The following is a 71593-nucleotide window of genomic DNA, read 5'->3' as shown; positions in this document are numbered from 1 at the left end:
GATTTATATAGCACCAACATATTCTGCGGTGCTGTACAATGAGTAAACAGGTAAACGTCGCAACTATTAGAATGTGGCGCATGCTGACCTGATATCCATTGGCTCCTGCAGGATCCACGCCCTAATCATTTTATGTCTTTGAGAATTCATATGATAGCCGTCGGATAACGGTTATCGCGGAGCCGCCGGATGGCGGGTTATTGTGGAGCAGTTGGATCACGGGTTATCACGGAGCCGCCGGATGACGGGTTATCGCGGAGCCGTCGGATAACGGGTTATCGCGGAGCCGTCGGATAACGGGTTATCGCGGAGCCGTCTGATAACGGGTTATCGCGGAGCCGTCGGATAACGGGTTATCGCAGAGCCACCGGATGACGGTTTTCGCGGAGCCGGCGGATAACGGGTTATCGCGGAGCCGGCGGATAACGGGTTATCGCGGAGCCACCGGATGACGGTTATCGCGGAGCCGGCGGATAACGGGTTATCGCGGAGCCACCGGATGAGGGGTTATCTCAGAGCCGTCGGATAACGGTTATCGCGGAGCCGTCGGATAACGGGTTATCGTGGAGCCACCGGATAACGGTTATCGCGGAGCCGTCGGATAACGGGTTATCGTGGAGCCGTCTGATAACGGTTATCGCGGAGCCATCTGATAACGGGTTATCGCGGAGCCGTCGGATAACGGTTATCTCAGAGCCATCGGATAATGGTTATCGTGGAGCCGTCGGATAACGGTTATCGCGGAGCTGCCGGATGATGGGTTATCGTGGAGCCGTCCCAGGATGGTCTCGTTAAACGCCCGTAGATACTGTCAGAGAGAGAGTGTGCGGCGGCGCCGGCAGGAGGAATAGGCTGCCGGGGACACTGTAACGCCAGCCACAACTTGTCTTTAAACTTTCATTTCATACACAAAGTGCTGTTATGTTAAGAGGCGTTCACCAGCGGCGGCCTCCAATAAAGTGCGGAAGACCCGACGCGTTTTATACGCGATTTATGTTTTAAGTGGCAGATAATCGATTTACCCCGAGAGCGATGTTAGCGGATCCCCAAATACCCCATCCCCTTCCTACAGGCAGAGGCCGGTGGGCTGCAGGGAACAAACTTTTATTTTTACCGGCAAATACATTATCTGGCAGAGGGACCGACTGACTTAACGGCCGAGGGATATCTGCCGGCGCTTTATAAATAAATGTAACATCACGCACCCCGAGAGAGATAAGATTTACGTCTTTACAGCAGGGACGTCGGCAGACTAGACGGGCCGGACGGGTCTGATCTGCCGACAGGTTCTGTTTCTAAGTTTGGGGTTTTCTTAGAAAAGTCTGCGACCAAACGCAGAATAACAGCCGCCCTGCCAAGGAACATAAAATGATGTAAGGGTTGTGGCAGCTGAGCTCACAATCACATCCAACGTTAACATGTCTCTGGATGGCAGAACATCTGGCGGCTGCTGCAGGAAATATCGGTCCCCGTCCCGCTCATTCATGGCGGGAGTAAAAGACGAGGCAAAAAAACGCACAACGGGAGCACTGAGGGCCGAAGAGGTCAATGAGCGAAACGACCATCGCCGACAGACGGCCGTTCGAGAAAACCCCAGCTAGGGGCGGCCTATGGGTCCCGGGTCCCCGGCTGGCCAATTCAATCAGCGAGGCGCTTAGCAATATCCGCTGCTTCTCTTCTAGCAGCCCACGGCCACTTAGGAATCGCTTGTGTGCCAGACGTCGGCCCGGCAGTCCCTACGCGAGCAGAAATGTCGGGATAATATACGACCCTGACCGTCGCGCTGAGTTGTGGCCGCCGTGGCTGATGTGCCGGTGAACGTTTTGTTTCTGCGTTAATGATTCTCGGACTCGGAGGTTCGCGGGGAGAGACGGCTGCTGACAGCGCTGCGTGCGACGCGAACGCTCCACGTTCCTCACAAACTGTTATAAAAATATTGAATTCATCCTTTTAAGAAGTCTTTTAATTTGTGAATAAATAAATGACGCGACATCTTAGAGCCTCTCGTAGCGCCGGGTAATAAAACGATCACTGCATAGAAATATCCAGGGATTATCAAGCGTTTGTACCGAGAGGCAGCCGCTCCTCCACCCCCTCGCTGTCCTCCGATTATATATTTTAAGTGTAAGACATTAGAACACCCAGAAGACCCATCCGGCCCCCGTCTAGTCGCCCGTTTCTCCTGCTGTAAAGACTCGAACCTTAATCAGTCGTTGGTCTCGTCTTAGATTCAGGAGCCGTATGTCTATCCCATGCATGTTTAATCCCCTCACTGTATTACCCTCTACCACTTCTGCTGGGAGGCGGTTCCACTTATCCACCACCCCCTCAGTGAAACTCCCTTCCGTCCCATCTCAGCCTCTGACCCTCTAGTGTTAGATTCTGGTGTCTTGTAACATTTCTTCTCCATTGAAATATCGCTCCCTCCCGTACCCTCCGTTCTCGGGTCATCATGTTGTCTTTACCCCTGGGAGGCAGATCTCTGAGACCCACCTGAAACTCTCATTTAGTCGTCATTTATCAATAATTAAGACAGCGGAGTCCAAGGAAAACAAACGCTCGTCATCTGGAGACTGAATTTGTGTTTCTGTACGAAGACTCCGCCGAAGCCAATGGCGTTTTAATCCCCTGATGACGGGAAGGAATGATCGGCTCGGGGGTTTTGGCTCTTGGGGTCTCTTTGCTGAGACGGGATGTTAGCGCCGGGTTTCCCTGGGGAAAGATTTAACATCGCGATCGAGTAAAATAATAAACCCAATTTCACTGTTTCTGTCCCATTTCTCTGCTTTGTTTATTTTTAACGATCAAGTCTGAGAAACGTTTTCCGGACGCTGTCTGATTATTTCGTTCTCATACAGTGAGGTCCGTGGCTACCAATCCATCCCAGCACGGACCATCAGTATGGCCGCCAGTTACCGAGTCACCTGTTCTCAAGCAGCAATACCCGGAAGGATTCAACCGTTTGCATACTGAGTGCATCATTCATGTAAGGGCTAAAGACTTGTGTACCGTGTGGATGGTTTATGAATCCTGTGCGCAAGATCTCTCCATACAGTACAAACCGTTTATACGGGACCCAGGGTCGGCCATAAGTGAACACCTCGTCTGGAGGGCGCCCCCTGCTGCTGGCACTTGCTTCCCAATACAGAAGACATCTGCGGAGCCCCCACCAGCTTAAAGCCTGGCTGTGTCGCCTCTACCCTGCGGCCGGCCGCGCGGAGACCTCAGTACCATGAAATGTTTATCTCACGTGGAGAGACATGTGAAGAAAGTTTTACATTACAGAGAGGGTGGTAGATAAGGGGGACAGCGTCCCGACAGAGGTGGTAGAGGGTAATACAGTGAGGGTATTAAACATGCATGGGATAGACATACGGCTCGTGAATCTAAGACGAGACCAGCGACTGATTAAGGTTTGAGTCGTTACAGCAGGAGAAGTAGTTTCTGTGAAACGCGTCTGGAAATCACACTCGCGTATGTTGTAGAGATGAACATTTCCACCTCCTGACTACAGGAGCCCGGCGCGGACCGGAGGGGCCACTTCAAAGCCATTTTAGGAAGTTTGTAAAACGTTCCGTCAAAGAAACGGCGAATCCTGAAAGCACTCGGATATTAAGTTGCGTTTGGAAGGAACGTTCGAGCCGCCGTTAGCAAACACGACATTCCTGGGATCCATATTTATATAAGAAATACTTTTCCTCTTTTGCCCGAGATGAGAGGACACAGAGTCCTTCAAAACACGAGCATTCCTCGGCCCAAACATCATAATATTATTCTATACTTCTGAAAAACTCGCTGTGGGAAGAGTTCTTCTATCTGCAGGATCTCGCGGGGGATTCTTTCATTTAATGGAGTTTTTCCCCCCTTATTGGCTGCAGATCACAGCCGTTTAACCCTTAAGCTGCCGGCCATGCGCTCTCCGCAGTGTGACGGCGCTCAAAGCCACGCGTGCTCAATGGCTTTATTTACTTTTTCTATTTTCGTTACTTATTTTAGTCGACGGCTGACCGGGGATTAACTTTTTCCAGCCCCATATTTCCCGTTTGCAATGAAACGACCCGCGCTTAGCTTTTAAATGTAAAAAAATGAAAATAAAGAAATCCAGCGCAAACATTAAAAAAAGAAGTGCGGCCGGCGGCCAGCGCTCTTTACTTTGTGGATTTTCGTGTTTCAGCCTTAAAAGTCGATTATATTATGCGTTTCCTTATATTCCTTCCCCTCGATGTACGGCGGTGGTTTTAATGTGCGTTTTATTACATATAAAATGGCCTTATTCTTACAGACAAAACACCCCCACGTACCTTAAGATAAGGGGGTTAGAACAAAAATGTAAAAATAATTAAAAATAAATGATATATACAGTATATATATATAAATATATAGATAGATAAATATGATATATTCAGTATATACAGATATAGATAAATATGATATATACAGTATATGTAGATAAATATAATATATACCGTATTATAGATATAGATAGATAAATATGATATATACCGTATATATATAGATATAGATAAATATAATATATACCGTATTATAGATATAGATAGATAAATATAATATATACCGTATTATAGATATAGATAGATAAATATGATATATACAGTATTTTAGATAGATAAATATGATATATACAGTATTATAGATATAGATATATAAATGGAATATATACAGTATATATATAAATATATAGATAGATAAATTATATATTCTATATATATATATATATATAGATAAATATGATATATACAGTATATGTAGATATAGATAAATATGATATATACCGTATTATAGATATAGATAGATAAATATAATATATACCGTATTATAGATATAGATAGATAAATATGATATATATATATACCGTATTATAGATATAGATAGATAAATATAATATATACTGTATTATAGATATATATATATAAATATGATATACACAGTATATATATATAGATAAATATGATATATATAGTATATATATAGATATAGATAATTACAGCATGTAGCTATAGATAAATATATATTCAGTATATGTAGATATATATAGATAAATATGATGTATATACAGTATATGTAGATATAGATAAATATCAAATATACAGTATATATATATATATAAATATATAGATATGATATATACAGTATATGTAGATAGATAAATATGATATATACAGTATATATATATATATATAGATAGATAAGATATATGCAGTATATGTCGATATAGATAAATATGATATATTCAGTATATATAGATATAGATAAATATGATATATGCAGTATATGTAGATATAGATAAATATGATATATTCAGTATATATAGATATGGATAAATATGTATATACAGTATATGTAGATATAGATAAATGATATATACAGTATATATGTAGATATAGATAAATATGATGCATATACAGTATATATGTAGATATAGATAAATATGATGCATATACAGTATATATGTAGATATAGATAAATATGATGCATATACAGTATATAGATAAATATGATGCATATACAGTATATAGATAAATATGATATAAATGTGAATCCTTTTAATGAAGAAAGGAGCTGATGATGAAAAGGAGAAACAGATTCCTTGAGTTAACGTTTGGTTATAATTGTAACGGTTGTGAAAATGTAATCGTGAAAGGCATTGTGATCTCGCTACATAATAACTGGGAGGATTCAGATGTTTGTGAGCGGCTGATATTTCTCACCATCCATTGTGACCAATATGCAGATATTAGCGTTGTGTTTATAGCGTATTGTTGTATTTCAGGGCTCGTGGCTTCTTGCTTTAGATTTAATCGCTATATAAAACTGCTCTAAGGGTCAAGGAATTTAAGTTTAGAAGATCTTCATAAAAGCTTTTTCTCCTTCCGTATCAATTACTGTTACGGTCTTTGTTAAAAATCTTATATCCTCCATTGTAACAGCGCTACGGAATCTGCTGGTGTTATAGAAATGTCTCCTCCTTTAAAATGATTATAACTGAGCGGGACGCGATCCTGCGAGCGAAATGAATGACCGTCTAGTAATTAGCAGCCGGCATTTCCGTGACCCTGATCTGTTCCCGAGTTCCTTTCAGTCATTTTGATATTTTGTGTTCGATAAATATTAAAAACCTTTGTACCCCAGTAACGGCTCTGATTGTTCTGGAATAACATTGTTTAGAGAGAGGCCCCAGCGGTAACGTGAGACTTTCTACCAATTCTTCTATATCTTTCCACGTTATCTGAAACGCGATTCGCTTTCCTGGAAAGAACCCTGCGAATGCCTGGCTTTATATATTTTTATACATTTCATGTAACAATGGTCCAAAATTGGAGGCTGGTGACAGAATGAAATATTGGGACAACTTTATAATAAATATTCTAGGAATACGGGACCCCTCGTTTCCTGGGATTCTTTGCAGGGCATTTGGGTAACAATGGACACCTTTTTGCCAAAATGTCCAAAAAAAATGGAGTGGATATTGTAGAATTTATTTAAAGAAAGAAGCAGGTTCCCACGTTGGGGTAAATGAGGAGGACTTGGCGTTTGAAGGGGGTCGGAGGAGCGCTAGGGGTGATCGTTATAAATACACAGGTCAGAGACCACCTGCTAAGACCTCCCACCTCCCTAACCTATGCACAACAGAGCCCCGCCCCTGGTCATGCCTCTAACCACACCCCCTAAAACATGGGCGCCCCCCCCTCTATCCATGTGAATGTCGGGGGGGTGACCCCATTGGGTTTGCTTTCTGAACTCTCAATACATTTTCAAAATCGTGTAATTTTATGAAAAAATACCAAAATGAAAAAACTTTTTTTTACCCCAATTTAGACGTTTGATAAAGTCTTCCTCTGTAGAGAAATGATGATAATATTGCCACTCTAACAACACTTTGGTTTCCTATTTCCTAAACCAGATGTTCTGTCATTAAACCCTCATTTCATGCATGTGTTGGTTAAAAGACCTCTTACTAAGTGCGCAGGGATGAAGTGCCTATATATATATATATATTTATATATATATATGTACAGTATATATGTATATGTACGGTATATATGTACAGTGGTTTCAGGGAGGGCGTCGTGTGACATGCGCGGGTGGCGTCTCTGTGCCGTGTGCGCTCGGTGCTTCTGCCCTTGGTCTGATCGGGAAATGTATAAATTGATTTTCTGTCTGCGTTTTGGGTCAGCGCTGCGAATCAGACAATTTGCCTGGAGCCACCATCGCGATGGATCTTAAGTGGATCAAGCGATGGCTGTCACTTCAATGTCCCGGATCACAATAAAATCTTTCCAACACGAGCAGGGGCTGCGTAAGCATTAATAACGAATCACCACTATCTACCACGACTTGGGGAAAACCTCCACTTTATTCCAAAACGGGCAAAATGCTTCAGCGGCTGCGGAGTTCGGTTCGTATGATCGCAGCCGGCGCGGGGCATGAGCTTAGCAGACTACGAAGTAAAACACGGCAGGCACTGGGTTGCGCTCCTTGGTTTTCCCCACCCCCGAGGATCCCAGCCCGGCCCCTGCTGTAAATCGTCTCCGCCTAAAATCGTGTAGCTTCAGCTTACCAAAGAGAGAGAGTATTTATTTGAAAGGGTTAAATAGGTGCCCCTTAAGTAAGTAATTGCCCCCCCCTTGCTTACTGCCACCGAGTCTAAGGAACTCTATTTGAGTTTGTCCCGAATTCTCTCCCTGCGGGTCGGGCCGCTCCGGGTTCTCTGTATTCGTTCTAATTCACTCGTCTCCCTAATCCCGGAATATTGATAAATATTAAGGTTTATTCGCGATAGACATGGGGATTATCAGCGGGCTCCGAGTCCTTTTTCCCCAGGCCGGCCCTTGGCGTAGTGTCCGTGCTCGTTAGTGCGGCTCTGACAGCCGCTCATTATAACGTAATGTCATTAGGAGACGCCTGCAGCCCGTCCAGAAGCCGCGCGGCCGGCCACGTTGACGTCAGGAGACCCCAGGCTGTCTCTGGTGCGAGGGCCGCGGGGTTCTCTATGGAGAGCCATGTGAGGAGCGCCGGAGAGGGTCCCGCAGAACGGGTAGTGACCACTCTCAAAACACTAGTATTCCGATGACCCGAGCGCTCCATCCGGTGAAAAAGCCTTCAGTCAGCATTTACCGGGAACGGGCCGCTTATTCCAAAAGCAAATCCCTTTCCTTCAATAAAGTCGGTCCGGAGAGAGAAATCCACGGCTTTATCCGCAACGGAGATGATTTCTGACGGCTCGGCGGAGTCTGATGTTTTTTAATCTTTTTTTATTAATTAATTAATTTTTTATTAATTCATTTATTTTGAAAGCCAACGAGATGAGTGACAGTCGGAGACGTTTTGTGTTAATTTACGACATCGAAGTCATTTTATCTTCTGCGGGTCAAAAATCTCATCCTTTATCTTATCGAGAGCAAAATGAGCAAAAAAAGGAGATAATAACACAATAATTATTAACACCTTCATATCAGGATCGTCACAGTCTTGGATTTGAATGACTTTATCTAAATATTAATTGAGGACGGTCGTTCTGTATCTGCGGACTATGGACGTTTCGGGGTGCAGAGGTGCAGACGTCATTTAGGGGGCATTAAGACATGGAAGGTCTGGCGGCCCCCGTCGGTCACACTTTGTCACACAAGATACAATCTGTACGGATCAGAGCCCGATGACGCACAAACTGGATGAATAATTAGGACGAAGCTGGAAGGAAAATTCAATTGAACGGATATTCTGTGTCTTCGGGGGAATCGCAAACAGACCCCATTAGTGCGATGCAGACCGCCAGACGGACGAGGCGCACAACGGCCAATTTATTTGCGCATGTTGTGTTCAGATGTATGCTGAAGAATTATACAAAGCCATTAATAAAGCTTTAATTCATGCAAAGAACGGCCCCGGTTACACTGCGGGATCCGAAGAACCGGCCCTGGCTGCTTGGTTCAAACTCACGGCAAACGCATCGGACCCCACAACCCCTTCGAGACACCCCAACACCCGACGTGAGGATCGGGCGCCAGAACACAACATGGCCGCCGGATCCTCACATATACCGGCGGGTCCAAAACAGCGAACAATGCGAACGGAGCCGGCCTCACATTCCACGCAACTCACTGGCGCTGAATGGAATACGTTTTCCTGGGTTTTCTTACAATAAATGTGATTAAAAATGTATAAAACATTACAATTTCCAGGCCCGGTGTTACCCCAGAGGGAGATTCTGAAGATATGGAATGTTACTGAGATAAATGTCCTGTGGTAATTACACTGAGGGTCCGCGTCGCGACAGGACCCCAAAGAACCAAATGACAGCGCTGCGAAACTCTGCCTCTCAGGAGCAGCACTGATAGGGTTAATGAGACGCCGCCTCGGAAAGCCGTGTAATTATTTTTTTATTACAATCAATTAAAGGCGGTGAGTGACAGCGGTGACAAATTGTGAGAGCAGCCGTTACCAGCGAATGCGCCGCCGTCCTCATTAGCGCGGCCGCTGTCTGTGAAGGAGTGTAAAATTATCTCTCCCGCTCTGCAGACACGCAGCGCGCGCCTCGTTTGGGGGAATACACGGATATAATCACATTTTTGGTTCTAATTTAAACTCGTCCGCTGGCGGTTACCCTGCTGAAAAAACTTTTTACCAGTCAATGATATCTCCCAGCATGCACCTGGCTCTCTCCTGATTGGCTGCCCACGTACAATGGTTCATATGCTGCGCAGGATGTGTATATACTGTATATATATATATACACTGTATGTATAAATATACATTAAACCTGCAGAACCATCCAAGGCCGAGTAACGTCGCGTTTGTTTTTTGTCCCCTGCAGATGAAATTTGATTTCAGGTGAGAGGCCGCAGAATTTGCCCCGGACCGCGGAGTCCGCACACAGCGAGGAATAATGGGGGCTCTGTGCTCGGCATTTGGGGCACACAGCGGAACGGGGTCTTCAAAGTGTTTCCGTGCCGGACGTGCTCGTCGGGCGACATGCTTGACATCTTGGTATTTTGGGGGTCTCTGGGTCACCCCCGGGCATTCAGTTTAATGCCTCGTCGCAGTAAATGCGCGGCCGGTGACTCCGTTCCCACGTCTCCGATGGTAAAAACAGCTCTGGCTTTCCAGATAAAATGAATCATCTGGTTGTGGAAGCTTTTCGAGAGACGTCCGACTCGTCCCACACTCTTCCCGTTCCCCTCGTATGACCCAGAGGTGATATTCCCTCCGCGCGTCTCCAAACCCAGCGGCCACAACGGGGAAATCACTAGAAATCCGGCTTTCCGGAAAGCGAAGCGGCCGCTCCGGCTACGAGGCTTGTGGCGGAACACAAAAGACGATGAAATAGCCGCTGTTTAAAGTTACATTTGTGTCATTTTTCCTTAGCGTTTCCTGGGATTGGTTTAACCCTTTCCATACACTTTGTTTTCAGATTCCACACTTGTTTTTCAGAATTTGGGCCCCAAGCTGTTTTCTTGCAGTCTCTTCCTTTGTGCGTCTCTGTTTTTGGGGGTCCGCGCGATGGCTTCCCGGCTGTTTTCTTGCAGTCTCTTCTCTGCGCGTCTCTGTTTTTGGGGGTCCGCGCGATGGCTTCCCGGCTGTTTTTTCTTGCAGTCTCTTCCTTTGTGCGTCTCTGTTTTTGGGGGTCCGCGCGATGGCTTCCCTGCTGTTTTTTCTTGCAGTCTCTTCCTTTGCGCGTCTCTGTTTTTGGGGGTCCGTGCGATGGCTTCCCGGCTGTTTTCTTGCAGTCTTTTCTCTGCGCGTCTCTGTTTTTGGGGGTCCGCGCGATGGCTTCCCGGCTGTTTTCTTGCAGTCTCTTCCTTTGCGTGTCTGTTTTTGGGGGCCCGCGCGATGGCTTCCCGGGTGTTTTCTTGCAGTTTCTTCCTTTGCTCGTCTCTGTTTTTGGGGGTCCGCGTGATGGCTTCCCGGGTGTTTTCTTGCAGTCTCTTCTCTGCGCGTCTCTGTTTTTGGGGGTCCGCGCGATGGCTTCCCAGGTGTTTTCTTGCAGTCTCTGCCTTTGCGTGTCTCTGTTTTTGGGGGTCCGCGCGATGGCTTTCTTGTCACGTTAATAGTATGTGGGAAGCCACGTTTATGGCGTTTCCGTGGCTTCTCTCCAGAGCCTCGTGTTCAATAAAAGGCGCGCTTCTGCTTTTCAGGGGGAAACGGCCCTCGCGCTGATTTATAACGGAGCCGCCGTGCCAAACAGAGCAAAAGATTAGCTGGAAGCCGGATCGCGGTGATTACTTTTCCCACCATCAAGCTGTGTTGTGTTTGGCATCTCGGGGCCCTGGACGGATCTGCGTCTCTTTATTCTGCGCTGACACGCCGTTCAACACTAACAGAGCGAGTGCCAATGCGATCGCATTTCTCATGCAAGCAAAAATGCAACCAAAGCAGGATTTCATTCTCAGGTTCCTCCGGGTTTCAGTAACTGCAGAAGGGCTGACGCGGAACGCATGGGGCGTCTGCCAGCTCACCTTAGGGGCCCCACAGCAGCTGGCCCCGGCCCCCTCAACAGCCGCACTGCATCCCTCTGCACTAGCACGCTCAGCCCATCCCCCGTCCATATCAGCGCAGACCGCTCTTTGCACGGAATTAGTTGGCGCAGGCGCTTCTCGAGCTGCTAGCGTTTGAAGAAGCGGACAGAGCACAGGGTCAGATTGTAAGCTCCTGAGACCAGGCCTGCCCTCACCCTCTGCACCGGTTTGTCATCACGCGCCGTTTACAGATTAACCACTAATACCTCGCAGCAGAGTAACCAGTACCCACAAATACCCCCGGCGACTGCCCGACATTTACTGCTTTGAGTGCTTTTTACTTGTATTTTCGGAGGGGGGGGTTATTCACTGGGGATAATTGTGGGGATTTTGATTTTCATTTTGATTTTGAAAGCTGGCGATCTTGGGTTATAAAGAAACGGGGGCAGTTAACGAGAAACGGGAGCAGTTAACGAGAAACGGGGCAGTTAACGAGAAACGGGGGCAGTTAACGAGAAACGGGAGCAGTTAACGAGAAACGGGGGCAGTTAACGAGAAACGGGAGCAGTTAACGAGAAACGGGGCAGTTAACGAGAAACGGGGGCAGTTAACGAGAAACGGGAGCAGTTAACGAGAAACGGGGGAAGTTAACGAGAAACAGGAGCAGTTAACGAGAAACGGGGCAGTTAACGAGAAACGGGAGCAGTTAACGAGAAACGGGGCAGTTAACGAGAAACGGGGCAGTTAACGAGAAACGGGGGCAGTTAACGAGAAACGGGAGCAGTTAACGAGAGTATATTAGAGGAAGAAAATGCGTGAATTTGGCTCTTTCGGCTCGTTCTGATTTCCTGCGTCTCGGAATCTCAGGCAGACGGAGCGGCCGGCCGCTCTGGGACTCATTAAACTTTCTGCTGTTTTTATAGGAAGCCGACACCGGCAGAAAAGTCAATATTTTTTTTCCACTTAAACCAAATCTTTAGCTACAGAATTGCACATGCGCAACCGGAATAACCCATCGACCGAGAGCCGCCGGCGCCAATACCGCTCGCAATTCACAATCTGCCTGCTGGGTTCCGATGAGCTCCGGCCCTCGCTGGACGGCGCCAAGAACAGTGCTTATATAAAAGAAAGGGTTGGAGGAATGGGCGATAGAAAGATGATGGACAAGGCGTTGATTCTCGGGCTGATTGGACATTGGGCCGGTACGCCGACGAGTCGAGCCTGGAGGAGAAGAGTCCTGGAAGACTTTTTGGATTCTGGTTGGGCGCTTGTGAACCTCACGGCCACGAGGGGGGTTGATTATTATTATTTATATAGCACCATCACATGCCATAGCGCTGTACAAGGGGTTGATGGGATTTTGCGGACTGAGCTCGCTGATCCGCCATGACAGCAGCTGCATCTGTTGGCTCGGGATTAAGAGAGAAATGAAAGGCTCATCTGCCGTACCGCTCTCGAGCGCCGCCATGTCACGCGCTATTGGCCAACGTAAACCAGTAGTGGGGTTCCCAAACCATCCCATAAGAACAAAAGAGCGCCCCAAAACTAGAAAGATGACAAACTGTTGGCCCATGTGCCGTCAGCTGGACACCCGGCGGACCTGTGTCTTCAGATGAATTATTCAGCCGCAGCGGATGTAACCTCGCGTATCTGCTCTGTGTCCCGAGGGCTGAGCGGGGGGCCGTTTCCTGGTGGAATTGTATCTTTATTTTGCGCGGTGATTCTTCATCGCTGGATGTTAATGTGAAAGAGACGTCTCCTGTCAAACTATTTACCTTCAGCGTTCCCGCTAATGCATGAAGATGGCTGCGCTGGAATTCCTGCGAGTGCACGGCCTGCGAACGGGATTATATAAACAGCCGTCTGATTTACTGGGGAAGGAGCCGGAGATTTCCGAGGATAAGACGTCTGACAATAAGAATAATAACATTAAGGACGTGCGGGGGGTGGGGGGCTGAGAAAAATAATACACAAATTCCGAGCCGTTTCCCCGTTTCTGCCGCTTTGGGGTAACGTTGCACGCAGCCGACGCGCTCGTTCGTCTCCAGTCACCTTCCATGCGGAATCCTCTGACGTAGAATTATCTCCAGAATGGCAGCTATCCTCCGAGCCCCCCGTCCCACCCTGCAAACCTCCCTGCCCCCAACTCCCTGGCCATTTCTTGCCTTTTGCTGACCCCAACATTCTCTATCCAACCCCCAGGTTATAAAGCGTAAGCTTCTTGTACCAGCATTTATGGCAATTCTTGTTTTAAACATAGCAGCCGGTCAGAGGCACGCAGAGCATTCTCAGCAGGTAACAGCGCAGAGCATATTGTGTTTGTGTCATCGAGTGACGCTGCAGAGCTTTGTGCTATGTGATGCCGCAGAGCATTGTTTGTGACCCATGTGGCACAGCAGCTTTACATGTCAGTGTTCTTCATGGGAAGCTGCAGAGCATTTAGTGTTTGTTGTTCATAGGATGCTGCAGAGCATTTAGTGTTTGTTGTTCATAGGATGCTGCAGAGCATTTAGTGTTTGTTGTTCATGGGATGCCGCAGAGCATTTAGTGTTTGTTGTTCATGGGATGCCGCAGAGCATTTAGTGTTTGTTGTTCATGGGATGCCGCAGAGCATTTAGTGTTTGTTGTTCATGGGATGCCGCAGAGCATTTAGTGTTTGTTGTTCATGGGATGCCGCAGATCATTTAGTGTTTGTTGTTCATGGGATGCCGCAGAGCATTTAGTGTTTGTTGTTCATGGGATGCTGCAGAGCATTTAGTGTTTGTTGTTCATGGGATGCCGCAGAGCATTTAGTGTTTGTGTTGTTCATGGGATGCCGCAGAGCATTTAGTGTTTGATGTTCATGGGATGCTGCAGAGCATTTAGTGTTTGTGTTGTTCATGGGATGCTGCAGAGCATTTAGTGTTTGTGTTGTTCATGGGATGCTGCAGAGCATTTAGTGTTTGTTGTTCATGGGATGCCGCAGAGCATTTAGTGTTTGTTGTTCATGGGACGCCGCAGAGCATTTAGTGTTTGTTGTTCATGGGACGCCGCAGAGCATTTAGTGTTTGTTGTTCATGGGATGCCGCAGAGCATTTAGTGTTTGTGTTGTTCATGGGATGCCGCAGAGCATTTAGTGTTTGTGTTGTTCATGGGATGCCGCAGAGCATTTAGTGTTTGTTGTTCATGGGATGCCGCAGAGCATTTAGTGTTTGTTGTTCATGGGATGCCGCAGAGCATTTAGTGTTTGTGTTGTTCATGGGATGCCGCAGAGCATTTAGTGTTTGTTGTTCATGGGATGCCGCAGAGCATTTAGTGTTTGTTGTTCATGGGATGCCGCAGAGCATTTAGTGTTTGTGTTGTTCATGGGATGCCGCAGAGCATTTAGTGTTTGTTGTTCATGGGACGCCGCAGAGCATTTAGTGTTTGTGTTGTTCATGGGATGCCGCAGAGCATTTAGTGTTTGTGTTGTTCATGGGATGCCGCAGAGCATTTAGTGTTTGTGTTGTTCATGGGATGCCGCAGAGCATTTAGTGTTGGTTGTTCATGGGATGCCGCAGAGCATTTAGTGTTTGTTGTTCATGGGATGCCGCAGAGCATTTAGTGTTTGTTGTTCATGGGATGCCGCAGAGCATTTAGTGTTTGTTGTTCATGGGATGCTGCAGAGCATTTAGTGTTGGTTGTTCATGGGATGCTGCAGAGCATTTAGTGTTGGTTGTTCATGGGATGCCGCAGAGCATTGTCTGTCTGTGTCTGTCATTTAAGGGCTCGGAGGGTTCTGCGATTATTATTTCTTGGCTATTGTATTTCTTGCTGTAAACATAAAATGATTTATTATTAACCCTTTAACTTCCATTCCGTGTTGCACACAGCTGCGGCACTGCAGTGATTTTCAGGAAATATCCCCAAATGTTTGTGATTTAGGGAAGTTGTTGTGTTTTACATAAAGTCCCCATTAGTGTTTGTGCAACAATGACAGTTCAGCGCTACTGGGGGATATTTGGAGCCCCCCGCCCCAGGGGCAGGTTATAAAGGTCCCCTGAAATTGCTGATGATCTGAGGGTTTGCTCAGTCACGTCGGGGCTGAGGAGTCACCTTTGATCCTCGAGTGACCCGGCGGCGCAGCCACACGGCTTCTGTTACCACTAAAAGGTTGGGATGTGGGAGTCCAATAATAAAACAAGGGACGTTGGGGGTAAAATAAATTGCCCCTTCAGCTTCTGCACTTTTTTTTTTTTTTATAGGCTGTGGAGTAAAGGCTGAACGTCGCTATCCCTGCCGTGGATTTTAATGTAAAACGAGGAGCCGCTCCCCGGATACCCCTGTCAGTAATTCACTATCTCTGCGCGTCATTAATAAGAGCTCGCAGTGCCAGGAAGAGTCTCCATCCCTCTAATCGCAAACATTTTTACTGCCCCCAACTTCCTCACCGCGGGGAGATAAACGTTCTTATCGCAGTCCGCTTCAATCAGCCAGATAAAGCGTTATTCGCGTTAGTTCTGTATACAGCGCGCCGGTAACAACAACAACCTGGCGGCTTTTTAACAGCCGTCGGCTCAATCGCTGCTCAGATTATCCAATGCCAGAAACCGTGCCGACGCAATTAAAGCTTTGCTTTCTCACGCTGCCCCCCGGTGGCCAAAGTGTGGTAACACTCCCCACCTGAAAACTTCATTGTGGGAAAAATGTGACCTCACATTCATGGTTCACCAGCTCCTCAGGGGTTAAGGGGAACACATCTCATGCATGGAAAACAGCCTGAGGGCACGGGGGGGGGGGCAAATGCATGTGAGAAAGGGACGCCATGCAAATTTAAAGGGGCCACACAGCTATCAAATGCATTAACGTGCATTTAATGGCTGCAGCCTACCCGTAAACATGCAGGACATTGACACGTGGCAAAGAATCTCTCTGAATTACAGAAAGCGTAGATCAGCGCGGGGGGGGCAACATTTGCTGAACACCTAAAAGTAACAATTGTGAAATTCCTGAGCCTTTCCTCCGGATATCGGAGCCGCTCGGTTTGTCGATTCGTTTTCACATGACATTTAGGAATGCGTAACCGGTGGATTTGTTGCATTTGGTAAACGTGACCCGGAAGTGAATGATTTACCTGAAAGGACGGCTAAAGGACGTTAAATTCAATCAGAGCGGAAATTGTTTTAAAGAACGTAACTGACAAAAACCGGGGGCCACGCTGGACAGGCACCAGCAAGAGAAGGAACCCTACCGCTCTGCGACAAACAGCAACACGGAGCAAGAGACCCCCAGCCCGGCGCGATTTACCGACAGCAAAGACACCGCAGCTCATCTCAGTTTCTATTTTATTGCAAAAAGAAAATTCTCACAAATGTCTTCGATAGAAATCACAGAAGTAATAAAAATAACTACAACGTAATACATAATTAGTCATTTTACACGTTTATCAGAAGAAACATCTAGATGTCAGGCGGACGAGGACAGCGGCGGGAGGGCATGAAGTGCTTGGGGGAACCACATGAGCCACGAACTTTACCATCAACATGCGGCGGAAGGTGCGGGAAATGTGAGCAAAACGCGCCAGCGGCAGCTCGGGGGCCAGGAGGGCCACAGAGCTTCTTTCCTAATACTTTTCTGTGAATGTTTAGTGCAAATTAAATCCAATTATTTCTGGCCGACAAGCACCAAAAGGGCAGAGAAACATTTTATTGCTAATCTCGGCTAAAACGTAAAGCTTGCTGCCGTTAGCGCGATCTCACAGCGCCGAGATTTCACCTTAAAACGGCTTTCCAGAAAACGAACCCGGAAGGCAGGGGATAAAATGTTTCGCGAAGCCAACGATCTCTGGAAAGAGGTTTTTACTGTTAAAAAGGTGCTTAAAAATCTTCTGGCAGAAATAGCTAATTACAGATTTCTTCATAATTATTACTAAAGATATTTACAATAAATGTCATGCCGCTAAAAAAGCAAAATCTACCGTTACATTTGAGAATATAAAAATATATTACAAATCTGCTGATTATTTACAGGCAAAAGCGTTAACAGCGCGACAAACCGGAGCGATTCACTACGCAGCTAAAATATATATCCCTCTCCCGTATAACGTACTTTGGTGCGTATTCTTTTCTTGATGTAATCAAAATAGTTTTTTTTTTACTACTTCTATCTGCATAAATTCTCTCCGTTCTATTGAGCGTTTTCTGGGAATGAAACCCATCGGGGCCTCGCTTATTGGGGAACGTGGGGCAGAACCCAAACACCATCCGATATCCGCGGAGCATCCTACGGTTTGGGGGTCACAAGAAAGCGCAAACTACGGCAAAAAAAAAACTAACAAAAAGACGCGTCTGGATGCAGCAAACATGCAAAGCCGGCGAGCGGATCCACCAGGACGAACTGCCAGGACGAACGCGCGACGGGGTTCACGTATTCACAGCGTGTCGACACAAAGCATGGGGAGCGGAGCGGGGATCCCGTGCAGCGACTCCCTCGCAGGAGACGGCAGACTGGTGGCCTCACTGTCTTTTCGGCCTCTTCTGCAGCACAGTCCTGTAACGAAACATTTACACGAACCGTCAGGCACATCCAAGCCCCTCTCTCTCAAACACCACATAACCCCCCCCCCCGATTCACGCTGAAACACAAAATCCAGCCCTAAAAACATTAACATGCGCCATGAAAACGAGTAAAAGCTGCGCCTCTGACCCGATTCCCCATTTACTGACATTTTACACCCGGGAGCGCCACAGGATGGCGCACAGTGACAGCGACCTCTGTGCATGCGCTGCACCGCTCTGCAGAAAGAAAGAAATGTATACACACCGGCACGGGATGCGAGCGGGGAGGATCGGTCAGGGCCTTCCACTGCGGGTGACCCTTTTACTAGGACTTCTGTACACCAAAGCACAAGAGAGATCAAAGAAATCAACTAAGAATGCAGAGGCAGAAAACATAAAAACAAAAAAAATCCAAAGGCTGTAGAAAGGCAGCGAGGAATGGCGATCGTTACCGGTAAATATTGGGATCCAGGAGCAAAGCCGAGTCTTTGGGGAGTTTGGATAAATGCACGACTTTTGTCTTGAGCTGGTGTCTCTCGCTCTCATTCACCCAGACGTCCGGGAGGCTGCAAGGAAAGAGAGCGGCACGTCAGGAGACGACGTACGGCGGGGAGAGGAGCATCGACGACGTTCCAACTCTTGCTGAACGAGACACTCAGGGAAGGGAATCCTCTCCAGGGAACACGGAGCACTGAACTGGACTCACATGTCTTCTGGAGTCCAGTGAAGCAGGAGCTTGACTTTTCCCGTGTCCTCTTTGCGTTTGGCAATCACCTACAAAAGACAGTTTGTACATTACAAAGGACTGCCCAGACAGGGGGCAACAACAGGAGTGAAGGCTTAAAAGGCACAGCACCTAAACAGTGCTTAGGGCACCTGCGTCACAAACCGTGTGTACTCCTCCCCCCGACTGACTGAAAAAACAGCCGTTCAACCACAAGAGATTCTTACACGGAAAGGGTACTTTTCAATTGCTAAGGCAACAAAGCCTTTCAGCCAATCAGTGCCCACCTGACTCTGGTACATGGTGACGGAGCTCTTGCACCGACACGTTTCACTCACCGTGCTGTGGAAGACGACACTGTGTCCATGCCCTAAGCTCTCTATCTGGGCGGAAAGATTGAAGCAGATGGCGCGGTGTCGGATCGCATCCAGTGTTTGTGCGTCAAAGAAATCGTGAGGTCTCGCTGAAAATCAAAAAGTACAAATGAGCGCCCGGAAACGGAGATACGAAAGAGGGGAATGAATGAGGTATTTAGAGAAGCACTTTCGCAAATTCAATCACGCAGCAAACATGCGTCATGATGATACCGCCATCGTCACACCGCACAGCGACCACGTCTCCGATAACACGCGGCTTTACACGGGGCACGTGTCTGCTTCCCGCAAAGACAAGTTTACAAACGCAGAAGAAAACCAAACGTCCGATGAATAACAGAGAGGAGGCCAGAAACGCCCTGCTCTAGAAGGCTGTCCAGCGGTTCCCCGCGCGCCAGCAAGCGTATAAACTCACCTAGAACGTCCATCCCGCCCAACGCCAAGCGACGCATCCAACTCACCTCAATCACCGCTTATACACGTGAACACAACTTGGCAAAAGCGCGTGACGGGTCCATGACGCGAGCACAAAAGTGCCCGTTACTCACTACGCCCCCCCCCCCCAAGCTGGACAGCCCCGGCCCAAACATTAAGTATCGATCCAAATTCTTCACTCAGTTACACAGAGAGACAGAAGCAGCTACACAATAACAGCTCGTTCCATCCACAAACAGCCGACGCCAGCCCCGGATCAGTATCTGCGAAAGAAGCGCCGTTTCTAAATGCATGTGACAGGGCTCGGCCGTATCATCAGGTGCTGACTAAAGATAATGGGACAAATCGTTCCACATCCAGGATATATAAATGACGGCGAAGGAAAGCCCTGCACTAATTATTACGCCACAGTCCTCAGGGTGAAGCCCGAGAAGACGTACAAAGCATCAGCCCTAAACGTTACTATAACAACCAGCCGAGACACGCCGTAGCGGCTGCCGTGCTTCGTACAGATGCGCTCAGAACAGTTGCTTCTAAAGAAAAATACAAATTGTAAAAGGAGAAGGTTAAAGTAAACATGGACGAGGCCAGAACCCGGGCGTCCGCGGCTGGATCACACAGCCCCGGTACTTCTGTGAAGCCTCAGGCCCCCGATCAGGCACCGACAGCCTGCGAGCAGCACTGGCCTCATCACACAAACAAATTTACTTTACGAACCAGAAACCTCTCCTGAAGAAGGAAGAAAATACAGGAAAACTTCAATGAAAACAGCAATTGCATAAAAATAACGAGAACATAACTGGAAGAGGGTGAAAACAGCCCTATGATGTCATGTGTAATAGCTGATGACGTTATTAACCCCGTACACGCATCACTAACCCTCTAACACTCAGCCCTCTAGCTTTTGAAAGCCTCACATCTCCTTCCCACCCCAACGGCTTCTAGTGCAGAGCTGGTGGGTACCGGCACCGAGCTGGAGGCGGCAGTTTCGCTTCCTCGGTGGGATTTACGCACCAGATCTGCTTTCTGAATTTTTATTTTTTATTTCACGTCACTCCGCTCCCCAGAAACCTACTTTATTCCTACAAGCAGCTCGTGATTCAAGCCACAGGCCCTTCAAGGCATCACCCTCCCCCAGCCTGACAAAACCCACTTCCGGGAGATTTCTGTTCTAAAGAGCAGAGTTTTGGTAAATAAGTGAAAGGAAGCACAAAGTATAAGCCGCTCGCTTAGGGCGAGCGCTAAGGCAAGCGGCTCACACAGCACGCGGATCTGAGTGACAGGCAATAGAGAGAAGCTGTATCTACCTTTCAGCTGTACTGTAGTAGGAGAATATGGGGAGCTTCCTAGAGATGCTGTTGATAATCAGAAAAAAGATAGAGACACGGACTTGTTATTGGACATTAGGAACAGGTTTCACAGTCACAGATTACTGTTTGCAGGGTTAAGGCTGCTGCAGTATGCTCCTGCGCAGCCTCTCCTCCGGGCCCGAGATGCTTCCAGCTCTCCCAGGAGTTTCCACACTTACGCAGCGAGCGCTTCCTCTTGTTCTTCAGCTTCCTCCGTCTGTTCAGTCCAGCTTTTGAAGGAGACTCCTCTTTAGACTTGGGGTGAGCGGACACTTTGGAAGAGTTCTGCTGGCTGAAGTGAGTGGGAACGTGGCGAGCCAACCCTCCTTGTGATGCGAAACTGGCGTTACAGCCACCAACGACACACTGAAAGGAGACAGAACAGCACATGTCAACCAAAACATGGCATCTCTCAAGAAGTGCCCGGTGCTACCAGCCCAGCTCTTTAGCAGACATGCAGGGAGGGAGGCAGGGAGAGAGGCAGGCAGGCACGCAGGGAGAGAGGCAGGCAGGCACGCAGGGAGAGAGGCAGGCAGGCACGCAGGGAGAGAGGCAGGCACGCAGGGAGAGAGGCAGGCACGCAGGGAGAGAGGCAGGCACGCAGGGAGAGAGGCAGGCACGCAGACAGACACGCAGGGAGAGAGGCAGGCACGCAGGGAGAGAGGCAGGCACGCAGGGAGAGAGGCAGGCACGCAGGGAGAGAGGCAGGCACGCAGGGAGAGAGGCAGGCACGCAGACAGACACGCAGGCACGCAGACAGACACGCAGGGAGAGAGGCAGACACGCAGGGAGGGAGGCTTTGTCTAATCCAATAGAGACTGAAGCTCCAAAGGCAAAAAAACATGGAGGTTGCTTCCTGTATCATCAACCACACGGAACGTCCTACCCCTGAATGGTGCATTTCCCACCCGCGCAGCCTGTATCCAGAAAGATGCGAGCAATCCTTTTTATTTTCTGCACTAGTTATACAGTCTCGGCACAAAGCGTATGGAATTCTCTCACAAACATACGTAAAATCTCACCCCTCCTTCCAACTACCCCGGACAACAATTGGTTATTTTGCCACCTTGGTGCCGCTGTCAGTTTTTTTCACAAATTAGAAGCTGCGAGCGTCGGCAGTCGTTACCAGATCTAAAATTATCTCCCACGTTACATGGGCTGAAGTAAAGTGAGGGAGGCTGGGAACATGCGCGACCTACCTTAAACGGTTTATCGCCGCTGTGCGTTAACATGTGTCTCTGCAGCCAGCTCTGACTCGTGGACGGGGTGTTGTACACCTTACATCCCTTCCAGAAGCAAACAAAAACCTGCAAACAAACCCAAACAAGAGCGTTAAAAGGCGAGGCGCGTCGCTGAGTGTCTCGCTCGGGGGCCGCGCTGCGCGATCTCGCCACTCGAGCCGCCTTCAAACAACACAGACGACAAAGAATATTCATGTGAAAGTAACGCGCATCGATTAGAGGCGATACGGATTTTAGTCTCACCCCCCCGCGCTGCCCGTCCACGTGAACGGCACGTATGTGTTCAGCCAGGTCTGGGCTGGAGGAGAACGACATGTGACACTGGTCCCAGCAGCAATTGTAAACGTTTTTATTGGAAGGCGGGGGGATCCCATGTCCGTTCATCATGGATGGAGTGGAACGGCCGCTGGAAACCGTGCTGTCCACGTCCATCAGGGTGCTGCTTATACTGCAAAGAAAAACAAGCCGCCGGTTAGTTCCCGCCCACTGCCCGGCAGAGGTTTATTAAAAGGTATCAGCTGCGCAGGGTCTACGGCGGCCCAGAACTTCATCCAAATACTTATGTCTTACCGACCCCAACAATCCTCAAAACGCATGCAAGCAAAAGAAAATACCCCAAAGTAAGCGCATTCACAAAGGGAAAATGCGACCAACGCTGTTCCCGCAGCTTATGTGTTTAAGAGTGGCCCTCAGGGCCAGGCACGGAGAGCTGTGAGTAGACCTGGTGACTGTAGACCTGCCCTCAACTTCAGACCAAGGCACACAATCTGGGCAAGCTTTGGAGGGGCATCCAGAGCCTGTAGGCGTCAGGGGAAATGCAGCCCCCGCACCAGAGATCACAGGCCACTCCCCCGGCACATGTAAGCTCTTGGGCAGACGTATTAAACCACAGTTACCCCAAAACAGAGACCCCCATTACAGCCATTCACCCCGCAGACGAGATCATGAGCCCAGGGACCCCGTTGAAGGGCATCTTTTTTTTTTTCATGTTCTGCCAGCTACTCGAGGGGGTTTTAAGTGAAAGTTTCCGCAACAGCCGAGAGAATCCAGGGTGTTGCACAGCGAGACTCCCCAATAAGGATGGCGTTTGTTTTGTTTCCTGTTAACCTCTTCGTCGTAAAGGACTTTTAACCCCTTTAGGACCAGCGTTCTCGTACTGCGTCTTCCCTTGAAGACCGCAGTTTTATTTAAATATTTTAATTCCGTGCTCGTGATTTGCTTCAAAGCGATCACATGCACAGAACTGAGGGGGAGTGGCAGCGCCCCTCGCAATCCCATCGTCCATAGAGACACTGGATTGCGCATCATCGACCAACCAGGAAGTACCAGGTACGTCACCGGTACAGAAGGGGTTAAAGTGAATGCAACAAATAATCTGCAATAAAGAGGCAGCAGAGAGAGACCAGGACTGTATGCCCCAACAACCCAACGCCCCACCTGTGGAGGATCCATGGGACTGGGTAGGTAACCCACCACTAGCTGCAGCAGGAACGCGGCCCTCTACCCGCCACCGCATGCTAGAAATAAAACCTCTAACTGCGCATCCCGTGTGAAGGGCTGAAAAGACGGATGTAACCCCCTCACGCTGGAGACCGGGGCATCAAGGTAGAGCCGTTCCATAATAGGACTACGGCGCTAAATGACTCCTTATACCCCTGCCCCACACACTGGCCGAGAGGCTAATGGGGTCACTTGGAATTAGTCTCCCCTAAAAGCTGCTCCATTAATAGCGATGCTCTGCAGAGTTTATCACACGCGGTCCTCGCACATCATGTACCACATATTGCATCACCGCAGCACAAACCCCGCAGGGAGGGAGCGCGGCGCATGTGTGAGGAGGAGAGCAGGGCATATTCACATACCCCCTTAACAATGAAAGGGAACTGCTGGAACTTCTGCCCTCGGACTGGAGCTGGGCAACCGGCTGCTGGGGAGGCAGAAGCCGAGCGGAACGAGTCTGTACCGGAAATCACGTGGACCGGGTGCCAGACTGCATTTTAGACGCGTCTATTCACCAAATCCCAGCCACCCTCCCTCAAAGCACCCACGAGTGCACAAACACGCGATACCCCGGGCCACCCACCAACACGCGATACCGCCGGCCACCCACCAACACACGATACCCCGGGCCACCCACCAACACGTGATACCGCGGGCCACACACCAACACGCGATACCGCCGGCCACCCACCAACACACGATACCCCGGGCCACCCACCAACACGTGATACCGCGGGCCACACACCAACACGCGATACCCCGGGCCACACACCAACACGCGATACCCCGGGCCACCCACCAACACGCGATACCGCGGGCCACACACCAACACGCGATACCGCGGGCCACACACCAACACGCGATACCGCGGGCCACACCTGACAGGCACCGCACCAACACACTATACCCCAGGCCACACCTGACAGGCACCGCACCGACACACTATACCCCAGGCCACACACCTGACAGGCACCGCACACACGGACCATACCCCGGGGGACACACCTGACAGGCACCGCACACACGGACCATTCCCTAGGGGACACCTGACAGGCACCGCACACACGGACCATACCCTGTGGACACACCTGACAGGCACCGCACACACGGACCATACCCTGGGGGGGACACCTGACAGGCACCGCACCAACACACTATACCCCGGGCCACACACCTGACAGGCACCGCACCAAAACACTATACCCCGAGACACACACCTGACAGGCACCGCACACACGGACCATACCCTGGGGGACACACCTGACAGGCACCGCACACACGGACTATACCCTGGGGGACACACCTGACAGGCACCTCACCGACACACGATACCACAGGCCACACACCTGACAGGCACCACATCAACACACCATACCCCGAGCCACACACCTGATGGGCACCGCACACATGGACCATACCCCGGGCCACACACCAGACGGGCACCGCACCAACACACCGGACATACGCCCGACACACATGAGCCACATACTTGCCAAGCTCCTGTGGAGGAAGTCTTACTCACATGAAGACTCCACTCATTAGAAACTCATACTCCGCTCCTATACATCGGCCCTCCATCTCTATAAACTGATCAGTTTCATGAATCTCATCCCTCTCCCATAACCCTAAATGTCTGCTCTCCACATTAATACCCTTCTGCACCCCCCCAGGACTTCCCTCCAACCTCTCTACACAAGAACTTGCCACTTACGTCAAAAACAAAATGACACCATCAGGGGTATTTACTGTACCCCCGTTCCTCTCTCCTCCGCTATCTGTTGGTGCCCCTCAGGGCTCAGTTCTTGGGCCTCTACTCTTCTCCATCTACACGTCTTCCCTCCATCGCATATCTTCCTTTGGCTTCCAGTACGGCCTATAAGCCGATGGCGCTCTAATCTACCGTATTGGCTCGAATATAAAGACTTAAAGTGGGGGTGTGGCCTATATTCGGGGTCCAGCACCCGGGACATGAAGTCCCGGGCACCGGGCAGGCAGTGGGGTTAGGATACAGATCCTCCGCAGCGGTGCAGGGGACCCGTATCCTACTCTCCGATAAGCTCAGACAGCCTCCCGTGCCAGCACTTCCCACGGGGGGGGGGGGGGGGTTGTGCCGGCACGGGAGATTGTCTAAGAGCATCGCGCAGACGTTCAGCAGCAGCGGCGATGCGAGTAAACAGCCTCCGCTGCCGGCACGTCTGCACGATGTGCTTTAACAATCTCCCTTCCCGGGAATTCCCACGGGGGGAGTCCCGGGCAAGGGAGATTTTTAAAGCACAACTTGCAGACGTGCCGGCACCGGAAGTTGAATACGTGTTATGTGTAGATGTCCCCCGCAAGACCCCGTGGAGTCTGCACCGGTAAGTCTGGTGGTGGGGGGGGACATCTTGGGGACAGAGTAGAGTGGCAGCATATCTGGGGGGGGGTAGAGTGGCAGCATATCTGGGGGGGGGGGGGGTAGAGTGGCAGCATATCTCAAGGGGGGGTTGAGTGGCAGCATATCTCAGGGGGGGTTGAGTGGCAGCATATCTCGGGGGGGTAGAGTGGCAGCATATCTCAAGGGGGGTACATCTTCGGGACAGAGAGGCAGCATATCTCGGGGGGGGGGGGCAGAAACTTTTTCCATTAAAAAAGCACCTAACTTTTAGGGTGCAGCCTATATTCGGGTGCGGCCTATATCCGAGCCAATACGGTACATCTCCTCTCCCCACCGTCTCTTCAAACAGCCTCACCGACTGTCTTTCTGGGATTGCGTCATGGACGGTGTCTCATTACCTAAAGCTTAACATCTCCCAGACAGAGCTTATGGTGACCCCGCCATCCTCTCCGTCCACTACTCCTGCCATCTCTATCTCTGCCGGCAAATCCACCACCCAGCCGAAGTTTGCTGCCGCAGCATCACACCTGCCTCTCCTTCATCCACACATCCAGTCCCTCCCCTTCACCTGAGAAACATCTCCCAAATCCCATTCCAAACGCAAGATACCGAAATACTATCCCCTCTCCCTTATGATTTCACATCGGGACTATTGCAACTCCCTACTAACTGCTCTTCCCGTCTCCCAACACCCACCATACGGGCGGGGGGGTGCACACACCTAGGGCCCACCCACTGTATGGGGGGGGGACCACACACCTGGGGCCCTCCCACCGTACCAGGGGGCCCTCCCACCGTACCAGGGGGCCCTCCCACCGCACCAGGGGGTCCACCCACCGCACCAGGGGGTCCACCCACCGCACCAGGGGGTCCACTCCCACTTCCCAGGGAATCTCTCCTCCCTATAGCTCATAACATTAAATAACTCACCACAGGTACCACTACCACCTCCCCCTGTGGGGGCCATCAGCCTGTAGCCAGTGATATGCGCCGCCCCGAGGGCCCACAGCATTGCCCCCTCCATCCCTCGCCCCTTCTGTCCCCCACCTTCCCCGGTACCTGTCCTCGGAGTCCATGCGGCTCAGGGGTTCCCCCTCAAGGCTGGGGCTCCTCCCGGACTTGCTGCTGCTGTACCCCTCGTCGGTCCCCGAGCTGGCCCCTGTACTGCTCCCCGAGCCCGAGGGGTCCCTGCCCCCAGATGGGCTGTCCGAGCGCTCCGAATCACCCCCACTGCTCTCCCCATCTTCCTCTTCGTCTGGCCGGGGAGCGGGACTCAGAGTCCCGGTGGAGGAGGGCGCGGGTTGCGGATGAGCTGCGGCCATTACTACTAGCGATGAGCGAGGCCGGGGCGGAGTCAGGGGCGGAGCAAGCAGCCATTACTGCGCGCCGTGTGAGGGGCGGGGCCATTCATTTGAAGCAGTTTCTGGTCAACACTGAAAGGAGGCGGGGCTCTTGTCGCAGAGCATGACGGGACTGGACGGGAAGCCTCCGGAGTCAAACCTGCTTCTCGTAGCAAATCACAAACTGCTGCGCGTGTGCTTCACTGACAGAGGGAGGGGGCTGCAGGTGCGGCTCCGGGGGTACAAACCATACACCTGATTAACATCCACCGAATATCTTATCACGTATACAGTATAACCCCCCCCCCCAGCGCTGTATACAGAGCAATATACCATCCAGCGCTGTATACACAGTAATATAACCCCCCCCGGTGCGGTATACAGTAATATAACCCCCACAACCCTGTATACAGTAATATACCACCCCAGTGCTGTATACAACACCCCCCCCCGGTGCTGTATACAGTAATATACCATCCGGTGCTGTATACAGTAATATAAACACCCCCCCCGGTGCTGTATACAGTAATATAACCCCTCAGCCCTGTATACAGTAATATACCACCCAGTGCTGTATACAGTAATATAACCCCCCACCCCCAGCACTGTAAACTTCCTTTAATCTGCAGACCTGGAGCCACCATTGCTGTCAGTCATATATTTTCGGTGGCTTTAGCCGCTCAAACACCCCACTGAGCTGATGCTTTATGGCAATGCTAACAAAGTCCGTTCTTTAATAAACTTTCATTAATCAGCGTCTGGCTGGGTGACTAAGACTGAGTCAGTCTATTGTTTCCCACAGGCAGTATGATAAGAGGGTCAGTGTAGTAGACTGGGCTCATATAACAGAGCGAGATATGCCAAGTGTCTGTTTAGTTTGCCCAGTCCCCTTTGTGCCCCAAATACCTGATGCCCTTTTTTTTTTTTTTTTTTTCTAGGAGCTCAGAACGTTTGCACGGAAACCCCCGGCAGATCGGCCCCTGGCGGCCCCCGTCTAGTTGCCAGTTTCTCCTGCTGTAAAGACTCAAACCTTAATCAGTTGTTGATCTCGTCTTAGATTCAGGAGCTGTGCTGCGCATTTTTGCATTTTGTGTTGCTGGCCCTCAGGCCCCTGGAACCTCATACCCTCAGGCCCCTGGAACCTGTGGGTATGACCCGCCCTGACCCAGCCCCCCCAACCCGGAGCCAAATTTAAGATGATTAAAGAAAACCAATTTTCTGCAAACAAAGCGAAAGTGACTCATTTGAAACATTTATTTGGCTTCTTATAAAAGACGAGATGTGAAGGTTTTAATTTCTCGCGCACGTCGTCTGCAGCGTACACAAGATCTGTAATTACATCTAATTACGCCAGAGCCCCGCCAGCTCGAGCGCCGTCACATCCGTACGCGACGGACCCGCCAGCTCGAGCGCCGTCACATCTGTACGCAACGGACCCGCCAGCTCGAGTGCGGTCACATCTGTACACCAGAGACCCAGCGGCTCGAGCGACGTCACATCCGTACGCGACGGACCCGCCGGCTTGAGCGCCGTCACATCCGGACCCGCCGACTCGAGCGACGTCACATCCGTACGCGACGGACCCGCCGGCTTGAGCGACGTCACATCCGGACGACCCGCCGACTCGAGCGCCGTCACATCCGGACGCGAGGAACCGCCGGCTCGAGCGCCGTTATTGCTCTACAAACCCGCCTGGAAGAATTTCATAGACTTTTTCTGTATGGTTTGTGAAAGCTGCGGCAGTAACCGCTTCACGCTGCAGAATGAAAAACAGAATATCCTACAATAAAATGGCACATTTTAAATATAAATATATATTTTTACAAATAGAGTGGAAAATAATAGATTTTAGTGCCCAAAGTGTTCATCGTGGGAATGTAAGACGGACGCGGGAAGCTTGTGAATAAACACTGCGATCAAAGGAAGATTCTCAGCAAATAAACTCAGATTTTGGCTCGAAAAATATCTTCATGTGCAAGAAAACCATAGCAGCAAGCGGCCAGCGGACGCAGCCTCCGCGCCATTCTTGGAACGGTCGTCCGCGATGGGCCCTTCGACTTCCCATTCTGGTGTTCGGACTGAAAAAAATAAACAGAAACCAATTTAAAATGACTCGGCGAATGGCGTCACCGTGGCTTCACGTATCTTTATCCGGGGGCCGAGCAGACTGTCTCTTTAGGGCACATGTGTAATGGCAGTGTGTATGGGCACATGTGTTGGCAGTGTATGTGTATATGTGTGTTTATGGGCAGGTGTGTGTGTAAAGGCAGTGTATGTGTATATGTGTGTTTATGGGCAGGTATGTGTGTGTTTATGGGCAGTCGGGTGTAAGGGCAGTGTAAATAAAATACCGTCTGTAAAAAAAAAAAAAAACAGCCAGGGGGAGGCAAATTTCCATTTTTGCCTCGGCCGCAGAAGGAGCTAGCTACGGCTCTGCTTCCACTGGTCACTGGAGCCGCGCGGTGGGGCAGAAGTACAGTGCCCCCTGCTGCAGAATACCGCAAAAGGATTTATCGCCGATCGTTACCAATGACTAGCGGTAAGATACTCACTCAGTAAAATCAGGCGCTGGCGCCTACACACACATGAAGTGGGAGGTTTCCGTGAGCTGCGTCTGAGGAACCGGAGCCGCTAACGTGGGATGTTCTGGGAGAGAAGAGAGGTTTCCTGCCGGAAATAAAGAGCCGGAGTTAATAAAGTGAATTATTGAGCGTCCGCCCAGCCAGCCGCCATCGCGGTCTCCGAGCCGCTACAGACTTCATGTCCGCTAGGAAGTTAAAGCTGAGATTACGTGGAGTCTGCCTTAATACGAAGATAAGGAGCGCACCTTCTAACTCCGCGTGTCTCCGTAAAGTGTCTGCAGGGAACTCGTACGAGAAGAGGATTCCTGCGCATTCCTGGCCTGCGGCGAGCCTCCGCTCAGAGTTGCTCTGGTGATTAGCGCTTTCCGAGCTCGGAAAACTAAACACAGATCGATAAAGAGCCCGTGTAACCAATGCGTCTCACTGTATGCGTCTATTATCTCATCAGGACAAACAAAACAGAGGCTTCAAATGTAGAAAACCCAGACTCTGCCGGCAGATCGACCCCCGTCAGCCCCTTTCTCCTGCTGTAAAGACTCCAACCTCAATCAGTCGTTGGTCTCGTCTTAGATTCAGGAACCGTATGTCTATCCCATGCATGTTTAATCCCCTCACTGTATTACCCTCTACCACTTCTGCTGGGAGGCTGTTCCACTTTACTACCCTCTCAGCAAAACTTCCTTCCATTGCATTTCAGCCTCTATATCTACATTTCCAAATCCCTCCCCTCAGCAGGAAAGTCACCCACTCTATCCCAGTGTAGTAGGGCTGGCCATGCGCCCATATGGAACATACCAATTTGGAACGGGCGCCTTTATCTTGTCACCAAGGTCACCGTCACCAGCGACATCCTTTCTTCTCTCCTCTTTGGTATCCAGAAACGTCTCTGAGAGATCTCCTTCCTGCACCAGAAACATCGAGCCCCCAATGCAGTAAGTAACAGACACCAAAGCGTCGGCGCATTCAGCATTGAGAGCACAGAAGTCTCCTCACCTGCCTGTCGGGGGGCCGTTTGTCGGCCGCTTCCTTCAGCCGGGTAATTTCTTGAGCTGGAGTTTCTCGCTGCTGCTGATCAGCCGCCTCGTGCGCCGCGCTCTCCAAGTCCTTCATATCGCTGCACAGTTTTTCCTCCCGCTTTCGGATCTGTGAACAGAAAATTCTGCTATTTCTGTTTCTTGTTCGCTTCCGTGGGATTAACGATCGCAGCTCCTAATTTACACGCTACACGCACCGTCCCCAGTGCCTGCGCTTTCCTGGCGCCACATCTTATTGCACAAACCAAAACAAGTCAGGCCGGAGAGACCCCCCGCGTCCCGCGCAGAGACCCCCCCGCACGTGCGACGGTGGCTCTCACTTACCAGCGACGCCTGTGAGGAGCTTTCCCTGGAGAAGGCCGGGCTCTGGGAAGGCGACTGCTCTGTGGCCCCTAAAAAGCTGAACCCCCTTTTCTTCTCTTTGAGGCACGCCTGCTGGTGGCGTCTCATTCTCTCGAGTTGCTCCTCTACGGTCATTCTGGGCCGAGGGCTCTCGGCGATACACAGGTGCTCCACCGCGCTCCTCGGGCGCTCCTGGTGATGAACGGACGATCTTTAATGATTGGTAAAAGCACCGCAGGCCACTTCATGATTGTCTTAATGACGCTTTAGGCGGCTCGAGGCACCGGATCGCACCGGCCAGGTGAGTCAATAAGCCCTCCATGATTTATACTCAGCCGGCTTTATCAAGAAAAATAAACCGGCTGCGCACATGTGACTCCTGTAAGAATCACACACAGTGGAACAGCCTCCCAGCAGAAGTGGTAGAGGGTGATACAGTGAGGGGATTAAACATGCATGGGATAGAAATACGGATCCCAACGACTGATTAAGGTTTGAGTCTTTACAGCGGGAGAAACGGGCGACTAGGCGGGGGCCGATGGGGCCGATCTGCCGGCGGGTTCAGCAGCCGAGGATAATATTAAAAGGTTTGGTTAATTAGTTCATATAAAGCGTATTTGTTACCGATTTGTACTCCGGCTTGCGGTTCTTTCTTAGGGTGACGTACGAAGCGATGGTTGTGGACTCCAGAGGAGGAGGTGACTTGGCTCGTGGAGGAACGACACCGACCGGGAAGTGGGGACCTTAAAAAAACAATTTCACAAAAAGGTGAATGCGGAACCAGCTGCACAACATGTGCAGAGAATACACGCGTGTCACACGTGAAGGGACTGGCTGTTCAGCTCGTTAAGTAGCTGCACTCCCTTCTGTCCATGTCCCGGCGAACATGTCCCGTCCTGAACCTGAAGGAGACGGACGACACGGTAGCTGCTCTTGGCTAGAACACGGACGGCAGCATGTAACACGCGGTACGATCACCGGGTTAGTTCCCCGCGACAGACGCCAACCTTTGCCTCCCCCGTTCTCCATATCCAGGGAAGCGTCGGCCCGGTCTTCACCGTTTGACTCGTCCACTTCGGCCACGGTGGTCAGCTCCGGCTCGCTCTTGTAAAGCCGGTAATCAGGACCCTGCAAAGAAATACATGAAAACGCCGTAAATACAGGGCCGTCGGCCCACCAAACGGTACTGCGGACCCCGCGTGGTCTCCAGGAGAAAGCAATGAACAATGTGCATGGTGATCACACAGAAACAAAAGGAAAATCAAACCGCACTCCCGGCAGCGCATGCACAAAAGGCTAATTCCTACTGGTTCTGAGGTCTGACACGCAGCAGGTTATGAGATTACGTACTGGGTTATGATGGTGTGACTGAGTGGGGATGTCTGTCTGGGTGCGTGGCTGAGTAGGGGGCATATGCCGAGGATGCAGGATTGAGTGAAGCTGAGCTGGAGGTATATGGAGGGGTGAGTGAGGGTGTATATGGAGGGGTGAGTGAGGGTGTATATGGAGGGGTGAGTGAGGGTGTATATGGAGGGGTGAGTGAGGGCACATATGGAGAGCGGGTATCCCCGGCACATACTGTGTGTGCCGGACAACAGGAGGGCCAAACGGTGACTCTCTGACGAAGCGGCTCCGGTTACACGGCTGGCCGGCCGGCAGACGCGGTATTTACTCTGCCGAGCCGGACTACGTTGAGCCAAAAGAACCCCGTGAAAAACCGTCAAGGGTAACATGTTCAAAATAAAAGATTCACGTGTCGGGCAGAACACACGCTAACCGGGGGATGGGATGGAATGGAGATGGTTGGGCGGCATTCCACGGCTGTGCTTACACAATACGAGCCGTTCCTTTGATAGATTTGGACGTGGTGAGTGGTCTTCTCGTCCGGAAGGCGTACGGGGCCCCTGCCGGGACCCGGCGGGTAGGAGCCGCCATCACCGGGCAGGAGGGGGATTGTGGGAGGTTGTTCGGAGAAGTCGTAGGACCGAGGAAGCGGAGGACGCGGTGGGGCAGCTTCCTTCTCCTGGGGATTGTAGAACAGGGACCGTGCTGAGATGGACAAACCATGACAGCAGAGCGTGCAGTGTCTGAGGACCCTGTCCAGAGGATTGCAAGACAATTAACGATGTGCGATGCCAGGACGCGCATGAGCGGAATACAGATCAGACAGCAGGGTCTGCAAACCCACCCAATAAGAGTTCCTCTGTCCACTTCCTACAAACCACGGAACCTAAAGAACCATGATCTAGAGCAACCACCCCAATAACATTCGGAATATTGCCAGCCTGGGGCAGATTTCCTCACCTCGATCGGATTCTTCCCAGAAGTCGCCGGTTTGGAGTCGGAGTTACCTGGTGGTTTAAAGAGACGCAATAATCTCGTGAGACCGGCCAAGCCCCTAATTTAAAGCAAACGTTCCCTTTTCCATGAAAAAGGTCAAATATTTGGTGATATTTTGGACATTTTGCCCACCAAAAGAGAGAAGTAGACTGAGCGGGGCAGAGAGGGAAGGAGACTGCCCCTTATTACCCCTACGCAGAGGAAGCGATAAGACGGTCAGAGCCTCACCCGCGTCGGCCTCTCTCTGCTCCTTGTGTTTGCTCAATCCCTCCATGACATCCTGAATCCGCCAGATCTCTTTCTGCATTTGCGCTCGCTGGATGCCGGCTGATTCCGTCTGAAACGAGGTCACCGAGATGAGAAGCTGCACAGGAGGGGCCGCGCTATATATACGAGGAAGGACCCCCCAGGACGCCGAGTCCCGGCGGTCACACTGACCTGAACCTCGCCAAGCCGATCCAGCTGATCCCGCATTTGCTTCCTGGCCGTGGTCACGTCCCTCTCTAACCGGTCGTAGTCCCGCCACGCTCTCTCCAGCTCCTGCCGGTCAGTGACAGACAATCAAACATTTATTTGGTGCAGAACCGTCTCTGGCCCTTATAGGCCCTCCTGCCACACAGGAGCCTCATTAATGGGGTCCAGAGAAGGCTTTAAATCACTTGAGTCTTTTGGGTTAAAGCGCAGGCAGTCGCACCGACTTGGGTTCTTTGTCTTAGTGGGGGGTGAAGCGATGCGTATACACCGGTCCCGGTATATATATACACACACACACGTACCGATATATACACACACACACGTACCGGTATATACACACACGTACGTACCGGTATATACACACACGTACCGGTATATACACACACGTACCGGAATATACACACACGTACCGGAATATACACACACGTACCGGAATATACACACACGTACCGGAATATATATATATATATATATATATATATATATATATATATATATATATATACACACACACACGTACCGGTATATATACTCTCTCTCTTCTGGTTGAAGGGATATATTATGAGATAGGTGTAGTTATTAGATATATTAGTTATATTAATTAGGTGTATTGGGCATATATATCAGGTGTTTTGGACATATTAGATATATTAATTGGATATATTGGGTGTATTGGACATATATATCAGGTCTATTGGACATATATCAGGTGTATTAGATATATCAGGTGTACTGGATACCTATCAGGCGTATTAGATATAATCAGGTGTATTAGATATAATCAGGTGTATCAGATATAATCAGGTGTATTAGATATATCAGGTGTACTGGATACCTATTAGGCGTATTAGATATAATCAGGTGTATTAGATATATCAGGTGTATTAGATATATCAGGTGTACTGGATACCTATTAGGCGTATTAGATATAATCAGGTGTATTAGATATAATCAGGTGTATTAGATATATCAGGTGTATTAGATATATCAGGTGTACTGGATACCTATCAGGCGTATTAGATATAATCAGGTGTATTAGATATAATCAGGTGTATTAGATATATCAGGTGTATTAGATATATCAGGTGTACTGGATATATATCAGGCGTATTAGATATATCAGGTGTATTAGATATATCAGGTGTATTAGATATATCAGGCGTATTAGATATATCAGGTGTACTGGATATATATCAGGCGTATTAGATATATCAGGTGTATTAGATATATCAGGCGTATTATATATATCAGGTGTATTAGATATATCAGGTGTATTAGATATATCAGGTGTATTAGATATATCAGGTGTATTAGATATATCAGGCGTATTATATATATCAGGTGTATTAGATATATCAGGTGTATTAGATATATCAGGCGTATTAGATATATCAGGCGTATTAGATATATCAGGTGTATTAGATATATATCAGGCGTATTAGATATATATCAGGCGTATTAGATATATCAGGTGTATTAGATATATCAGGTGTATTAGATATATCAGGTGTATTAGATATATCAGGCGTATTAGATATATATCAGGCGTATTAGATATATCAGGTGTATTAGATATATCAGGTGTATTAGATATATCAGGTGTATTAGATATATCAGGTGTACTGGATATATATCAGGCGTATTAGATATATCCGGCGTATTAGATATATCAGGTGTATTATATATATTAGGTGTACTGGATATATATCAGGCGTATTAGATATATCAGGCGTATTAGATATATCAGGCGTATTAGATATATCAGGTGTATTAGATATATCAGGTGTACTGGATATATATCAGGCGTATTAGATATATCAGGTGTATTAGATATATCAGGTGTACTGGATATATATCAGGCGTATTAGATATATCAGGTGTATTAGATATATCAGGTGTATTAGATATAATCAGGTGTATTAGATATATCAGGTGTATTATATATATTAGGTGTACTGGATATATATCAGGCGTATTAGATATATCAGGCGTATTAGATATATCAGGCGTATTAGATATATCAGGCGTATTAGATATATCAGGTGTACTGGATATATATCAGGCGTATTAGATATATCAGGCGTATTAGATATATCAGGTGTATTAGATATATCAGGTGTACTGGATATATATCAGGCGTATTAGATATATCCGGCGTATTAGATATATCAGGTGTATTATATATATTAGGTGTACTGGATATATATCAGGCGTATTAGATATATCAGGCGTATTAGATATATCAGGCGTATTAGATATATCAGGTGTATTAGATATAATCAGGTGTATTAGATATATCAGGCGTATTAGATATATCAGGCGTATTAGATATATCAGGCGTATTAGATATATCAGGCGTATTAGATATATCAGGCGTATTAGATATATCAGGTGTATTAGATATATCAGGTGTACTGGATATATATCAGGTGTATTAGATATATCAGGTGTATTAGATATATCAGGCGTATTAGATATATCAGGCGTATTAGATATATCAGGCGTATTAGATATATCAGGTGTATTAGATATATCAGGTGTATTAGATATATTAAGTATATTACATCTCTGAGGGTGAAACGCGTTTCTCGTAGATTGTTTGTAAAATTTATTTAATAAGCCGTCTGATCGGGGGAAGGGTGGAGGCGCGATTACCGCGGAGGGTGATTTGATGGAGTGTAACAAGGACAGAGCCTTAAAAAGTCCAATTAGCGAGATCAGCAAGAGGAAACGACTCCGCGGATGGTTGGCTTTTATCGGAAACGATCCATCACTCACCGCGGTGGCGCGCGACACCTCCCGGCACGTGCTGAGGAGCCCGTTCTGTAAGTCGTCCCTCTGCAGCAGCACGCTCTGCACGGCCGCCGGATTCTCTGCCTTCATCTCTATCTCCTGGCTGGCCGACAGCAGGGCTTGCTCCAGCGTGTGCTGACGGAAGAGAAAGGGTTAAACTGAAGCACGCCGACAGCCGTTTGCACGCAGAGTGAAGCACGGGGGTCCTACCTTCTCCTGGTGCAACTGCTGCAGCTTCTGCTCCAGAGCTTGGACCACCTTGTCCTGTTCACATAACCTGCTGAGTTTGGCCTGGTTTGGAAAACAGGACTGGTTACAAAAACATCAGGTAGCAGACAGCCTCGGCCAGAATCTAAAAACCGGAGGTTTAGACTGTGTAGTAGGAGATTTTACTTTACTGAGAGGGTGGTAGATACATGGAACAGCCTCAGAGTGCAGTGATGGGACATACCCCAGGGTTACCCTCCCCACTGGGGCAGCCCAGAGTGACCCCGCCAACGCTACCCGCTTTGATCCGGGACTCGCGGGGTAAAACAATTAAAGGACCCGCAGAATTTTAATGTAATTCTTCATAATAAGCCGCCAGCAGGTAGAGGGTTAATTACTCACATCCACGTCGGCCTCCTCCGTCCGGCATTTATAGGGCGCCCGGCAATCTTCTTGGGCCATCTGTAAAGACAGAGAGACAGTCAGCGCGCTGCGGAGAAGCTGCCGAACGTCTCACCCGAGAGCACCGGCCTCTCTGCAGGTCACCGTATCGGCCCCGATGGCACAGAGTGTCGCCCGGGCGCCGGTCACTGCCCAATAACCAGCCGGGCACCGGCAGCTTCACACCGTTCATCGTAGGTAATCAACTTTCAGGAGCCACCCAGGAAAGGGGGTAACTGCAGGAGCCAGTCGGGCCCCGGGGTATCTGGGGGCATTAATCTCATGTAATAATAATAACTATAATATTCAAAGGATGGTGGCCCCGTACCGTGGGCCACGAGCTATTATTGTTCATGGTTACTGGGCACAGGACCTCGTGTAATACTATGGGGAGATCCAGGAAGAAATAGCCCCAGATGGGCCGGCAGGGCAACTCTGGGGGGCATCTTCATGCAAACTCACGCTGGACAATACACTGAATGGATAAAGCAACGAGAGCGTGGATGGAAGCGATCGCACGCAGGGCCGGTTCCGACATGCAAAGCGAATAACCGCCTAAACCGGATCACCGGAGAGAACCGAGACCCCCGACCCCGGAGACCACCGAGCAGCAGCAAACCCAATGAATCCACGACAGCTTACTGGGTACAGAGCATGGAGTCACCGCGAAGGCCGCGGCTGGCCGGGTACAGAGTATGGAGTCTCCGCGGCTAGCTGGGTAAAGAGTATGGAGTCTCCGCGCAGGTCGCAGCTTACTGGGTACAGAGTATGGAGTCACCGCGCAGGCCGCGGCTAGCTGGGTACAGAGCATGGAGTCACTGCGCAGGCCGCGGCTAGCTGGGTAAAGAGTATGGAGTCATCACGGCTAGCTGGGTGCAGAGTATGGAGTCACCGCGGCTAGCTGGGTGCAGAGTATGAGTCACTGCGCAGGCCGCGGCTAGCTGGGTAGAGAGTATGAGTCACGCGCAGGCCGCGGCTAGCTGGGTGCAGAGTATGAGTCACTGCGCAGGCCGCGGCTAGCTGGGTACAGAGTATGGAGTCACCGCGGCTAGCTGGCTACAGAGTATGGAGTCACCGCGGCTAGCTGGGTACAGAGTATGGAGTCACTGCGCAGGCCGCGGCTAGCTGGGTACAGAGTATGGAGTCACTACGGCTAACTGGGTACAGAGTATGGAGTCACCGCGGCTAGCTGGGTACAGAGTATGAGTCACCGCGCAGGCCGCGGCTAGCTGGGTACAGAGTATGGAGTCACCACGGCTAGCTGGGTGCAGAGTATGAGTCACTGCGCAGGCCGCGGCTAGCTGGGTACAGAGTATGGAGTCACCGCGGCTAGCTGGGTACAGAGTATGGAGTCACTGCGCAGGCCGCGGCTAGCTGGGTACAGAGTATGGAGTCACCGCGGCTAGCTGGCTACAGAGTATGGAGTCACTGCGCAGGCCGCGGCTAGCTGGGTACAGAGTATGGAGTCACCGCGGCTAGCTGGCTACAGAGTATGGAGTCACCGCATCGGACACCACATTCTTTTAACCTCCGAGAGAGGCGGCTCATTACCCCCCTGGGCAGATAAGAACCAATCAGCAAATCATTTACGGCGACAGAGCGCACGCGAGACACCGAGATCTCTCCAAAAACTCCAGGCGGCTGACAGACGGGCAGCTTCACCCCGCGGAGCGGAGCGTTTATTATCTACAGGGCGCTGGGGGCGCTTTACTTCAGTCCAATGAATTTAAAGCAATTCGCCGACATTACAAAACGTGTTACTGGGGCAAAAATAATCCATTTCACCAAAGCAGCCACTTCCTGTGAACGATGTGCCAATCGGTCGGCGTGACACTCAAAGCGGACAAAGAGTAAAGCCATGCCGTTGGGTGGAAACGGACGAGGGGGGCAAAAAAAAAAAACAGGCAAGGGAGCTGCTGATGGAGCGCCGCTGATGATAGAGGGGAGCTGCTGATGGGGAGCTGCTGATGGGGAGCTGCTGATGATAGAGGGGAGCTGCTGATGATAGAGGGGAGCTGCTGATGATAGAGGGGAGCTGCTGATGGAGCGCCGCTGATGGAGCGCCGTGCAGACACCACGGTGCGCATGTGGCAGGCGGTGGACCTTACTTGCTGGAACAGTTGCGGTCTAAGCGCAGAGTTCTCGATCATGCTGTGAACCAGGGTGATTAACGGCTCGTTCTCCTTCATCTATTCGAAGCAGCAAACAGCAAAGAACTGAAGCGTCCGACCCCAGAAAACCTTCACAACTGAAACGAGCTGCAGGAAGAGAACCTGCGCGACCCCCCAATCACTGCAATATTCCCACCTGCTCTTCCATCACTTACTATATGATGTCATAACTTAATATAACCCTGAGAAGGCAGAAAGTCACGGATACCGGGAATCCTACGCCGTCTGCGGTGAGATCTGAGGGTCTGGGAAGAGACTGGAGTGAAAACTGCAAGAATCTCACAATTACGGCTCTAATGCCACAGAATAAAGGCATGCGCGCCACGCGCCCCCGCCGGGCCAGTGGCATTGGCAGGGTTTGTGCCGGTTGGCCGGTCTAATGAAAAAGCCCCTCTTCAGAAATAACTCCCCCCACCCAATTGAAAAACCAGGAGTAAGACCCCCCTATAAAGAATACTGAATTTCAGGCCCCGTCAATTGGTGTAAAATAACCGGCGAGGGTCCTTTAAACCGGACTTCAGACTGAGCGGCGAAGCCTCCCCCGGGGGCCGAGCTACGAGATGGGAATATTGCAGGAAACGTTTACCCACCACCTACAGTCCTCTGAATAACACAAGGAATAAAACATTAGAAGATGATTTAATGCATAAAACCCCTTAATTAACCATTTCCACCCGGAACCGGGGAAACGCATTCGTTCTGGGGCTCATTTCACACGAATCCCCGACTGGGAGCTCGTTAGCGCCTTAATCATCGCTTATTCTGCCCAAACCGTCTCCCCACTGTACCGCTCTGTGGAATATGATGGTGCTATATATTATATTATATATACACATACATACATACATATATACACACACACAGTGTATGCGTATATCTATATAATAAATTCTTGGGGTGGCACCGGGGAACATGCCCACGGCTTCTCCAGACTGTAACGTGCGAAACGTATAGAGGCTGTCTGGGCACCGCTACCCTTATTGCCCCGGGGTTAATACCCCGCCTGGATAGAACAGGTCTGGAGAGTCACAGAACTACCGGCTTCTCAGCAATCCCACCCAACTCAAACAAATCAAGAGATTGTTGCAAACACGGACAGACATCCCCCCCCCCGCAAATGACCCGGGGGTAAATCCCTCGACTGCGGGTATCGATTCAATGTAATTAAAAAGATAGCTGTAGGGCGCTGCGTCTGCTTCATGTTTGGGAAGCTGCAGCGTTTCTGGGTCACCGGCGGGTCACTGCATGAAATCTATACTTTCACAAAGACCCAAAAAGTCCTAAATCCCACCTGATAATCCACATAGATGAGGTTCCTTTGAAGATGATGTGAAAGGATCTCATCCTGCCGGCAGCGTTAGAGAGTAAAGAGGAGAGAGGATTCAGAGCAATTCCGTCTGACATGTTGCGGAGGCAGCAGTCCCTGCGCATGCAAATAATTACCACCGAGCCACGAAAGGGGGCAGAAAAGGCTGAAACACACGGAGACATAACGGGAGATCGGGGGAGGAGGGCGAGAAACGTAACACTACAACAAGCACTACAAGAATAACGAGGGGGCAAAGTCATGCAAGACTACCCCTCTGGGAGCTCAAGGTCCAGACAAGCAATTTACAACCCCCTGAGGGGTAACAGAACAGCCAGTCACATTCCGAGGGGGTAACAGAACAGCCAGTCACATTCCGAGGGGCACAGGGCATCATTTATAGGTACGTACAGGGGTGATTGGGCACCGAGCCGCACTAAGGGCTAGTGCAGGCCTTAGTTACCCCATACGGACACATAAAGCCCTGAGAAGCCCCCGGCAGGGCCGGCAGCGGATCAAATACCGGCGGCTTCCATTTCCAGTTGCTGGCGGGGCATGCGGCTGGCAAATGATAAACGAGGGCTTCTGACAAGACACGGACGTTAAACGAGAAGAGCCACGGCTGACCTTTGGGCTGCACAGCTGCTTGAGCCGCAGGAGTTGCGCTAACGTGTGTTCCCGTACAGTGCCGAGCTCTGCCTGCTGTCTGCGCAGCTTGATGAGAAGCAGCGTGAGTTCCTCCGGCTGAGCGCGAGCCACAGAGAGCAAAGACAATTACAGCCCTCACTCACATTAATGAACACGTCTCCTGCTCAGGGGGCTATTAGAAATACATACGGCGGGGTTTGGAAAGGGACATCATACCATCATTACAGTTTCTGTAATAAACGGAATCTTAAGTCGATGTTGATATATTAGGCAAACATAGAAAAAGCTGTTAAGCTACATAAGGCTTCAGAACCTAAGATCATTCAGATGAAGAAGAGACCTCCGAGGTCCCAAAAGCATTTGTAACTTTACGGCATCCTCTCCTGGGTTAATAAGGTGTATCCATTGTATCTGTGATAACTGGAATCACCACTAGATGGCTCTGTGACCATTAACTTCCAGCCGATGACCGGGCTTGACCCCCCCAGCCGATACTTTGCCGCCATCACTTATTGGGGTCCAACCACTACATAGCGCAATGACGGCCCCAGATGCGGGAATCAGACAAGAATCTCTTAAAAGGCAGAGACACGGACTTTACTCTCACGGCAGATCCGAGCGGCACTCACCGTTTTGTCGTGTAGGCCCTGCGGTGAAACGGGCTGCAGAGATAATCCCGCTGGCATGGACCTTCGGTCGGGGTGGAAGGTGAGCTGCGGAAAACACAGTAAGTCACATCGCGAGAATTCCCGGGAAACGCAAAAGCCACCAAGACGCTCCTGGCCTGATCACACCGACCCTCTCTCCTTGTGTATGAAGAATAGGAAGTCAATCACCGCCTCCACTACTCTCCACACGTATGTGACCGCTACACAATCACTGCTACGCCCCGCCAGCACCGCGTTCTAGCGACTCCTGTGACGGTCGGGACCCCAGGTCACTCCCCAGCCGTCTCCGCTGCGTCTATAGAGAGCCCTTGTTCTTACCTTGTTGGGGAGGGTCTTCTGGCGGCGATCTATGGTGAGGTCTCCTCTCTGAACGGGAGAGGACACCTCGGATCTGTAAGCCCGGTGAGGGGAGTACGTGTGATATCCAGATATGGAGCCGTGGGACGGGGACAGAGGAACAGAATGCAGAGTCTGCTCGGAAATGTGGATCATGGTTTTCGGGCTGTTGAGCGATGAATGGCGCCGGAGGGTGGTCTGTTTATTGTAGAACTGTCTCTGCTGCCACTCGTACAGCTGCCACATCGTGTCGTCCCGAATCGAGCGCCGCTTCTCTTCCGTGCCGGCACACGGAGGCCCCGCGGTCCGCTCGTATCCGGCTCCCGCGGTGCTGCACAGGCTCTCGGGCCGAGACTTTGGGTTCCGAGGCAACGTCCTGTATCCCTCCGGGTAGCGGGGCACGACGTGGGCCCGGTAGCTTGGCATATTTCTGGGCAGCGTCTGATAGGACATCACACTGTAAAGAACAATGAGTAAGTGGAAAAAAAACCTCACATGACCCTCATCGACGTATGCAAATGAAATGCTGAACAGAAATTTGCATACGGGGCCTCGCATCGAAGTCAGACGACGAGCGTACAGAGATTATCCGTGTCCCGGTCACACGGTACGCGCTCTGCAGGTGACAGGAGATTTACATGCAGTGTTAATTAAATAAAAATAGCAAAAAATTCTGACGCGGCCGTGAAAAGGAAAAGCGCGCTGAATACTTAACAGCCGTTTAACCAAATCAGCTCCAAAGCGCCAACGCATCGGTACAAGCAGCCGGGCGCTCAGAGGCGCCATATTTTATGCGGGCTGCGGTGCCAAGCAAAGCCACAAGAGCCCACGTCTGATCTACAGCTGACGGTCATTTTAACATTTGGATCTCTCTGTGACCGGCTGGGAAAAAGTTGTGGCCCCTGAGGGCTGAAGGTCTCTGGCCAGATGTCCCTTTCACCCTATGGACAGCGACATAGAACGTGGAAGCCGAGCTCGGCCGGAGCGCGGCGTCTGGCCGGAGCGCGGCGTCTGGCGCACTCACCCTCTACCGTCCTCCTCCGGGCTCTTCTCTCTCTGACTCCGGATCCACTGCTCCAGCTGTAACATAGAGTTGGTTCTTTGGATTACTCTTTCGGGCTCCATGTGGGCGCCGGGAGCTCTGTGCTGATTGGCTGAGTCCGTCTCGGAAGCGTGGCCCTGGGTTTCGATGTATCTATCGTCAGGTCCGTTGATGTGCGCGGATCGATAGCGCGCAGCACTCGCTGCCGGGAGCTCGTAGTCGCCGGGCTGCTGCCGCGCGCTGTTTATTTTAGTTAAGGGGCGCTCCTGCCCGTCTTTCTGGAAGCCGTACCTCTCGGCCTCGCGCGCTCTCTTCTCCTCCACTTTGCTGACCTCGCTGTTTCTCTGGTTGTTATTCGTCTCGGGTCGGATTAACAGTCTGTGGTTTGGAACGTGGTTGCTTTCTTGGGGTGCCACGTTTTCAAACGCCGCCACTTCTATCCTAGAAATAGAAAAGTGGATAGAAAAGCATGAGCGTGAGAACGTTCATTGGGGGGGGCAGTTCCCCAATTTTGGGGGAGAAGAGGACCCCCCCCTGCAAAGAACCAAAAGCATTCGGCAAACCCTGTCAAACCCATCAGCCTCGCATGAGCGGCCGGGCGGACGTGTCTCATTCCACGCAGCCCCCAAAACCACAAGGAAAAACATTTTGTGAGGCCCAGGAGAGAAAAAGGATCGTTGGCATTCTCGGACCCGTCCGTCTTCATTCATGCGCTGGCTAATCGCAGCTCCTGCGCAGGCATTTGGAACGGGAACCGCTTATTAAAGTTTCTGCGGGATGCAGACGCGTTCAGAAGCTATTCTCGAAGTCACCCGATATTCTGCGGGACATTTTCGTGGCATCACGGAAAGCATTGGGCACGGAACGTGCCGACTCAACAAATGTGGTTGCAAAATTCCTATAAAACCGCAGAGAATTGGGATTTCCAGGTCACGTGTGCGCCTGCAGGCCGGGTGGGGGTGCCCACGTTTACCCGGTCGGGGGCGCTCCGGCAGGGCGGGTGGGGGTGCCACGTTTACCCGGTCGGGGGCACTCAGGCAGGCCGGGTGGGTGGGGGTGCCACGTTTACCCGGTCGGGGGCACTCAGGCAGGCCGGGTGGGGTGCCACGTTTACCCAGTCGGGGGCACTCAGGCAGGCCGAGTGGAGTGCCACGTTTACCCAGTCGGGGGCACTCAGGCAGGCCAGGTGGGGTGCCACGTTTACCCAGTCGGGGGCACTCAGGCAGGCCGGGTGGGGGTGCCACATTTACCCGGTCGGGGGCACTCCGACAGGCCAGGTGGGGGTGCCATGTTTACCCGGTCGGGGGCACTCAGGCAGGCCGGGTGGGGGTGCCACGTTTACCCGGTCGGGGGTGCCATGTTTACCCGGTCGGGGGCACTCAGGCAGGCCGGGTGGGGGTGCCACGTTTACCCAGTCGGGGGCACTCAGGCAGGCCGGGTGGGGTGCCACGTTTACCCAGTCGGGGGCACTCAGGCAGGCCGGGTGGGGGTGCCATGTTTACCCGGTTGGGGGCACTCCGACAGGCCGGGTGGGGGTGCCACATTTACCGGTGTGGAGCCCGCAGCGCACACTGGCACCTGAGACGCACCTCTTTGTCGGCTCCGTGTGGACGAGAGATGCGTCGGTCATGGCTTTCATCCACAGCTCCATCTCTCTGCCGGTGTCTGTGCAGAAGTAGTAGGTCCTCATGTTTGGGTGGGCCGCCTGGTGGAAACGACACGATGAGTGGAACGAAATACAAAGCGTCTGCAAAAGAAAAAACAAAACTAAATTAACACCAATATTAAAAGCCGCACGCAGTGATTTGTGGGACATGGAAAGGGACTCACCAACAGCAGCCGCACAGCAATGAAGCACCGGTATAGACTCCGAACGGAACCCGCGAGCGGAGATTCACGGAAAAGAGAAGGAAAACGCATTTTAGAAGTTACTGGAAAGGAACCAAGTTTATGGCGGGGGTCGGGAGAAAGGAGGGGCTCACTGCCAAAGCACGACTTTAACCCACTTAACGGCATTAAGACACAAGCTCGTTAATGGCGGCCGCGGGGTAAACGCGATTCACTTCATGGGATGCTCTGGGAAGGCAGACCACGAGATACCCCGGCAGGAGGGCGAGTGGGCCCCGGTGCCCCCCATGAGGCTTGTTTCCTTACCTTAAAGGCGTATACGCGGTTAATGTGATCGTCCGCCGTTATGGGCGAGATCTTGAAGCTCGGCAGGAGGATGCTCCCCAGGACGCCCTCTTCTTTCTCATCTGTAGAGCAGAAAAGATGTAACGTTAACTTCTAGCGCCATTATCTTTAAGACATCGGGTTACGAGACCGTGCCGAGACACCCCCTCCTGTATGAAGAATATGGACCGGCCCAGGGGGCAATTGGTCTCCCTCGCCTAAACGGTAGCTTCGGTGACACTTGATATTAAAGAAAGGATTTAAGGAGGATTCCGTTAAATTAATTAAGGACTATTGAGATGTCGCACGCGCGGCCGACAAAGAACACCGGCTCTTAGAATTAATCTGCTCTGCGCGTCCGGCCCCCGGGGATCCGGAGACTGATGGAGCTTAATAGCCCCCGGGCAAAAACAAACACGGCTTGAAACGCGAGCTCGTATCCAGTAAGAAGCATCGCTGGGAGCCGCTAACATTGCCGCGTCCTTGGATTCCAGCAGAGACGGAGCTGTGAAAAGTGCCGGCCTGTTTACAGGAGTAGATTGCCCGAGCGCTCGGCCGTGGCACGCGGCTCACACGAGTTCGCTCAGAATATTAATCAGCCATATCGAGCGACCGCACACGGAGCCCGGACATCGAACCCGACGCGACCCGAGGACACGAAGAGCGTTTGCCATGTTAGAGGAAGCGGCCTTTAACCAAGCGCCATGAAAAGGAGGAGAGATGGCAGCCAGCCACCAGGGGTTAATGCACCGAGGGAATTTACACTGACCACCAAGGGTTAATACACACTGAACGAGTGGTAACCCACGGCCGCCATGACTCTCATCTCACTCATCCGTCAACAGGATTTAGAGTAAAAAAAAGAAAAGAAAATGTGAAATTCAGACTGGGAGCCACAGCCGCCGGACGCCCCCCGGGAGCCACACCCGCCGGACGCCCCCCGGGAGCCACAGCCGCCGGACGCCCCCCCGGGAGCCACAGCCGCCGGACGCCCCCCCGGGAGCCACAGCCGCCGGACGCCCCCCGGGAGCCACAGCCGCCGGACGCCCCCCCGGGAGCCACAGCCGCCGGACGCTCCCCGGGAGCCACAGCCGCCGGACGCCCCCCCGGGAGCCACAGCCGCCGGACGCCCCCCCGGGAGCCACAGCCGCCGGACGCCCCACAGGAGCCACAGCCGCCGGACGCCCCCCCGGGAGTCATGCCTGTCTCTAGGGAGATGTCCCTTTCCGTTAGGATCATATGTTGGCTCTTGCCCGGATTTGGGGGTCAGTGAAGGAGGCAGAAGCCTCTCGTTAGATGGACACAGAGCAAAGAGTTAATTCGGGGGCAGTTACCTCTGTAGTAAAACAGGCACAAGTCCGACAGCACGAACCAGCGCTTCTTCCACAGCTTCATCCCAGAGTTTGCCTGGAAAGTAAAGAAACGTAAAGACTCCCGAGAGCACGAAGAGTTAATATCACAAGTGGCAGGCAGCAGGCCGCTCGCGGGGTATTTAATATGCGCATTCATTAGCACCCGCCCACAACGTGACATCACCGGCGCCGACGACTTCTATGCACGTTTCGCACTAGAATCGCATGCATGCGGCCGGGGAGGGGGGGTTCAGCGCTCTGGGCATGAGTGGACGGCCAGGGGCAGTTCCAGGGCAAATCCACCATCATTTATTAACATCCCATCACCTCCTTCCACAGACCCCCAACGCTGGACCCCCTAGAGCCGCTGACTGCCCCCTCCATGGGGGCTCCTCTTACCTTCTTGTACAGCCAGCTGCGCATGGTCACCGGCGCATTTGGATTGCGCTTTATGGAGTTTGACCGCTTGCCAAAGTTATGCAGTTTCCCCGACGTTCTGGAGGACTGCGGGGAGGAAAAACACACAGAGACATGCGCGTTAAAGCAACGCTCAGCGACACAGGAGGCGTCTATGGATCCAAACATACCCCGTGGGGCAACTCAACCCTTGTGCAGCCCCTGCGCTGGGACCTGCTACGCTAGAAACCTCAGTAGTCCCTGGTTAGGATCACTCCCCTCCATGCATCTCCCTCCTCTACTGTCTCATTCCCGGGCCCCCCCCCCACTCAGCGGCAGGATATGATGTCATACCGCGCACTCACCCTGGTGATGGGGCTGGTGGGGTGACCCGCGGGGTTGCCGCTCGAGGTCTCGCTCGTCATGCTCACGGTCCGGTCCTTCTTTTCCTGAGAAGCCATCGTGCAAGACGCCCTGCGTGGCGGGACGAGGAGAGAGCTTGTGGTTAATACCCCGGCCCCTGCCGGCCCCCCGCCGAGGTCGGCCCTCGTTACGAAGCTGGCGCGAGGCCGCAGCGCCAATTACAGGGAATGAGCTTCAAACGCATTGTGACAGCCGGATGACGCGGCGCTCGTTAGCAGCCCGAGGAACACTGCGGAAGTTACCCCCCGGAGGGTCGGTGCATGCGCGGCACGCGCTCCGGATAGCCGTCTCCACGGACTTGCAGCAAGTGTCTTTTTATCCCAGAAAAATAAACCAATTAACCCTTCAAAGCAATGAACACTTACTGATCGTTCACCACGAAGATGCAGTTATCCTGCGATGGCTGCCCGGTCACCGGGTGTCTGCACGTTACTTTCCGCTCATTGTGACTGAGGAGAGAGAAGAGACGGTGAGGAGAGAAAAGAGAGGGCGAGGAGAGAAAAGAGAGGGCGAGGAGAGAAAAGAGAGGGCGAGGAGAGAAAAGAGAGGGCGAGGAGAGAAAAGAGAGGGCGAGGGGAGAAAAGAGAGGGCGAGGAGAGAAAAGAGAGGGCGAGGGGAGAAAAGAGAGGGCGAGGGGAGAAAAGAGAGGGCGAGGAGAGAAAAGAGAGGGCGAGGAGAGAAAAGAGAGGGCGAGGAGAGAAAAGAGAGGGCGAGGAGAGAAAAGAGAGGGCGAGGAGAGAAAAGAGAGGGCGAGGAGAGAAAAGAGAGGGCGAGGAGAGAAAAGAGAGGGCGAGGAGAGAAAAGAGAGGGCGAGGAGAGAAAAGAGAGGGCGAGGAGAGAAAAGAGAGGGCGAGGGAGAGGAGAGAAAAGAGAGGGCGAGGGAGAGGAGAGAAAAGAGAGGGCGAGGGCGAGGAGAGAAAAGAGAGGGCGAGGAGAGAAAAGACAGGGCGAGGAGAGAAAAGACAGGGCGAGGAGAGAAAAGACAGGGCGAGGAGAGAAAAGACAGGGCGAGGAGAGAAAAGACAGGGCGAGGAGAGAAAAGACAGGGCGAGGAGAGAAAAGAGAGAGAGGGCGAGGGCGAGAAGAGAAAGAGAGAGGGCGAGAAGAGAAAGAGAGGGCGAGAAGAGAAAGAGAGAGGGCGAGGAGAGAAAGAGAGAGGGCGAGGAGAGAAAGAGAGAGGGCGAGGAGAGAAAGAGAGAGGGCAGGGAGAGAAAGAGAGAGGGCAGGGAGAGAAAGAGAGAGGGCAGGGAGAGAAAGAGAGAGGGCAGGGAGAGAAAGAGAGAGGGCAGGGAGAGAAAGAGAGAGGGCAGGGAGAGAAAGAGAGAGGGCAGGGAGAGAAAGAGAGAGGGCGAGGAGAGAAAGAGAGAGGGCGAGGAGAGAAAGAGAGAGGGCGAGGAGAGAAACGTGTCTCTGTACCACACGCAGCGGGGAGGAATTACACTCAGTAAAAGAGAGCTTAACCCTTTTCAGAAGCCATCCGTAATATGTCCGGTTTAAACAGACCCTCGTACGGGGCGGATGGGGGGCAGAATCCACCCCCTCGGCTCCAGAGAGAAACGTAATAACAGGTTTGGGGAAACTTACCAGAGATGCAACCACAAGACTCTCTAAATGGAATCAGCGCCGGACGTGGATTAACCCGCAGAGCGAGCAATCCAACCTCCCCCAGATCCGCAGCCCAGGGGGCGATGGGAAGGCAGGGGGCATCCGGACCCAGAGCCGGTAATAACGGAAAGATGGAACATCGATAGCGGGCGTATCGGCAGAGAGCAGAGGCCGCTCTATCCAGCCCCCCGGAGTCTCCACCGCCTGCCGTTCCTGGGGCAGATAGCCCCGAACCAGTTACCGCCCATTAACCAGTTACTGCCCATTAACCAGTTACTGCCCATTAACCGATCGCGGCCCAAACCAGGGAAGTCGTCTCAGAAAATGTTTAAAGCCCGCACCGAGCTGCAGATTCCCCTCCCCCGCAGCCGCAGCCGCGCGGCCCCCCGAATCTCGCAAACAAACTGAACCACTTCATTCTTTACCAACAATCCCAAGAATGTGACATTTAACGTTCCGAACAATCGCCGATTATCTCACATAAAACGCGGGCCGGGAACCAGACATCCGCCAAGAGCCCAGACCCCAACCAACACGCGTGACCTCAGTCTGTTCAATGATCACGACCCCCCCCAACACGCGTGACCTCAGTCTGTTCAATGATCACGACCCCCCAACACACGTGACCTCAGTCTGTTCAATGATCACGACCCCCCCCCAACACGCATGACCTCAGTCTGTTCAATGATCACGACCCCCCCAACACACGTGACCTCAGTCTGTTCAATGATCACGACCCCCCCAACACGCGTGACCTCAGTCTGTTCAATGATCACAACCCCCCCAACACGCGTGACCTCAGTCTGTTCAATGATCATGATTCCCCCAACACGCGTGACCTCAGTCTGTTCAATGATCATGATTCCCCCAACACGCATGACCTCAGTCTGTTCAATCATCACAACCCCCCCGACATGCGTGACCTCAGTCTGTTCAATCATCACGATCCCCCCAACACGCATGACCTCGGTCTGTTCAATCATCACGACCCCCCCGACATGCGTGACCTCAGTCTGTTCAATCTTCACGACCCCCCAACATGCGCAACCTCAGTCTGATCACGAAACTACAGCCTCATTCACAAAACACCGGCCCGAGTGCCGTTATAAACACCGTGTTTGGGTCACAGACGGCTGCCGAGTCCTCTGCTCTTCACCAGGTCAAGCAGCTTCTCTAACAGATTCTGCCGGCAGATCGGCCCCCGTCGGCCCCCATCTAGTCTGCCGTAAAGACTCCGACCTTAATCAGCCGTTGGTCTCATCTTAGATTCAGGAGCCGTATGTCTATCCCATGCATGTTTAATACCCTCACTGTATTACCCTCTACCACCTCTGCTGGGAGGCTGTTCCACTTCTCAGTAAAGTAACATTTCTTTACACATATACCATTCAGGAGACAATCTGCACAAAAACGCGGCAGTTCTCTGCGCAGTCACGCGGGGTTATTAATAATTCTGTTTCAAGAAATAACAGATCTGCCAGGTTAGGTCTCAGGGAAAAAAAGGTGTAAAAAAAAAAAAATGACATTTTGGGAGCGCATTTTGGGAGAGATGGGCAGAATTCCCGCTTTCCCCTCCCCCGGAGCGGCGCGTTTCACCTGGGGCCCGCGGAACGCTTTAAAATATATATATTTATTAAAATATATATCGGATTTCTTCGGGATTTACGAGGGTCTCTCGGCAAAACTCCTCACTTTATTTACTACATTCGCTGTTATAACGCGGGGTCCCATTAATAGACGCTACATGAGAACCGTGCGGCCCCGGGACCCCCGCAGACCCCGGATCCAGAGGGACTCTTCTCATAACGAGCCGATAATCCCCCGATAACGAGGGGATGACTTTCCTCCCACAGTCAGCCATATGACAGGGACAGGAAATCAATAGCAGCCATCTGTCCCGACATCACACCGAGAATCTCATACATACAAGTTCTAAACACGTCTAAACCCTTCAGGAGCTCCTGACCCTCACTCGTAATCCACAGCATAGGTTAACTAGTTACATGCTGGGGGCAAGTTCTCTTACAGAACCCTTCCGGTGTCCTGCCTCTGTCTGGGGGCAGTTGGGTACAAAGCTTCCTAAACACCCCTTTGGATTTGTGTTAAATGTGAATGAGCGCGTTTAACCGGTTAATACCCGGACTCGTGGTACAGCAGAGCGGCAGTCGGGGGGTACAGAGGTTAATACCCCGACTCGTGGTACAGCAGAGCGGCAGTCGGGGGTACGGAGGTTAATACCCCGACTCGGGGTACAGCAGAGCGGCAGTCGGGGGTACGGAGGTTAATACCCCGACTCGGGGTACAGCAGAGCGGCAGTCGGGGGGTACAGAGGTTAATACCCCGAATCGGGGTACAGCAGAGCGGCAGTCGGGGGCTACGGAGGTTAATACCCGGACTCGGGGTACAGCAGAGCGGCAGTCGGGGGGTACAGAGGTTAATACCCCGACTCGGGGTACAGCAGAGCGGCAGTCGGGGGGTACGGAGGTTAATACCCGGACTCGGGGGACAGCAGAGCAGCAGTCGGGGGTACGGAGGTTAATACCCCGACTCGGGGGACAGCAGAGCAGCAGTCGGGGGTACGGACATTAATACCCCGACTCAGGGGACAGCAGAGCAGCAGTCGGGGGTACGGAGGTTAATACCCCGACTCGGGGGACAGCAGAGCAGCAGTCGGGGGTACGGAGGTTAATACCCCGACTCGGGGGACAGCAGAGCGGCAGTCGGGGGGTACGGAGGTTAATACCCGGACTCGGGGGACAGCAGAGCAGCAGTCGGGGGTACGGAGGTTAATACCCCGACTCGGGGGACAGCAGGGCAGCAGTCGGGGGTACGGAGGTTAATACCCCGACTCAGGGGACAGCAGAGCAGCAGCCGGGGGTACGGAGGTTAATACCCGGACTCGGGGGACAGCAGAGCGGCAGTCAGGGGGGTACGGAGGTTAATACCCCCGACTCGGGGGACAGCAGAGCAGCAGTCGGGGGTACGGAGGTTAATACCCCGACTCGGGGGACAGCAGAGCAGCAGTCAGGGGGGGTACGGAGGTTAATACCCCGACTCGGGGGACAGCAGAGCGGCAGTCGGGGGGTACAGAGGTTAATACCCCGACTCGGGGGACAGCAGAGCAGCAGTCGGGGGTAGGGAGGTTAATACCCCGACTCGGGGGACAGCAGAGCAGCAGTCGGGGGTACGGAGGTTAATACCCGGACTCGGGGGACAGCAGAGCGGCAGTCGGGGGGTACAGAGGTTAATACCCCGACTCGGGGTACAGCAGAGCGGCAGTCGGGGGGTACGGAGGTTAATACCCGGACTCGGGGGACAGCAGAGCAGAAGTCGGGGGTACGGAGGTTAATACCCCGACTCGGGGGACAGCAGGGCAGCAGTCGGGGGTACGGACATTAATACCCCGACTCAGGGGACAGCAGAGCAGCAGTCGGGGGTACGGAGGTTAATACCCCGACTCGGGGGACAGCAGAGCAGCAGTCGGGGGTACGGAGGTTAATACCCCGACTCGGGGGACAGCAGAGCAGCAGTCGAGGGTACGGAGGTTAATACCCCGACTCGGGGGACAGCAGAGCGGCAGTCGGGGGTACGGAGGTTAATACCCGGACTCGGGGGACAGCAGAGCAGCAGTCAGGGGGGGGTACGGAGGTTAATACCCCGACTCGGGGGACAGCAGAGCAGCAGTCGGGGGTATGGAGGTTAATACCCCGACTCGGGGGACAGCAGAGCGGCAGTCGGGGGGTACAGAGGTTAATACACCGACTCGGGGGACAGCAGAGCAGCAGTCGGGGGTAGGGAGGTTAATACCCCGACTCGGGGGACAGCAGAGCAGCAGTCGGGGGTACGGAGGTTAATACCCGGACTCGGGGGACAGCAGAGCGGCAGTCGGGGGGTACAGAGGTTAATACCCCGACTCGGGGTACAGCAGAGCGGCAGTCGGGGGGTACGGAGGTTAATACCCGGACTCGGGGGACAGCAGAGCAGCAGTCGGGGGTACGGAGGTTAATACCCCGACTCGGGGGACAGCAGGGCAGCAGTCGGGGGTACGGACATTAATACCCCGACTCAGGGGACAACAGAGCAGCAGTCGGGGGTACGGAGGTTAATACCCGGACTCGGGGGACAGCAGAGCAGCAGTCGGGGGTACGGAGGTTAATACCCGGACTCGGGGTACAGCAGAGCAGCAGTCGGGGGTACGGAGGTTAATACCCCGACTCGGGGGACAGCAGAGCAGCAGTCGGGGGTACGGAGGTTAATACCCGGACTCGGGGGACAGCAGAGCAGCAGTCGGGGGTACGGAGGTTAATACCCGGACTCGGGGTACAGCAGAGCAGCAGTCGGGGGTACGGAGGTTAATACCCGGACTCGGGGGACAGCAGAGCAGCAGTCGGGGGTACGGAGGTTAATACCCGGACTCGGGGTACAACGGACGTCAAACTAACCCATCTACTCGTCATACGTTTCAAAACATAACAAACGTGGTAGAAAGGCGACCGTTATTCCACTTGTAATTCCCATAAAGGGTTAAACTAGCGGTGAAATACTTCCCACCCCATCACTAACACCCCTCATAACGCCCCCCTCATCACTAACACCCCCATAACACTCCCCCCGCACAAAGGGTTAAGTCATCACACAGAGCAGCAAATCCCACCTGAAAATGTCTCCAGATACAGATCCACGAGAGCCCCCCGCATAGTTACTCACATCAGGCTCAGGCAGCCCCACTCGCCCGCTCACCTGCCGGGGTCCCACTCGCCCGCCAGCCGGGGTCCCACTCGCTCGTTGAAGCTGCTCTCTGGCAGGCGGCTGCCAAACACTGAGATCTCAGCAGTCAGCTGTCAGCCAGAAACCCGACACGCCGGTGATGTCACCAGAACTCCTGCCCAAAACCCGAAGAGACTGCCTCCCGCGCGGCAGCAGAGGGGCCACACACAGCGGGGGCGGGGCTGCTGCTCCTACGCCTCACACTGTGGGAGGAGTCAAAATCAGAGTGCAAGCTCCTATGCCACAGGGGAACACTTCAATCCAAAAGGTTTTGTGAGCATGGTGGGAGTTGCAGTCCGGGAGCCGTAGCACTATACACGGAAGGGAAACACGTGTCTGGGAGCCGTAGCACTATACACGGAAGGGAAACACGTGTCCGGGAGCCGTAGCACTATACACGGAAGGGAAACCCGTGTCCGGGAGCCGTAGCACTATACACGGAAGGGAAACACGTCTCCGGGAGCCGTAGCACTATACACGGAAGGGAAACCCGTGTCCGGGAGCCGTAGCACTATACACGGAAGGGAAACACGTGTCTGGGAGCCGTAGCACTATACACGGAAGGGAAACACGTCTCCGGGAGCCGTAGCACTATACACGGAAGGGAAACACGTGTCCGGGAGCCGTAGCACTATACACGGAAGGGAAACACGTGTCCGGGAGCCGTAGCACTATACACAGAAGGGAAACCCGTGTCCGGGAGCCGTAGCACTATACACGGAAGGGAAACCCGTGTCCGGGAGCCGTAGCACTATACACAGAAGGGAAACCCGTGTCCGGGAGCCGTAGCACTATACACGGAAGGGAAACCCGTGTCCGGGAGCCGTAGCACTATACACGGAAGGGAAACCCGTGTCCGGGAGCCGTAGCACTATACACGGAAGGGAAACCCGTGTCCGGGAGCCGTAGTACTATACACGGAAGGGAAACACGTGTCCGGGAGCCATAGCACTATACACGGAAGGGAAACACGTCTCCGGGAGCCGTAGCACTATACACGGAAGGGAAACACGTGTCCGGGAGCCGTAGTACTATACACGGAAGGGAAACACGTCTCCGGGAGCCGTAGCACTATACACGGAAGAGAAACACTTGTCCGGGAGCCGTAGCACTATACACGGAAGGGAAACACGTGTCCGGGAGCCGTAGCACTATACACGGAAGGGAAACACGTGTCCGGGAGCCGTAGCACTATACACGGAAGGGAAACCCGTGTCCGGGAGCCGTAGCACTATACACGGAAGGGAAACCCGTGTCCGGGAGCCGTAGCACTATACACGGAAGGGAAACACGTGTCCGGGAGCCGTAGCACTATACACGGAAGGGAAACACGTGTCCGGGAGCCGTAGCACTACACACGGAAGGGAAACACGTGTCCGGGAGCCGTAGCACTACACACGGAAGGGAAACACGTGTCCGGGAGCCGTAGCACTATACACGGAAGGGAAACACGTGTCCGGGAGCCGTAGCACTATACACGGAAGGGAAACACGTCTCCGGGAGCCGTAGCACTATACACGGAAGAGAAACACTTGTCCGGGAGCCGTAGCACTATACACGGAAGGGAAACATGTGTCCGGGAGCCGTAGCACTATACACGGAAGGGAAACACGTGTCCGGGAGCCGTAGCACTATACACGGAAGGGAAACACGTGTCCGGGAGCCGTAGCACTATACACGGAAGGGAAACACGTGTCCGGGAGCCGTAGCACTACACACGGAAGGGAAACACGTGTCCGGGAGCCGTAGCACTACACACGGAAGGGAAACACGTGTCCGGGAGCCGTAGCACTACACACGGAAGGGAAACACGTGTCCGGGAGCCGTAGCACTATACACGGAAGGGAAACACGTGTCCGGGAGCCGTAGCACTACACACGGAAGGGAAACACGTGTCCGGGAGCCGTAGCACTACACACGGAAGGGAAACACGTGTCCGGGAGCCGTAGCACTATACACGGAAGGGAAACACGTGTCCGGGAGCCGTAGCACTATACACGGAAGGGAAACACGTGTCCGGGAGCCGTAGCACTATACACGGAAGGGAAACACGTGTCCGGGAGCCGTAGCACTATACACGGAAGGGAAACACGTGTCCGGGAGCCGTAGCACTATACACGGAAGGGAAACACGTGTCCGGGAGCCGTAGCACTATACACGGAAGGGAAACCCGTGTCCGGGAGCCGTAGCACTATACACGGAAGGGAAACCCGTGTCCGGGAGCCGTAGCACTATACACGGAAGGGAAACACGTGTCCGGGAGCCATAGCACTATACACGGAAGGGAAACACGTCTCCGGGAGCCGTAGCACTATACACGGAAGGGAAACACGTGTCCGGGAGCCGTAGCACTTTACACGGAAGGGAAACACGTGTCCGGGACCCGTAGCACTGGAAGCACGACGAGTGTAGAGGGTCATGCCGAGAGACTCTCTTCCCTGCGCTCGGCGGCTTCTTCCAAAGAGACAGCAATCGCATCTCTCATCAGCAACGCTTGAAAACAACTCGCACAGAACACGGATGATTTCACTCCCCACCTCCCAGCAGCGCAGCGGCTGCAGCTCCGATCCGCATGCGATGGCTGAGGGTGATCGGCCTGAATGCATTAACATCATGCGCTGTACGGAGAGCGGAGCCAAGCGCAGAACCCGCGGTCTCGCCTAATGTGGTTGCGTCAGATACAGCTTTATAATCACAGAATGAGAGAGCAGCATTTCCTCCGGAGAGTCACACCAGCTTGTGAGGCCTCTGAGGTCCCCTCTTCAGATGTTACATCATTACTTTAACCTCATTCATAAAAGTGTTTAGATTCCTTCATTTTTAGAGTACGATCACAATCTGCTTCACATGAGTTGCGGCCCCCTCCAATCCGCCGGCAGACACCGAGCGGCCTCCAATGCTCCGGCAGACACCGAGCGGCGGCCTCCAATGCTCCGGCAGACACCGAGCGGCGGCCTCCAATGCTCCAGCAGACACCGAGCGGCGGCGGCGGCCTCCAATGCCCCGGCAGACACCGACCAGCGGAGGCCTCCAATGCTCCGGCAGACACCGAGCGGCGGCCTCCAATGCCCCGGCAGACACCGACCAGCGGAGGCCTCCAATGCTCCGGCAGACACCGAGCGGCGGCCTCCAATGCCCCGGTAGACACCGAGCGGCGGCGGCCTCCAATGCCCCGGTAGACACCGAGCGGCGGCGGCCTCCAATGCCCCGGTAGACACCGAGCGGCGGCGGCCTCCAATGCCCCGGTAGACACCGAGCGGCGGCGGCGGCCTCCAATGCTCCGGTAGACACCGAGCGGCGGCGGCCTCCAATGCTCTGGAAGACACCGAGCGGCGGCGGCCTCCAATGCTCCGGTAGACACCGAGCGGCGGCGGCCTCCAATGCTCTGGAAGACACCGAGCGGCGGCGGCCTCCAATGCTCCGGTAGATACCAAGCGGCGGCCTCCAATGCTCCGGTAGATACCAAGCGGCGGCGGCCTCCAATGCTCCGGTAGATACCGAGCGGCGGCCCCCTCCAATGCTCCGGTAGACACCGAGCGGCGGCGGCCTCCAATGCTCCGGTAGACACCGAGCGGCGGCCCCCTCCAATGCTCCGGTAGACACTAAGCGGCCGCGGCCTCCAATGATCCCACAGACGGAAGAAGAACATATAAAGTTTCCCACTTAACAGAGAAATTGGTTGCCATGGCACCCACAAAGAAAAAGAGCTGTTCCGAGCACAATCACGAAGCTGCGAACCTGCGCAGATGATGGGGAGCTATTTAAAGCCAAACAGAGAGGAGCGGCACGGAGTCCGTAATCTATTCATTAGTCTGTACAAAGATTAGAGATTTACTACAAGTAATAAACCCAGGGGCCCCGGCCCCCGAGACAGCAACACTTCCCAGCTTAACCTGCACAGCAACGATGAACCATAATTCCTAGCGCTGCTCCCCTAGGTCCTATATCAGTCTGACGGGAGTACAATTCCAAAGGTCAGTTACCCAGATCCAGTAAGAGTGCGATGGATCAGAATTCCAAAGGTCAGTTACCCAGATCCAGTAAGAGTGCGATGGATCAGAATTCCAAAAGGTCAGTTACCCAGATCCAGTAAGAGTGCGATGTATCAGAATTCCAAAGGTCAGTTACCCAGATCCAGTAAGAGTGCGATGGATCAGAATTCCAAAGGTCAGTTACCCAGATCCAGTAACAGTGCGATGGATCAGAATTCCAAAGGTCATTTTCGGAAACGTAAAAGGACTTTAGATATTTATGTGTAACAGCTTCCCTCTGGAAGGGCACCGACATCCCATATTAAGCAGAAAAAAAACCCGGATCGGGGGCTGGGCTGCCAGGCAGGATTCCAGATCCAATAGAAAGCTGTAAGCCATGCGCTGCCTCAGACTTGGGGTCTCTCTGGAGTGTAATGAAGCCTGAAATATGTGGGGGCCACTCAGAGGAGTGAAACAGAGCCAAAGGTATGGGGGAGTACTTAGTACAGGGGGGTCTTGGCCTAACTGCCAACAAGCGCACTTTAACACAGCTGTAGAGACATTAGGGATGGCTTTTACCCCAACAGGGCTGACTACCACCCCTGGCCTGAGCTCACCTCTCCTCAGTCACAGGGAGGAATAACCCAAGAGATCCTGAAACATGTAAGCGAGGCTGCGCTGCCGAGCATACAGTCTGCAGGCACCATCACCGTCACTGAACTAGTTTACACTGCCACCTACTGTCAGGGCCGGGTATGCACTACCTATTGCCTTTGCCCACAATACCCCTGAGTCGCCATCAGGGGCCTCATACGGCTACAGGCAGAGCCGCAATCCCTCCCATTCACCAGCAGGGGCCTCATACAGATACACGCAGAGCCGCAATCCCTCCCATTCACCAGCAGGGGCCTCATACAGATACACGCAGAGCCGCAATACCTCCCATTCACCAGCAGGGGCCTCATACAGATACACGCAGAGCCGCAATACCTCCCATTCACCAGCAGGGGCCTCATACAGATACACACAGAGCCGCAATACCTCCCATTCACCAGCAGGGGCCTCATACAGATCCACGCAGAGCCGCAATACCTCCCATTCACCAGCAGGGGCCTCATACAGATACACGCAGAGCCGCAATACCTCCCATTCACCAGCAGGGGCCTCATACAGATACACGCAGAGCCGCAATACCTCCCATTCACCAGCAGGGGCCTCATACAGATACACACAGAGCCGCAATACCTCCCATTCACCAGCAGGGGCCTCATACAGATACACGCAGAGCCGCAATACCTCCCATTCACCAGCAGGGGCCTCATACAGATCCACGCAGAGCCGCAATACCTCCCATTCACCAGCAGGGGCCTCATACAGATACACGCAGAGCCGCAATACCTCCCATTCACCAGCAGGGGCCTCATACAGATACACGCAGAGCCGCAATACCTCCCATTCACCAGCAGGGGCCTCATACAGATACACGCAGAGCCGCAATACCTCCCATTCACCAGCAGGGGCCTCATACAGATACACGCAGAGCCGCAATACCTCCCATTCACCAGCAGGGGCCTCATACAGATACACACAGAGCCGCAATACCTCCCATTCACCAGCAGGGGCCTCATACAGATACACGCAGAGCCGCAATACCTCCCATTCACCAGCAGGGGCATCACATCACAGCCTAAACTCACCATGCACTGATTTATTCTCAAATAATTAAACAGCAGATTAAAATATTTCTAGCAGCTGAATAACCGCACAGACGCCCAACAGCGCTCACGCTGGGACTACGATGGAAGGGATTTAACCAAAGTGTTAAAATTTAGTGGCCGAAGCCCAAACAGCAATACTCCTTTGCTACTGCCCTTTAAGGGTGGGGGGTTTGGACCTCACAGCCCCCGGATATTTTTTGCCCAGGAGTATTAAGAAGTTCATTAAAACGTCGGTACAGGTACTGCCCGAGCCCGAAATCACTGCTGGGCACCCACAAGATTATTTAGCGGGGGGGTCCATCATTAATGAATCAGTAACAGTGACAGGAAGTGACTGCTGGCAGAGCAAGCATTAAACAAGCACTCTCACTTCTGTAAATATGTAGGCCATAGTCAGGGCCTCCAAATGGCCCACATACACCACAGCGCAGGGGCACGTTCATTCAGTGGAAATATTCTGGGGTTAATGATAAAGCCCCCCAACATCCTGGTGTTTCCATACGGAGCGGCCGCCAACAGCCTCCGAGAGGACAAGCAGCCGACAGGAAGCAGCTCATTGAAAGAGAGGAAGTACTTGGTGGCGTTATGACTTCCTGCTTCCTGTCATTTATTGAATATTACATGTAGTGCGAGCGGGCCTGAGCCACCCTGCCTTAGCTGGTGTTACAGCGGTGATGGCAAAGACTTTGGCAGTATGTGCGAGTGTCACAATGCCAATAACCAGAAGTGACTGCCAGGAGCCATCACCGATTGGCTGCGGCGGCAGGCGTCTGGTTACTTTGCGCCTCCCACCGCGCCGGCCACGTACGTCTCTGATTAAGAAGAGCTCCATCTCCAGCTCGGCAGGATCCGGGATTAACAAAGGCCGAGCCTAATCTACCCGCTCCATCGACAGGTTATGGCGTCCTGCGGCGTTTCGTTTCACACTCGCACTCCGGCGGATATTGGAAGCGAGTTCCGGAGCGTCTCCGGTTCCCTTCGCTTCAGGCGGCTTCGCAGAAAGTCAGATTTCTGTAAAAAGTTCCCGGAAGCCATAATCGCTCAGCGCCGACGGCCGAACCCAAAATTCATCCAATCTCCTACCCACGCAACACGTCACACGGCATCACACGCTAACTCAGAGAAAAGCTTCAAATGTCCCTGAACCCGCCGAGCCACAAACCCGGACGCCGCCGAGCCACAAACCCGGATGCCGCCGAGCCACAAACACGGACGCCGCCGAGCCACAAACACGGACGCTGCCGAGCCACAAACACGGACGCTGCCGACAGATCGGCCCCGTTCGCCATTTCTCCTGCTGTAAAGACTCAAGCCTTAATCAGTCGTTGGTGTCGTCTTAGATTCAGGAGCCGAATGTCTACCCCATGCATGTTTAATACCCTCAGCGTATTACCCTCTACCACATCTGCTGGGAGGCTGTTGCAATTATCTAACAACCTGTCAGGTATGAAGGATACCCCCGAGCCTTCCTTATTTCCACAAACGTTCCTCTTAGTAAATCAGTAATGAGAAGCAGTAATGTTATCAGGGATTGGGGTGCTCTGGGCGCAGCAGGGAAGGGAATCGGATATTATTTGGTGCTGTTCCCGGGACGGGCGCGGCCTCAGCAACACAAACTCAACAAACAGGTCTGAGCGGCTCTGTCCTCTTATTAGTGACAATTAATGGGAACCTGAGAAATAAAAACACGCAATAACCAGGCGTCTCACACAGGAGGGCCAGGGGTCACTTTCTAGAGCCTCATAGGGGGGGGTTGCGGCGGAAGCAGTTAAACATTCGGGGGGGTGCTGGGCCATGGGCCAACGTTACACTCCATCGCGTGTGGGGGCCAACGTGACAGACCCCCTCTACGCCTAGTGATGTCTAGACCATGGCCGTACCCCCAGTGCAGGTGGCAGGAGGTTACATCTTGAACCCCTTCATACCCCTTTCTCGGTTTTCTTTCTAATGAAGGTTCAAAGAAGTCAACGATTGATCCTCAACAAACAGAAAATGACAACATTTCACAAGGATCACGTGGCTCCAGAGGACGGCCCCTGCGTGGCTCCGGAGGACGGCCCCCGCGTGGCTCCGGAGGACGGCCCCCGCGTATCGGGGGAATAAATGAGAATTACAGTGAAATGCAGAATGAAAAGAGCCCTCGCCGGCCGCACGCGCCAGGAATATGAAGAGGAGAGGACGGCGTTTGAAGCTCTCGCTGCCGGCTCTCCGTGCTTGTCTTTGATTTCAAGGACCTGCTTGTTTGAGAGCCGGCTGCCCCACATGCAGGAACTCGATATCAGTTACAGTCCCGTCGGGCCCCTCGCCTGCCGTCTTCAGCTACATTAACAAGCCGGACACACGCGGCATCTCATTACACTTCGCACGGCAAACACCGCAACCGAACAAAGGGCCACAAAACACACCCAAAACACACCCACACACCCAAAACACACCCACGCGCAGACCGCGGAGAAAGCCAGGAGCCCCCGGCCGGCGCAGACCGTGGAGAAAGCCAGGAGCCCCCGGCCGACGCAGACCGCAGAGAAAGCCAGGAGCCCCCGGCCGGCGCAGACCGCAGAGAAAGCCAGGAGCCCCCGGCCGGCGCAGACCGCGGAGAAAGCCAGGAGCCCCCGGCCGGCGCAGACCGCAGAGAATTCCTGGCTAACGGCCAGACACTAAGACACAGTAACTACAACTCCACCGATCACTTTAACCCTTTTCAGACCAGGAGAAAAAGGATCCAGTACCACCCAAATATCTAACACAGTGCCGACCACAAGCACAGGGTGGCGCAGCAGGTGAGAGGTTCAGTACCTGGACTTTGGGGAACATGCAAGGGTTTCAATAACTTCATCCATATTAAAGGCCACGAGAGCAAAGTTCCCCGATGTCAGCAGCCAGGAGGAGGGCGTGGAGTCTGATTATATATATATATATATTATATATATCATACAGCTCAGATCACGCATGCAACAGCTCAGATCACACGTGTCACCTCCGACGGGGGTCCCTAAAGGGTGCGTTTCCCTTTACGCAGAGACAGGTAAGAAGAACTGGAGCGAGAAAAGCCCGGGCAGGGCATGCGGACACTTCCTAGAGTGAAACATACTATCAGGTTTTAACACGGATAACACGGTCATGTTAATATAACATAACATAAGAGGATGTCTGCTGCGCGGGGGCTCAGAGGTGGGGATCAGGGGAGCCATTAACCCCAGCCAGCTGTCGGGGGGGGGGGTTCCTTTAAGGCCCGGTGCTCTCCAGAGGCTCCCCCGCTCTCGCTGCCAAATTAGCGTCTGATGAAACAAACCCACGAAAGCCGGAGCGGCCGCAGCGTGACGACGAGCGAACATCAGCCTTAACGACACGGCCGTAATTACTGCCAGGAAGCTGGGGGCCACTAATTACAGAGCCCAGCGCCTTCCGGGCATCATAAGAAGGCGAAGAATTAGTAACACTTACAGACAGGCTGTGCGAGTAACACACGGCCCCCCGCGGTGCGGAGCTCGAGAATACACGCAATAATAAAATAATAATACGTAGACCTCCCCGGCGCAGACGTAACCGCGGCGGTCCCTCAACGTATAAACGCTCATTCGGGATCCGTGTATGGGGGGGGGTCCATGGTGAAGCTCTTTGCACAAATCACATCCTCTTTCAGATTTAAAATCTCCCCCGCGACCCAGATGCAATTTGAATACAAATCCCAGAACGCTCGTTGGTCGCCATGCCAACGTTCATCGCATCTCTCACCGGGGACACGTGTTTAGAAGGTTCAGCTACAGGTGTTTAAAGCTAACCAGCACGTGTGTGTGTGTGCTACAGAAACGGTCTGACACCAAGCCCCTCCGTCAATCAGTAACCCCCGGGCCCCCTCCTCGTCCATCAGTAACCCCCCCATCCACAAACGCTGCCCTCCTGCCTAAACCTCTCGCTCGAGGAGTGTGTGCCGGCCCCGCGGTAGCCACATCTTCTAACCAGTGGCCCGTTTAAGACTTTTTCTTGTTAAAGTTTCTCTCCAACACAGAGGCCTCTCCGACTACAACCCGCAGCACGGGCAGCTGATGTATATCAGAAATTACGTGTCTACCATTGGGGCAGATAGAACGGGGGCAGATAGAACGGGGGCAGATAGAACGGGGGCAGATAAGAGCCATTCAGCTCATGCAGAGCAGCCACCTTCACCTCCTGTTCCCAGGATCTGCATGATTATTCCTCCCCATTAAGTTATCTCTCCCCTATTGTTAAGTTACTGATGGTTGTTGATTGGTTCAGGCAGCCAATCGATCAGATAGTGTAACGGCGTCTCGGGGAAGTGAGGGATTTATTTATTCACAAACGGCAGCTCTTTTCCTCACTGTTAGAAGACGCCGACGGCCGCACAGTTTCCCCGCTAGGCTCCTGCTCACAATTACCTCCATCTGCCAGCTACAGAACATGCGCCTGTCTGGGACAAAACCCGGCAGATTGGCTGATCTGTGTCACACTCGCCACAAGGTGCCAGGAGATTGGCTGATCTGTGTCTCACTCGCCACAAGGTGCCAGGAGACTGGCTGATCTGTCTCACTCGCCACAAGGTGCCAGGAGATTGGCTGATCTGTGTCTCACTCGCCACAAGGTGCCAGGAGATTGGCTGATCTGTGTCTCACTCGCCACAAGGTGCCAGGAGATTGGCTGATCGGTGTCTCACTCGCCACAAGGTGCCAGGAGATTGGCTGATCGGTGTCTCACTCGCTACACGGTGCCAGGAGATTGGCTGATCGGCGTCTCACTCGCCACACGGTGCCAGGAGATTGGCTGATCTGTGAGAGCTCCTCCTCTTTTCCCTCACTGCAGACCCGATGGCGCCAACATCTCTTACCGCTAAAATCACGAATAAAAACTATTCTGGAAAAAAAGGTAGATTTCTCTGGGAAAAAACATCTAAGGAGGGATTTGAAGGCATCACATGACCTCACTCGGAGCGTGGGAAATAAAGCATTGCGCACATAAACAGGATATCCTGAATAAATCACCAGTTTCCTAAATATAGATCAGCTGCCCCCGGGGAGAATCCCAGATTCCCTGCGCGGGAAATCGGAGCTCTGGGGGATCCGGCATAAATCGGCCTGACCGTGAGAAGCCTGGAGGACCCCCATATTACTAGCGGGACGGCATCCACGAGGAGGACAGAATGACAGCTACAAAATCCCATCAACACCATTCCACCCCAGCAAGCAGATATCAGACTATTACACCCACCGCGCCCCGTGCCCACTAACACCGGAACAGATTTCAGACTATTACACCCGCCACGCCCCGTGCCCACTAACACCGGAACAGATTTCAGACTATTACACCCGCCACGCCCCGTGCCCACTAACACCGGAACAGATATCAGACTATTACACCCACCGCGCCCCGTGCCCACTAACACCGGAACAGATTTCAGACTATTACACCCGCCACGCCCCGTGCCCACTAACACCGGAACAGATATCAGACTATTACACCCACCGCGCCCCGTGCCCACTAACACCGGAACAGATATCAGACTATTACACCCACCGCGCCCCGTGCCCACTAACACCGGAACAGATATCAGACTATTACACCCACCGCGCCCCGTGCCCACTAACACCGGAACAGATATCAGACTATTACACCCACCGCGCCCCGTGCCCACTAACACCGGAACAGATATCAGACTATTACACCCGCCGTGCCCCGTGCCCACTAACACCGGAACAGATATCAGACTATTACACCCACCGCGCCCCGTGCCCACTAACACCGGAACAGATATCAGACTATTACACCCACCGCGCACCGTGCCCACTAACACCGGAACAGATATCAGACTATTACACCCACCGCGCCCCGTGCCCACTAACACCGGAACAGATATCAGACTATTACACCCACCGTGCCCCGTGCCCACTAACACCGGAACAGATATCAGACTATTACACCCACCGCGCCCCGTGCCCACTAACACCGGAACAGATATCAGACTATTACACCCACCGCGCCCCGTGCCCACTAACACCGGAACAGATATCAGACTATTACACCCACCGCGCCCCGTGCCCACTAACACCGGAACAGATATCAGACTATTACACCCACCGCGCCCCGTGCCCACTAACACCGGAACAGATATCAGACTATTACACCCACCGCGCCCCGTGCCCACTAACACCGGAACAGATATTAGACTATTACACCCACCGCGCCCCGTGCCCACTAACACCGGAACAGATATCAGACTATTACACCCACCGCGCCCCGTGCCCACTAACACCGGAACAGATATTAGACTATTACACCCACCGCGCCCCGTGCCCACTAACACCGGAACAGATATCAGACTATTACACCCACCGCGCCCCGTGCCCACTAACACCGGAACAGATATCAGACTATTACACCCACCGCGCCCCGTGCCCACTAACACCGGAACAGATATTAGACTATTACACCCACCGCGCCCCGTGCCCACTAACACCAGAACAGATATCAGACTATTACACCCACCGCGGGGGCACTCCCAAATTGTTCTAGCCTCGGCCCAGAACTTTCTACCCTGTCCTGAACTCCCCCGTTCCCAGCTCGTAATGAATAAACCACAAGCTGACGGCCAAATAAAATCCGAAAATTTACTGCAGCCAAATTATTGATCACGTATTAGTTTCAGCAGGCAGGCAGCAGGCAGGCAGGCAGGCAGGGCCGGCTCGGACTGGTCCTCGGCAGGCGGCAGGAAGCAGGCAGGCAGACAGGAAGGAAGCAGGCAGGCGGCAGGCAGGGCCGGGCACAGACCGGTTAAACCCGCGCTGCAACTTCCAAAAGCAAAAAAAAAAAACCTGCAAACAAGCGGCGGGATCGGCCGGCTCCGCTACGTGCCGTGTTTGCTCAACATGTAGGAACCTGAGCTGATTACACAATAAATGTGACTCCGGCGGGCGAAGGTGTGCAGCGTGACTCAGTCCTCCCCACAAACACAGCAGAGCCCCGGCAGGACCATGCGCTGCCAAAACACAACCAGAGGACCCGGGGCATGGATATCACGGAGCCGACAAACCGGAAACACGGGCCCCGTCTCAGGAAATGCCCCTCCACTCACGCAGCAGGCTACACGCGGGGCGCAGAAAGTACCCCAAAGAGCAGGAGAGCCCTGCCCGGGGGCCAGGAGAAAGGATACGCTGAACACGTGACACTAGGATGCACTTTCTGCGACAGACATGTACAGAGTAATGGGAGTTATTCCCAATCAATGTGGTGTGCATTAAATGCAGGGAAAAGGTTTTAATGTGGAAAAGGTAGTAGGAGCTGGAGACCAATTCCCAGCAGAGGCAGCACATGGCAGTAAAACAATGAAAAGCTCCAGATGAAGTCAGGTTTACACCAACCGAGGAGATGCGGGATAGACGAGCGAGACCTTTAAACATGTGAAAGTACCTGCACTCTTAATGCACCCTCTGAAACTGCCCCCACCTGGAAGATGAAACGCCTTTGTCACAGCTCTATGCCCCATCGCATGGGCCGAGGAAGGCAGGACACGTGCCACCTGTCACAAAGTGCGTGTGAGAGAACATCCACGGCGCCGGCAGTATACACAGTTACTCGGGTCCCAGCCGCAGGGTCCACGCTGCAACAGCCTTTCACCACGCTATGGGGCATATTCACTAAACCGGGGGTTTCAGGGGACTCACATGGAGGGCCGGCTGAGTCGGTAACCGGGGATTCCAATCATGATGCAGAGTGAAATCATTCTGCGGATTAGCGAATACGCCTCCGTGTATTACACCAGATCCTGCCCCGGGCTGCGCAGGTACAGCAATCGATGCAGCCTGTGACACCGGTACAGAAAACAGGCACCGCATATAATGTGAGGCATGACACGTGCTACACAAACATGTGACACGGGCTTCTGCCCCCCCGGTGAACCAACGCAACCCCAACATCCACCGGACCCCCAATCAGAAAACTAGTGTCACTTACTTGATGTAGTATCTGGCGCCTTCGAACGTGAATCCTTCCTCCCACCCCGTGGGCAAATCTAGAGAATAAAGAAAGAAACGAGCCGCGGGGTCAGGCAGGGTCACCGGGAAACGGGTAATAAAACGCACGTAACATACTATCCCCCCAGATTCTAAACACACGTAATCACACCGGAGTCACGCATGCAGCCACCGGAGCCCCGCAAATAACATGTTACGAGGGAAACAATAACGACAGGCGAGTGCGGGTGAAAACCAGTACGAGACCACCGGCAGCATCAGAGCCGTTATCAGTACGAGTGCCCCCCGCCCCGGCCAGGAAACCCCTTCACAGTCACAGGGAGCATGGCTCCATCCATCAAACGGTTAATTAGATTGGGAGGGAAGATCCTTGGTGTGCTACGAGCCTCCTGCCCGGGGAGGGGGGGGCAGATCCTTGGGGTGCTACGAGCCTCCTGCCCGGGGAGGGGGGGGCAGATCCTTGGGGTGCTACGAGCCTCCTGCCCGGGGAGGGGGACTTTAAACTCTGTAAGTTGGTGCCTTCACCATCCGGGGATCCTGTGCAAGGCCAACGTCAGCATAAACAGAGAAATCCCCAACGCTAATTAAAAACACGGCCTCGCGGAGAAGCAGCTGGGCCTCCGACGAGTAACAGATTATTACACGCGACGGCAGAGAAAACACGGCACCCGAGCAGTTCTGTTATCGCGGGACATCTCTGCATCCACGCCAGGAAGCGCAAACACATACGGCCCCGCGACATTCACCTGTAGCGCAGACCCCCTGTGCTGCCCGATCTCGAGGGTCCGCAGAGACACGCGCCACATTCACGACAGACTCATTCATGCCACATGTATGTTGGCTCCTGACACGGCCAGGTCAGATAGGGTTTACAGCTTTTTTCCACTGTCATGCCCCGCGTCCCTGCGCCCCGCGTCCCTGCGCCCCGCGTCCGCAGAACGTTAATTGCCCTCCACAGCATGTTTAGCAAATAACCCTCAGCAGATCTCTCACTCCGATGATGGATGCATTACATAAAAACACAAACTCACATGAAGCTTTTTCTGTTTCTATGGCAACAACCTATCGGAGCCTACTTTTTGTGTTACACAACATTTAAGTATTCCCAGTAAAAAAAATACTAAGCTCTATAATGTTTGGATAGGGGGGCGATGCTTCCAACGTGGCATTTAGTTACGGCAGCTTTAAATCCCCTTCACTGGATTAACCGCTTCTGCTGAGAGGCTGATCACTACCTTCTAGGGGAAGAAATACCTACAAAGCTGCACAGAGGTAAATCCGCGGACCTGTACGTGGCTTTAACTACAATGCTCAAGAACAGCAACCGGTGCGTTACAATCACGTGTCCCCCGGTGTGGGGACCCGGCCGGCACACGCACCGCTCATACATTCCTGTACCTGCCGCTACTTGCACGGAAGCCGCTTACCAGATGCACTTATTTAGACTGCGTGTATAACGACACGCAGAGCATCGCTACAGCCACAGACAGCCCCGCGACTAAACCCCTCTGCACCCTGCTTTTACCTAGAAGCCGTCACATGCGGATCAGCTGAATCCCATGTCCGTACACACACAATGATCAGCTGCACGCGCACACAGACACGCAATGATCAGCTGCCCGCACACACACACAGGAATATATACCCACACCACGTATACATATATACATATATATATATATATATATATATATATATATATTTATACATACATACACACACACACACACACCGGTATATTTAAATATCCACCCTACATGCATGCGCCGTAATCAAACAGATCTCCGGTCCATCACATAAAGTGACCACACGCATGCCTCCTGCCGGTAGCAGACAGGCGCAGACCGCGCACGCCTCCTGACGGTAGCGGACAGGCGCAGACCGCGCACGTCTCCTGACGGTAGCGGACAGGCGCAGACCGCGCACGCCTCCTGGCGGTAGCGGACAGGCGCAGACCGCGCACGCCTCCTGGCGGTAGCGGACAGGCGCAGGCCGCGCACGCCTCCTGACGGTAGCGGACAGGCGCAACCCGCGCACGCCTCCTGGCGGTAGCGGACAGGCGCAAACCGCGCACGCCTCCTGGCGGTAGCGGACAGGCGCAAACCGCGCACGCCTCCTGACGGTAGCGGACAGGCGCAGACCGCGCACGCCTCCTGACGGTAGCGGACAGGCGCAGACCGCGCACGCCTCCTGACGGTAGCGGACAGGCGCAGACCGCGCACGCCTCCTGACGGTAGCGGACAGGCGCAGACCGCGCACGCCTCCTGACGGTAGCGGACAGGCGCAGACCGCACACGCCTCCTGGTGGTAGCGGACACGCGCAGACCGCGCATCTCCTACCCGCTAGCGGCACACATCCAGGGCCTGCGCGTCTCCTGCTGGTACCGCTAGGAGATCTTGCGTGTCTCCTGTTAGTAGCAGAGCGCTAGCGGGTCTCCCATCAGTTAAACACGTGTACCAGGTAAGTCTCCAATACAGATCACGGTAAGCCAGCGGCCGGGGCGCGTATGATGCTCGGTGGGGAAGTTAGGGAGTATGACTATACCTGGGGTCTTCCTGTGACCGGTGAGAATCGCCTCCCCGGTGACCGGGTGCAGCCACGTTGTGCTCTTCGCCTCTTCACTGGTGGGAAGGAAGAGACACGTTACACACATGTTACACACATGTAAATCTCAGAATATGAGTCAATGCTTGCGCAATATATAGGGGTGCCAAAACAAAATCACCTATATGTAGTAACATGCACACGTTCCTGTCACAGGGAACATACATGTTGTAATGTATGTAATTGAGAATATGCAATAAACACACATAGCTGTCAGCCATGTACGTGTATACCTGCGTGAGGTTCGTGTTCAGGTGACATATATGCGCTGTGTGTGGGTGCCGTATGTACATGCGTGAGCCTGGCGCTGTGTGTGCTGTAAGTATGTACAGCTGTGTAACTGTGAACATACAGTGTGTGTATCTGCATAGTGCATGCTGAGTGTTAGTGTGTCACAGTGTGCACCTCAGTATGTATGTATGTATGTATGTATGTATGTATGTATGTATGTATGTATGTACAGTGTATCTGTGCGTGTCAGTGCCCGTGCGCGGCGCCATTTACTTGATAAAGAAGACTCTGCCGCCCTGCGTGATGCCGAAGCCCCAGGAGTCGGGCAGAGAGCTCAGCCAGTCCGGGCTCGGATCCGCCGCCATGTCTGTCACTGAGCCCGGCCAGCCCGCTAGGGGCGCGCACCGACACACACCCGGGAGCGAGCACAGGGCCGCGCAGCGCAATCCCTCCCTCAGACAAACCGCCAATTGGCGCTCAGCTCCGCCCCCGACAGCGCGACTCTACAGAAACAAACCCCACCCCCACATGCCCAACGACAATAATACTGCCCCGCCCATTAACGTACTCCCCTCGCATCCAGCAGTCACTCAGCTGCGATCCCACCTCCTAACTGTCTGTAATTCAGACACGGCCCCGCCTTTAAATCTGTATGTCACTT

General features: G+C 52.6%; 2 protein-coding genes across 8 annotated transcripts; both read right to left on the bottom strand.

The window, feature by feature from the left end:
• Positions 1 to 17551: 17551 nt before the first annotated feature.
• On the bottom strand, positions 17552 to 27354 carry AEBP2 (AE binding protein 2). 2 transcript variants are annotated; one of them, XM_053464314.1, is made up of 10 exons: positions 27046 to 27354; positions 22356 to 22560; positions 22071 to 22178; positions 21051 to 21237; positions 20830 to 20877; positions 19052 to 19176; positions 18696 to 18763; positions 18442 to 18555; positions 18255 to 18323; positions 17552 to 17981 (listed from the first exon to the last, which is right to left on the bottom strand). In XM_053464314.1, exons 1-9 carry the CDS (start codon positions 27306 to 27308, stop codon positions 18284 to 18286), a joined length of 1158 nt encoding a protein of 385 aa, XP_053320289.1. In that variant the 5' UTR covers positions 27309 to 27354; the 3' UTR covers positions 17552 to 17981; positions 18255 to 18283. The 2 variants fall into 2 exon arrangements, with proteins under 2 accessions (XP_053320289.1, XP_053320290.1); XM_053464315.1 differs by lacking the exon at positions 20830 to 20877.
• Positions 27355 to 28557: 1203 nt separating this feature from the next.
• Positions 28558 to 71360, bottom strand: PLEKHA5 (pleckstrin homology domain containing A5). Of its 6 annotated transcripts, XM_053462915.1 has the most exons (30): positions 71206 to 71359; positions 70642 to 70718; positions 68077 to 68134; positions 48419 to 48502; positions 47996 to 48104; positions 47634 to 47738; positions 47217 to 47289; positions 45865 to 45965; positions 45300 to 45415; positions 43693 to 44151; positions 42651 to 43125; positions 42294 to 42377; positions 41644 to 41760; positions 41002 to 41055; positions 39648 to 39728; positions 37501 to 37560; positions 37102 to 37182; positions 36877 to 37026; positions 34063 to 34164; positions 33853 to 33961; positions 33589 to 33635; positions 33116 to 33307; positions 32292 to 32412; positions 31909 to 32027; positions 31267 to 31476; positions 30902 to 31051; positions 30704 to 30810; positions 30154 to 30278; positions 29879 to 29993; positions 28558 to 29404 (listed from the first exon to the last, which is right to left on the bottom strand). In XM_053462915.1, exons 1-29 carry the CDS (start codon positions 71295 to 71297, stop codon positions 29902 to 29904), a joined length of 3750 nt encoding a protein of 1249 aa, XP_053318890.1. In that variant the 5' UTR covers positions 71298 to 71359; the 3' UTR covers positions 28558 to 29404; positions 29879 to 29901. The 6 variants fall into 6 exon arrangements, 5 of the variants coding, with proteins under 5 accessions (XP_053318890.1, XP_053318891.1, XP_053318894.1 ...); XM_053462916.1 differs by lacking the exon at positions 39648 to 39728; XM_053462919.1 differs by lacking the exon at positions 33116 to 33307 and having other exon boundaries at positions 71206 to 71358.
• Positions 71361 to 71593: the final 233 nt, after the last annotated feature.

This window comes from Spea bombifrons, chromosome 4 (genome assembly GCF_027358695.1).
Source record: "Spea bombifrons isolate aSpeBom1 chromosome 4, aSpeBom1.2.pri, whole genome shotgun sequence".
NCBI classification, from domain to species: Eukaryota; Metazoa; Chordata; class Amphibia; order Anura; family Pelobatidae; genus Spea; species Spea bombifrons.
The sequence above is the reverse complement of the archived record's forward strand: the minus strand, read 5'-3'. Positions and strand labels throughout refer to the sequence as shown.

What these genes read in the sequence shown, in the direction of transcription:
- AEBP2 (XM_053464314.1), bottom strand. Translation starts at nt 27,308, where the DNA reads ATGGCCGCAGCTCATCCGCAACCCGCGCCCTCCTCCACCGGGACTCTG. An exon ending in CGCATGGACTCCGAGGACAG is followed by an intron (nt 22,561 to 27,045) that starts GTACCGGGGAAG and finishes TTTTCTTTGCAG; the next exon opens with TATAAGCAGCACCCTGATGG. An exon ending in TGGACGGGCAGCGCGGGGGG is followed by an intron (nt 22,179 to 22,355) that starts GTGAGACTAAAA and finishes GTTTGTTTGCAG; the next exon opens with GTTTTTGTTTGCTTCTGGAA.
- PLEKHA5 (XM_053462915.1), bottom strand. Translation starts at nt 71,297, where the DNA reads ATGGCGGCGGATCCGAGCCCGGACTGGCTGAGCTCTCTGCCCGACTCC. An exon ending in AGGGCCTACACGACAAAACG is followed by an intron (nt 41,761 to 42,293) that starts GTGAGTGCCGCT and finishes GCTCGCGCTCAG; the next exon opens with CCGGAGGAACTCACGCTGCT. An exon ending in GAGACACGCGGAGTTAGAAG is followed by an intron (nt 29,994 to 30,153) that starts GTGCGCTCCTTA and finishes TATTTCCGGCAG; the next exon opens with GAAACCTCTCTTCTCTCCCA.